The following is a 72089-nucleotide window of genomic DNA, read 5'->3' as shown; positions in this document are numbered from 1 at the left end:
GAGTCACAGAAAGAAGAACATGAAATTAAAAAGACAAAGATCGGAGTTACTCAGCTGTAAATTAAGAAACACCAAAGACTACTGGCAACCACCCGCAGCTGGAAGAGGCAAGGAAAGATTCCCTGACAGTATTCAGAAGGAGCAGGACTCTGCCAACACCTTTGCTTTGGACTTTTGAACTCCGGAATTGTAAGGCAATACATTTCTGTTGTTTTTAAGTCACTCAGTTTATAATATTTTGTTAGGAAAGACCCAGAAACTAATACATATTATTTCTTGTATTTTAAAGCAAACATTTATAATTTACTGTGTATCTACCATTGCAGTAACTGCAAATAATACAAAGATGTTGGTTGCTCTGGGCTGGAGAAGTATGGGGAAGAGGGAGGACTGACTGCTAATGGGTTGGAGTTTTTTCAATAGGGCATAAAATCTTTTAAATTTAGATTCTAAATTTAGATTTTTTAAATGTATTTTGATGAGAAGCACCATGTTCTAGTCTCCAACTTGACTTTACCATGTTCTGATACCTATACAAATCTTTCTCTGTCTGGAATTGTAACAGTTTTGTCTGAGGATTTAATCTGATGATTGTGCAATCATGAGAATAAACTAAAATCCATTGACTTGTGTGTTGTAAGTGTGTGAACTGTATGGTATATGAGTTACAGCTCAATAAAACTGTTAAGAAAAATAAAACAGACTCTCTTTGGTTTCAAGCAAATCACAATGAGGTTGAGGACAGAGGTAAGGAACCGACTAGAAATTGTATTTAATTGAAGTGTGATGCAGCTGCATTAGGACATTACATGGGGGCAGGGGGAATCACTAAGATGGAGGCCAGGTGCCTAAGGAGTAGAAAGAATGATGAAGGGGTGTCAAAAAAGATGAAAACAAAGCTAAATCTCTAAAAACGAAGGAGGACCAACTACAGTAGGAATCAGGGAATGGCGTTCCAGCCAAGAGAGGACATCGTGAAACAATCAGCTTCAGGTCCAAGCATCGTGAAGTGAGAAGAAATCAAACACATGCCAATCATTCAACATCAACTCTTTGCAAGTCTTTTTGGAATAAAGTAGAAAGCAAAACCTACAGCACTCAGAAATACATACCGTCAAACTTCATTTGTCATGTCAGTACATTTAATTTGATCTCAGGGCATGTAGGTGCCTCTTCCTCATTACAATTTTCTTATTTTCATGTCTCTGAGCATTTAAGGAGATAAATTCAATCTTTTTTAAAAAAATTATTACTTTAAAGACATTATTTTAAATCTCTTATCTACCTCATATAAAATTCATCCGAATATACTATTCTTCTCAGGGCCCTTATGAAACCTACAACAGGCAGTTCTTCAAAGACATTCTCCAAGCATATTGTGAAAAGGTGAGTTACAGCTGCTTGCTTCACAGACTTGAGTTGAACTTGAAAATTATGCCACCTTAAGGCTAAGGGTTGGTTTGGCTGTAAGAGCCAATGAGCTAATTCACATCGTAAGAGAGCACCCAGATTCTGATCAGAGCTAGAGACGTAGCATGAAAAACGGGCACCTGCATGTCTGTGGGCTGCATAGCACCGGCGTGCATTTCAAAAAGTTTAAAGACGTTAATAAAAAAGGAAAATATTTTAATAAGAAAATACATACCAACACATCCTGTAAGGTAAATTTCAGTTGTTTATTTTAAAATGTGAGACATAGTATAGAAACCAAGGATTTAAGTTTTAGAGCAGACAGGGTGAATCTGCTCAGATCCCAGCTAACAGAGAATCGCCCGGCTCACAATGAGTCCAGTGCAAACTTTCAAGATTTGCCAGAGCCGGGGAGAACAGAGAGGTCAACAGTCGCACATCAGCGCTGAAATGCTTCCACCTCGAAGTGCTGTGTTCTCGTATTACTCAGTCATAATTACCTGCAAGAGGGTAGGAAGTGTATTCCCCACGAAACCTCAGACAGAAAGAAAAACCAGAGATATCGATGAACTACAGGAACATCTGTCCATCAAGAAACTACAGTGACTGCATGTGCTTGACAAAAGTTTATTTAGAAGCCTGTAGTCTATATTATTGTACTATAATTAATTTTAATGACAATGCCTGGGGGAATATTATGGGATATGTGTGATATTATGGATTACACACACACACACACACATAAACACACACACAGGCACACGCCCTACATATCCCGAAACAGTGACACAGTTTTTTGAAAAGACTTCAAAGACCTAGATTAGAATTCTAGCTCTTCTCTACGAAGTGTCCTTGGAGAAAAAATTTCACCTCTTAAAGTTTTATTCCTCTCCAAGAATTGAGCAATGGATACCAAAGAAGGAACAAAGTATTTCTAATGTTCGGAATCTGTATTTGAATTCTGACTTTGATAATCAATTCCTGAAGAGTTGTCAGTGACTTACAGAAACATTTTGAGCCTCAGCTTCCTTACCTGTAAAATGGAGCTGTGGTACATACATGAATGGTTGCTACAACATCAATCAAAATGCACTGGGTGAAATTCACAAGGTCTTCTGAACTTATAAATTATTACCAAGTATTAGGAATTATGCTTACTTCACACAGCTGTCCAAGGCTGAAATAAGTCGATGCAGGTGACGTTACCAGGGAAGCCCTTGACATAGAGTAGCACTCAGTCATCAGTGATCAGATGTTCTAATCACATCTTCACAATGCACTCTGTGAGAGGCTGATTAATACCTGATTGATTAATATCTGATTGATTCAGATCACAATGTCTAAGACCTATGGGAAAAGGGCAATAAACGCATGCCAAAGAGGCAAAAAATAAATAAAAATAAATTTTAAAAACATAAATTCTAATAAATTTCTAAACAATGAGAAAGAACATTAATGTAACTGATGTGACACTCACACTGAGACCGTTAATTTATTGGCATAATTCATGCTTGGTAAAAAACAGAGAATATGAAGAATGCAGTAACGATCACCTCAGATCACTTCACACTATGGCTGCCACTTAGATTTCGCGATGCATGATTTCTGAGAGATGTATCCTTCTGTGCTTAATAGCTTTTAAAGAAAACTGTGACCGTCTTAGATATGCTGCTATAAAACTTCTTAAAATCTTAACATTTGTTGCGGAAATATTTATGCATCAATAAATATAGCTCAATTCCATTATGCTGGGAAGTTTTTTTATATTATATTATTTCAAAAACTTAAGAGATTCAGAATATTTATATACTTTTGTTATCATTTATCTTAGTCTCTTTTTCCTTTCTCCTTTCTCCCTTAAATGTGTGGGTCAGTTAGCTTCTCATTTACCATAAGAACCAGGGGATTCAAAACAGCCAAAAGGTTTTGCCTTATTAATTTTCATTGCATGTGGGCATAGGAAAGAAGCCATAAGCAATGACTGAAGCGTGGAGACGGTATGGCTACTCCTTTCACATGGCTTCTCACTTCAGTACAAGAGCATCACTCTTCTCAGCACAAGGGTAGGAACTGGAGTCTGGAAAAAATACAGTCAAATAAACATTGTGCCATGGAAGCATCTGATGCTTATTCAAGGCAATCTAGGGTAGTTCTTCTTGGTTTCAATTTCATTAATTATACTTTTTTTTTTCAAAAAGAAATTAAGCTATTACTAGCCACATAAAAGAAAATAAATCTTTTCTATATCGGTCTCTCCTCTCCAATTTGTCAGTCAGCTTGAAGAATCAGTCTGCAAGATGAATGATTTTAAAGGGAGTCTCTTTGTCACCTCCTTGCCTCCCGGTCCCACACGGACCAGCATTTCTGCTATTTCTTTGGAAGTCTGCTAACTCCTGGCAAGCCCGGGGGAAAAAAAATCATTGAAAGAAACTCTTTCCTCCCCACATGACTGAGAGTGCGAGTCTTATAATGATGACTCGTGCTCTCTTCACGGCAATTCAAAGACCCAGCCTGCGTGCAAGGCAGGATGACTTCCGGCGTGTGAGGAAGAGTAATCACTGTTGATCTGGTAAGAATACCAAGAATCATCTGACCCCAGGAGGACTGTCAGAATTAAGTTGGTGACAAATTTGCGGGAAACTCTGTTTGTAGACACCACGCACAATGTGCTGTTAGAGGTGGTTCTGCAAAGGTCAGTTAGTGTGTGTAAAAAGACACAAGGCATTAGGACCGGCTACTCCAAACACGTTTATGCCTCCACTTGAGCCTGCACATGCTCGATAAGAATGGTCGAATGAAATGGGTACATGATAGTTTAGTTTTTTAACAAGTCTGAGGACTATGAAGTATTTAAAAGACTTAATGACGAAAGAAAAATATTTAACTAGTAAACTATATAACTATAAAAAGTTACCCAAAAAAGACAAAAATGCACAAACCAAACACTGTAAATATCTTCAAAAAATAAAAAGAATGCACCAATTATCAGAGTAGTCTTGTTAAAATTCAATTTCTAAGGGTAGAAGAGGAATGTGAGACAGTCATTTAGGTTAATAAGAGGAAACCGTTTCTCAGCTATGAGAAACCAGTCCCCAACGATAAAAAGTGTCTTCAAGAGTAAGTTATTCAAAAGATTAATAATAACTAATGGTCGATTGTACTCTCAGGTGTCTATTCAAAGTTGGTACAGATAATTGAGAATCAAATGCAGCCGCTTTGTGTGTTGTGTGTAGAAATGACAATTTTCCTCCATGGACATATGCGAGTCACAAATTAGAGTTTACTTAAGTCCTCTGGACTTGCACAAGCCTGCTTTACAAATGTCATTTCCATTTAACGATGAAATGCTGAGTGCACTTCCAATTTTGTAGTTTGATGGATCATGCAACACCAATTCATAGCACGTAATTTAGCTGCACAGTCACGTGGTTATGTGGGTTGCTGGCTCCAAAGCTCAGTCTTAGGACCCACTTTTGAAATGGAGAACAACCATCAGCAGAAGGAGGCCAGTTTTCTAGGCTTTTCAGAGGTTCTATAGAGCATTCTAATCTCCCATTGACACATCCGGGTCATAAAACCCAAGAGGCAGTGTCCCTTGTGCTACATCCTGGAACCAGTGGAGGGTCTTACTCAGTCCCAGCCCCAATTGAATGTGTCAGCTTAACATATTTTGGTCAATGAGTCAGAGCAGTCTACTGGAATTGCCTATTTTTTTTTTTATAGTAGGCAGTGCAAGGTACAGAAAATTGTCTTGCAAAATATTCTTAAAGTCTTCATATCACTGGATTTGTAGGGAACTCTCCAATTTGTCATTGCTCTGGACTTACACAGAATTTATAGCTTCTGTCATGTATTCTTACTAAGATTTGCTCTGTTCTACTCACAGGTCCAATTAGCACAATATCATCAGTGAGTGAACAGTGCAATGCTCTACGTACTGCTAAAATGATCACAATACTTGAAATCTTCATTACTGCAGAAAGCAGGAAAACTGACATTATCCTGATGTGTGAAAGGGGAGTTAAATTTCTGTCCATGGCTCATGAGGCAAAATGATCTGAGTATCTTTCTTGAAGGGAGTTGAAAATAAAGCATGGAGCTAGGTTAATAATTATGCCCCAGGTGCCAGACGTTGTCTTTACTTGACCCAGCAGAGGTCGCACACCTGTGATCACAGCTGGAATTGAGATCAGCATCTAGGTATATTTTTAATAATCCCCAGGCAGCTGGAAGGAGCCCCACCTGCCTTTCTCACTGAACAAGCAGGCACGTCATATAGAGACACGTTAGGAAAAGCTCTGAACCCTTCAAGGCATTGATGATGGTACCAGGATCTTGTGTGACCTCATGGATGCAATAATGGTGATCGAGGCGTGAAAGGGCTTCCACTTGACCCTTCCTAACGTAATAACTTTTCACAGATCTGGTAACTAAGGTGGAGAGTCCACGTGTTACTAAATATACATCCTCTTACCTCCTTCCTCCTTTTGGTCTTTCTCTAAAGGTATCTTCAGCCCTTTACCTGAATGTCTGCATGAGTAATACTGTTGTCAATATCTAGAGTCAGCAAGAATATACCGTCTCTGTTCTACTAATCTGCTGAGATCCTGCCAAGATCCATTGCTTGCAGTAGAAAGGTACGGAGGTCAAGTGGCAAATGGCATCCTGGCCCAACTCTACCTCATGGGGGTCCAGTTGAACCACCAACCATCCTGCGGTTATTGTCCCAATTTTAAAATGAAAGCAGAAGTGGGCTGTGATATGGGTTCTTCCTTAAGTAACATAACTTCCTATCAATCAAGGGGCATCAGATTTGTGAATTGACTTGGGTTAGAAAGGAAGCAAGAGGCCATCAATCCTCACTAATGCAGCTCAAGTCAATGTCAACCTGAAAGACTTGCAAACAGGACCTAAAGGGGCACTCATCTATGTCACTCCTAGGGGTCTGTGATGAATTGGCCAAAGCACAGACACCTGCAGCTTATCATAGTAATTGGGCACATGTTATCTGAGAGTGAAGCGTGGCCATCTGGCCTCTACCACAGTAGATCACTGTTGCAAGAATAGATCTCATACAGCAAAACAGGACTAAACTAAAAACAAACAACCTCTCCCAACAGAAAAAAATTAGTATTAAAGAATTGACCATAAAGTTAATTAATTTTTTAAGAGTTATTTCTTAGAATTTGTGACGTTAGTTTTATTTGACAGCTTTTATTTTCTGCAGCCATTTTTATATTCTAAATCAACTGTCATTTTTGCACTGTTTGCATTTATAATATTGCAATTTTTATTTAAAGGACTTCAAAATTTTGTAAGTCCCAGAACCCACAAAACCTTGCTCAATCTCTCAGTCTAGTTTGATTGCAACATTGCCCAATGCCACCCATAGCCCTTGGAAGAGAGACATTATTTCATTTCTTCAGGCTTTGGTGAAGGAAGTGTTGTCAAGCTTAGGCAGGGATATGGTGGGAGGACAGAAAGGGGCTGAGCAATTTCATAAAATTAATCCACTCCAACACTTCTTTCTGTTAGAGCTTTTGGTTCTTTCCTTTAGTGTAGACGCCAGAAAACTCTTTATGTAAAGCACCAGATAGTAAATATCTTAGGGATTATGGACCATATGGTCTTTGTTGCAACTGCATAACTTTGTCATTTTCATGCAGAAGCGTCCACAGACCATACATAACATGGGTGCGGCTGTGTTCCAATAACACTTTATTTATAGAAACAGGCTGGCTGGCCCAACTTGGCCTGTGGGCCGACCTGCAATACAGAGTAGGCCCAGGCCCCCTGGCTATGAAATGCCATTGATTAAGATGAACTAGACCTCATTAACTAGCCAAGTAATCTTCCACTCCTAGTGGCTTGAGCTAATGTATGAAATCTTTGCTTCCAGGCTGGTTTATCTGTATTTATTATTATTATTATTCTTGGTCTATGATTCCCAGAACCCATGCCAACATGCTACCCAGCCTCCTGCCAATTCAAACTGAAGCTCTTCTGCAACTCTTCTGGTGTAGAGAGACTTTTCTCCCAGAGGAGGCCCTCTCTGGAACTTCTCCCTGGGATTTCTCGGGATCTGTCTTTCACTGTGGGCCGGGGACCCGTGAGTGCTGTGAGAAGAGCCATCCTTAGCCCAGCTGGGCAGTTGTTCCAGGTACAATCACTACAAGAGTTTCATGACGGGGAAGCCTGGTTCCTCCATTCAGTGGGGAGGAGTTACTTGCACAGACAAGGACCCTTTTAGGGAAACTTACGAGCTCAAAGTTCTTGGCTTCAATCCTGCCTGCTCACATGTCCCATCCCATGTCACAGCCGCCCCCCTGCTCCTCTAACTTCTCCTGCTTTGATACCATGATCCCAGAGGGTCGCACTCATCAGTGCTGCAATTCTGCGACAATCGCAGTGGAGACCTTAGCTCTTCATTTTCAGCTCTGTCTTCTGTGTGGCTGCAGAAGATCAAGGCTATCTTGAAAGCTGTCTTGGTGGCCCTCTGGGTTACCACACAGGACCTGAGTTGGGCATATATTCAAGGCTTCCAGTTGGTCCGTTTCTCTGTGTATAGTCTCTAAGGTTGACAGAAACAGCCAGCCTGCGCTCTGCTTAGTACACTTATCGCCTTGGCTGTAGTGGCTCTGAGTCACAGCCATTTACTCTGAGAACACTGTGCCCTTGTGGTGCCTCCATGTGCCGCAGATCAGCATGCGCCCACAGCAAGGAGCTGGCCAGTGCACTCATCAAGTGTGTGAGCGACCCGACGGCAGAATTCCCCTCTGGGCTTCTGCTTCCTGAGGCCATTCCAACTGACAATTTCTGTATCAGTCAAAGCCCTCGAAGAAATCAGTGGACTCTCAGGAGGGGAACTGAAGAGCTCTAAGAGAATTTAATGAGGTGGCTAATTTATTTGGCTAACCACTGGCAGTAAGAGCCCCAGTGTCAGTAAGGGGGAGAAGCATCACCACCCTAGGCTGGAAAGGGTGAGAAGAGCACTCGCCAGACCCCAGAAACCAGCAGCTGCAGGTCCTAGAGGAGGCGGACCAGCAGCAGTTGTGCTTTCAGTAGAGGGAAGCAGCCACAACCAAAATGCAGACTGACGGGGAGAAGCCAGGAGAATGTTCCCTGGCTCCTGTCTCTTCCACCGTCTTTGAATGTTGTTGTGGTCTCCTGCTTGACACCACCCAGAAGACCAAGGGAGCTGCGTTGATTCGACCTGTAGAGGGCGCTGCATGGAGCAGAGCACAGACAGAGTAATGGCGGAGGAAACCTTGAAGGGCAGAATGAGAAGATCCAGCAGAGATCTTAGATCATGGGAAAGCTACTTGTCTTCTACTAGTGTCAGTTTCTTTGCATGCAAAATAACTTCCGTCGTTTGCTTAAATAAGCAAACATATATAAATTATGTGCCCATATTAGGTATTTACTAATTTATAATAGCTCAGATTATTACTTGGAGCTCCACAAAATATTCAGAATATAGTATCCCAGTAGTAGTGTTTTTTGATGTTAAAATACCTTGAATGTACGCACAGCATGTTTTACATATTATCTGTAAGACAAGTATAAGAAAACATTATTATTCGTATTAAAGGATAACTATATTTAAAGACAGGGAGCAGAATCGTTGTTAGTTCCTCTTTTTACTACTTGTAATGATACACAAAAAATGTTCAGAAGACTCAATTCCAGGGGTAATATTTTCTGAAACCTAAAACACTTGCTATGAATTTGCAACATGTTCAGTGAGCAGTCATCATTATTTACTGCCTATAGAATTCAAAGGATTAAATAATTTGTAAAACACGACATAACCACCTAGTCCAAGAGGACTTTCCAAAAAATCATTTTACTTGTTACCTGAGTATCAGATAATCATGCCTTGAGGCAAAAAAGTATCAGATGTCTAACTGAATATTAATTAACAGTGATTAGTGATATCAAGGGAATTCTGCAATGACTGTTTAAACAGAAGTCTGACTGTAAACATAAGAATACAGGGGGTACTACTTTACAGTTAACTGGTAGCTTTCCTATTGAAAATACAGTAGTTAGGACATGCCAGGATTGTATAATCAGTTTGTCTACTTTTTTTCTTTCTCTTACACATACTGTCACCTACGTACTGGCAGAGCAGGAGGTCTGCTGATGCTCAGCATCCCGCATCTGGTCCAGGGTGCCTCTTGATGTCCAGTATGTTTTGGATGTGGATATTCCTAGAAGGATGAGACTAATCTGTTATTATCCAGTTACTAACTCTGCTATTTACAAGGGCTTTGCAAGATCAATTTCTGGTTATCAGAAGGCTGTTTACAGCTCCAGAAAATTAACCCAGTGGGAAGGAAATTATATCAATTGATTTAAGTTACTTTAGATAATCCAAATGGACAAGTAAGACCTGAACTGCACCTTCAACAGAAGTGGGAGAATTTAAAATCAGCTTGGATCAGTTTTCTCACTACTCTCACAGCCTGGACAGAGGATAACATCACATAATGGAGATTTCCAGATGCAGAGCGGTCTTGTGACCTCACCCAGGTGGCTGAACTCGCAACCTGTCAAGTCACAATTTCTATTTTTGGTCTTGATCTGTAAAGGTTCCAAGGTGCTCAGTTCTATTCTTTTCTTTGTCAGCTGGGTGTTCACTCATTTAATGCTTGACAAGGATGTGCTCTCACGCCCCTGAGGAATAGTGTGTCCTTATGACCAGAAAAGGGCAGACCATTTAACCCTCTGGATGGGGGCGTCGGTCAACCTGGCTTCAGACGTGCCCAACTGTTTTCTCCCTGTTCAGGGGGCAGCTGCTCTTGAGAGAAGCAGCACAGGAGCTGGAGCAGGTGCAGCCACATCAGAAGCACCCTGGCCTCTCTCTGCTTCTTCCTCCATCCCTGTATGCCATACGATTTTTATCAACCTTTGAAGAATATGGATCACAACAGTCACCCAGCTCTGGCACAGCTAGAACCAAGACTGCAGAAGACGTCAGATTTTTCCAAGCTATTTTCGTTACAACCAGACCAAGCCAAACCACAAAGAGCCACTGGCAAGTTATTAAGAATACATTCTGTCAGGATCTGAGGTCAGTTCAAAACCACCCATCCCCTCCATCTCTGTTCTTGAGCTGTGGCGTCCTTCTGTCCCTCCTAATCACACTGCGGCACTTCCTGACTCACCCGCTTCTGCTCACTGATGCGCTGACTTCCTGTCTCCTCAGACAAGCACTGATGGCTTATAGATGCCCATGGTCCTCCCCCTCCATGACATTTCAGTTTAGCTCCTACCACTGTCCTATTTCATTGGTATTTCTTAAATCATATTTCCAAAAGGAGTCCAGTCTGGTTTCTTCTTTCTTCTTCTTTCCCTGCAGCCATGTCATGGATCACCAGTCCCCTGCCTGTCCGACAGCTGCCTGCATTTGACTTAGCTGCCGCTCATGGTCCAACCAGCCCTTGTGAGGTAGTAGGTGTAAAGAAAGAATTGGAACGAAAATGGCCCCAAAGCATAGAACTTTGGCAGACCATTCACCTTAGAACAAAATGAGACAGAGTATCTGTTTTCTCCAGAGAATCTGAGCAGTGCCACGTAGAATACTGTCATTCTTCTTTTTTATAGTCACCCTCTTAAAATTACTGTCTCTTATTCTTTCCTTGAGAGCCCTTTAATCCTGTTTGGATCGCAACTCCTTCACTGAAAATCTCACTCAGAGATCGCAAACAAGGTCTTAATTGTAAATTCAGTGGTCTTGCCATTCTCAATTTCTCTGCCTCATTAAGATATTATTTCCTCCTTGAAACAGTCCTCTTGTGGGTCCCTTAGCATCACATTACCGTCTCCCTTCCCCTTTTCATTACTACTTTTGTATCTTTCTGTCAAATCTTTCTCTCACCTCTTAAAGTGGACATTCCTCAGACATTTCCACCTGGTCTTTGGTTTGTCACCTCTTGTATCTTTGACTCTGAAAGCAAACATACAATCACTACATAGTTACCTATTTTCACATTACTCCAACATTTTAAACTTTATAAATTTTCTTAATTTCAGTGGAACTCATCAGATATTCTGACTCACTTGTCCATCACGAAATTTTCTCCCAGGAAACTGAAGCTAATATCAAGTCATGATATAAACCCATCTCTAAACTTGGTTATGTATCCTAGCTTTTCTGTTTATACTTATTATAAAATATCTTTCTGGTTACATAATGTAAAATCCTTCTTTGTTTTTTACCCTTTACATATATGTCTACCGATGGTCAAGTCATCAAATCCATGGACTTTAAGCCATTTACTCACAATACCCACTGATGTTACAAACTCTTACTCAGAGTATGATGAAGGCATATTTAGGTATGATGCGTATTAACAAAGCATTAGCTGCTGTAACAGGTAAATCCCTGAATCTCCCAGACTTACACTACAGGAGTTTATCTATCACTCTGGTAAGATCCTCAGGGATACCCGATTAGCAAGGGGCTCTTTTCCAAACAAAACTTCGTATTGCTACCTAGAGAATGTTGTACATGTATTTAAGCAAAAACAAACGTATGTGTCATTGGGAACTGGAATTTTGACATGGCAGAAAGCAAAACATAAGTAAGAAACATTTTGAGAGGACACCCTGCATCTTCAATGGAAATGAAAATGAGCCATATACACTCATGATGTCTTTTATCTCTTAAGGCAAAAAACAAAAGGGGGAAAGCAAAAGAAAAATAAATCCTATCCCTGTCCCAGAAAATGCCTAGAAACATTGACCAACTGAGAAGTAATGAGTTTGCTAGTACGAGGCCCAGGGCTCTTAGCAAACAGCCAAGACATTTGCCTGAAAATGTATTTAAAGAAAAAAAGAGGCAAGGAGTCCAACATCCATCCTGCGTTTTCCATATATCATTGCTTCAGGAGTCAGTGATTATCAATGGCTGGTAACATCACAAAATAAAGACACACTGATATTATGTGACCCATGGAGTGAATGCTTATTACCTGTGAAGCATTTTTGACCAAAACAAAAATGAACTTGAATATGATCAAGCCTTTCTAAAACTAACAAATTACAGAAAATAGAGGGGATGGGGAACATATTAAATGATACAATGAAGGGGCGTTCAGTAGACTCTGGGAAACACTGTATAGATTTCTTCAAAATATATGATGTTTGAAAAATAAAAAGAAAAGGATGAGAAACCCACAGATGAAAAGAGATATATGGGGAATATTAGATGCTTGTGGTATATGGACCTTGCTTGGACCGTGATTCAATCAAATTTATAAAGTTCAGACTACCTGGGAAATTTCAACACTGACTAGATTATTCACGGTACAACGCAACTGTTGTTTGTTTTTAGGTATAATATTATTGTGGTTTTGTTGTAAAGGAACTTTTATATTTTAGAGATGTGATTTGAATTATTCACGGATGAAACATTACGTTGTCTGGGGAGTGTTAAAAACATTCCCATCAAGGAGAAATTGTCAAGGGTTTAGATTAAAAAATTGACCATGATGTGATGATTGTAGAAGCTGAGTGACTGGAAGATACCTTCTCATTATACTAGTCTATGTAGCTTATATGTTGTTGGAATAATTAATTATACAAAACTTTCTTTAAAAAATTGGGGCTATGGGTAGAAATAGGAGGATGTGTGCACATTTGTGAGTACAATTATATACACACATCTACGCTTCGGTGCTTGGGAGAGAAGGATGTGACAGCATGAGCAAAAAGAAAGAAAGAGATTAAAAAATTAAATGTGATATTCACCTAACAATAACTTTTTGGTCAGGAGCTTACATTTCATGCTTAGAAACAATGAGATGTGAGTCTAGAAATGAGTACTGGGCCATATTAAAGAGCTCTTTCCAATGCACTGATAGATGTCATGGCAGGAATCTAGCTAGAATTTCACCCCAGTGTCCAGGCAAGAAAGCAGCATGTACCTCGAAGGGTCATCACGGGACGGAGAGAGGACAGGTATGAGGGACAGGGGAGAGGTGCGTGGTAGGCAGCTGAGAAACGAAATGCAAAATAAAAGGAGGAGAAAGAGAACAGATATTTTCAAAAATTTTGAAACCACTGATGGGGAAAATTTGAACCACTATTACCATAAAAAGTGAGTCTAGAGAAAAACACTTGTGTGATGTATAGGAGACGTGAGAAAAGGGGAAATTCTTATCACCACTCCCAGCTAATAACAGATTCCTTTTAAGTGTTCCTTCTGATTGTCCCCTGTGTCTGGGACCCCCTCTTTACTGCTACTCCAGTGAACTACTGAGAACTCAATGTTCATTCCATTCCCCGTCCAGAATTACTAAAGCATTCCTTTGAGCAAATCAATCTCTCCCTTATTCAAAATTCTATGATATTTTCCACTGACTAGAGAGTAATGTCAAGAATTTTTAACATTATATCTTCATTCTCTAACTCCTACCTTCTCCTCCAGAGCTATTTCCGATTAAACCCAATGTGGTATTAAATTGAAGTCAAGCTCTTCTCCTAACTGAAGTGTGACTTCATTCATGATTCTCTTAATATTCTCTCTTCCTTTCTTAAAAATATTCACCCTTCAAAGTGCGGCTCTGTTCCCACTTTCTCTGTACAGGTTTCTCTGAAAACTAAGTCACAGTGAGTTCCTTCCTCTTCTAAAAGACTCCAGTGTCACACAGAGATGATTGTGTATCTTTGTCGTATTATACACAGCAGGTTTGCTGAGTGCACAGACCATGGGATTAGACGGACCTAGATCTTCCTGTTCCTGCTTTGGGGACTCGGGAAAATATTAATTTCCTTAATTTCACTGAGTCTGTGTCTGCGTTCCCCGTGCCTTCCAATCTCACTTCGCGTCAGAGTTCATCTTCACATTCACATGACCTCACTTCCCTCCAAATCTCGGAATTATTTTTCTGGCTTCTTCCAGGCTCAGTTGGCTGCAGTCCTTTGACCACACCAACCTAATGCTCATCAGGGAGACTTTCGGTCAGCCTGCTGACTTTGCACCGGATGGTGGGCCACATGGGTCACCTCTGCTCACCCGTCTCCTTACCGTGGAGGCCCATCCTCACCACCCTAATTAATCTATCTTTATCACCCCAACTTGTGCAGTCCCTGCTCCCTTCCCTCACTTCACTTTGTTTTTTCCATAACAACAGCATCACTTTCCATGTCGTATGTGCGCGATTCCCTGCTTCTGTCTCTGGAAGGTGAGCCCTGGGCGGGAAGCTGCTTCGCTTTGCTCGCCCGCCGCTCTATGCACACCTTTAGATGAGGAGGGTGTTGGCTCATATTAGCTCTTTATGAGTAGTTTTAAAAACAAATGCTGAATTCCTGGTTGTATGGAAATAGAGTGGGATAACTTTTTCTCAATCAAATTGAGTTTTTACAGATTAATTTGGATAAGTTATTTATGAAAATATTCTAAACCTGGTGAACTCTGATTAGGTGTCAATTACCACCCTCCATCCAGTGGCTGCAACACAGATAAGAGCTCTCAGTGTCCGCTGTTTCAGAAACGTGGAAGGGAAAGTTACTTCTGAGCTCTGAACTGATCGGGTCCAGGGGAGGAACGGATATGATTTTTATTCTTTTCATGACTTTGGTCACTTTCTCTACTTTAAGAAAGGGATCACGCTCTTCAACTCCCATCTTTCTCTCCCATTTTGGTTTTTCTACAAATGCAGAAGCAGAACGCTGTTTGCGGGAAGAAAGAGTCCTGTAAAAGGACTGTGAAAATTAAGAGAAGGGCTTTATGTGAGAGAAGAAGCAGATTTGGACTGAGACTTCGCCGTGCGTCAAGTTCTGGCCCCTGTACCCGTGAGAGTATCTAGTCAAAACGAGAACCAGTGACCTCAACTCGGGGACATCGAGTCCACCCCAGAATATACGTGTTACGCAGTCCTAACTTCAGTCAACGGCCCAGTGGTTCTGTGAGTGCAATTGCTCTCTGGTTGTTTTGAAGAATAAAGCTGACAGACATGGTACTGGAAAAATCATTTGGGAAAATGTGTTTCCATAATTTAATATAGTGTTCTCTGTAATGTGATTTCAAAGCTAAACCATTTGTTAAGCAAGACTGGCCCTGTCTAATTCTGGGAGTAACTGTCTGTAACTCACTTTGTAGGTGAGAGGAGGTGAGGGAAGAACTTTAAGGGAGGGTGACAACTGTAGTCAGACTGGCTAACTAGAAAACAGTAGCAACAAAAAATAAAGCAGCTACGTTGGCCGTCACTGCGTCCGGGCGCATACGAGCAGACAGCTGTGGACAATTACCTTTGTTTCCATTTTTCAAATTCTAGCAATATGTTTTATAGTGCTTCTTATTCTGCTACTTTACTCAGCTACAAACTACTCTCAAAATTATTTCCTACATAATAATCATTTGATAGCCCATTTCTGGCATTTCATTCTATTTTTTTTTTTTTTTTTACTCCTAAATCTTCCTTGCCTTGTAAATCTAAAGGAAAGGTGGTGGAATGTTACAGGCAGAAAACAAAGTTTTCTGGCTTTTAGGGCTTTGAAGAAGGAAATGATTAATTGCTTGTTGATGTTATTACAATGTAAATGCTAACTATCATCACTTTAAATATATATGTATACTGGAAACTGAAATAAATTACAATTACAAATTATTTTTATTAATTTTTTTCTTTAAAGAAATGCTTTCTGTGGATCCTCATTTTGCTCCATTTATCTCAAACATCATCTCGAGAGACATCAGTATCTCTACTGAAATAGTTGTGTGGTTTGTCCTGAACATATTAGGCAAGGTCAACTTTTCCTCTGAAAATTATAATCAAAGATATGCAAGAACATTGTGGGTATGATGTAGAAAAAGAATATCAGCATTAATGTCAACGTGAGGAAACTTGAGTAGAAAGTCTTAAAAGAATCTCCATTCACAGCTAAATAGCTCAGAGCTTTGATAGACGTGGGCTTTTGGTACACGTCTATTTATCTATAATGGTACTGTGTTCTTTGGACTCAACTATTTTTTTGTACTTAAGAATTCCAAATTTCTTCCTTAAAAAAAATAGAATTAGTTTTAAACGTTTCCTTTGTTGCGTACTAGCTGTGAGATTACGAGCAGTTCATTTTAACTATTTGAGCCTCTTTCCCTACTCTAAAGGGTTGCCATGGTCAGTGATGTCCCGGTCAGGGATGGTCGGTAGTACCTACTGGTCATGTCATGACTAGTCACCAGTTCACACTGAATTGTCATCTGGAACTTACTTCAAAGGAAGAAGTTCTTCTAGACACTAGACACGTTATCTTAAATTTTCTCTACATGCTGGATGCACAAATAAATTCTGGATTTGCAAAACCTTAAGCAAGCTTTTTGGCATAAAAAAAGCCAGTCCTGGTTCATCAGTCATCAGATGACATCAGAATTTTTTAAAGTCATAATTAAGGGTATGATGTAACAACCACTGCCAAATTTGAAATAATTAGAAATAAGTGCAAATTGTCAATACCATACCATGAGTTACATAATGCAATGCTATTTATTTAAAATCATCATATGTATTTAATGTTAAATCAGCACAATTTAAAAAAAAGCAGCAGCATTTAGTTTCAGTGGTTTACACATTTTTAGCAACTCTGTTTACCTCTCACGTACCATTTTTAATAAAAAAGCTAATACGTGCAAATAAAAAGCATGCTGCTTTCTTTGCTTGATGATTTCAAATTTCTGGTATTCAGAGAAGTAAAATTGCAGATGACAACAACAAAACTTTACAGATAAACCAGTGTTATTCAGGAAAGGCTATTTAACAGATGGCTTTGAATACAATATGCTTTGTCTTCAGAAATAATTTACTTACATCATACACTGAAACATAAAATTAAGTATAATTGCTACAAATATTAATCCAACCATGCAGTAATAATTTAATCAAATAAGAAACTAATTTTATTTGTTATATTGGTTAAAAAAAAAAACTATCACAGGCATTTAAACCCCACAAAGAATGCTTTTTTCCCCCTAATTTTCAGGTCTAGCATTCAGTGACATGGAGATGATTTCTCATATATTTTTGCCTCTTTTCAGCTATTAAACATTATAACCTTGTATGTAGGGTTGCTTCATTAAATATGTATGCTTTTAGCAATCTGATTCCTAATATATATCACTGATACTGTGCCATAACAGCAGTTCTGTTCCCTCTAATGGGTCTGTAACAGCAATGCCACCAAAAGTCTGTGAAGAAGCACAGAATGCTAAAAATAGCTACACGCCAGATTTGGTGGGGTGACAGCCCCATCTTTTACACGTGGGAAGGCTACCAGCAGCCTGGAATGTGATACCAGATTATTCAAGCCAGTGAAATACGGAAAATTATTTTCCCTTGAATAACAACAAAAAAGCAGGAAACTGCAGGGAAAAGAAGCTATTAGGTTAATACAATGTCACAGTGAACGCAGCTAACACTGGTGTCCCGCAGTCGAGCACAGTTAGATCTGGATGAGAAACTTTTCTCAGTGATCATACTATTCTGAAGAATCACAGGTCCTGGTATTTTCAGATTACAATATGCATATGTGTGTAAATATATATATGTATATACACACATATAAAACACCTATATATTATATGTATTTGTGTAAATAAGGAAACTTATACTATATGTGCATTGTGAGTGTATATGCATAGATACTATATATACATATATAATTATAAATATTTTCTCCCAGCAAATCAATACCACGTGGGTTGGCAAAAAAGAAATATCTCCTTTGTCCTCAATATATTTTCCCTGCATCTGATGAATCTATGTTGACAAGGATAATTATGTGCCACACACTGTTTCTGGGACCAAAATGTATTGGTCAGGAAAACGAAGTGCAAGTTTCAGGGGGTTTTGTTGACTTTTCCTCCCGTCTTTGTGCTTGAGTCATTGAACTTTTCCAATGTGTCATGAGCTGCCAGCAGCTACCTGACGCGCCAAGATTGATTTTGACAACGTGCCCGCATCCTCACTCTGCGTACTGTTTGGAACACAATGAGGCCCTGCACAGTCGGAAAATAAAAGTACGTGCATTTCCCTGGGATGGTCGCAATTACCCACAATGCTGTGCAGTGGCTCATCGTGGTCATCAAAACTAGTTAGAAATACTTAAAGGAATTTCGCCTTTAAAAAATTATAAGCCTTATTTAATTAATCATAGGCTAGATTTTTTTTTTAAGACAGGCTTAATTGATTAGTTGAAATGCATCCTTTAGGTCAGTTCTCTAAATTTATCACCCACATTATAGAAAGTCTGATTATTTCAGCCATTTTATGATAAGCCTTCTAACTTTTTAATCATGGAATATTGTAGAAGGGAAACAAGACTCTAGTCCTCCTTCTTCCATCAACAATACGTGTGACTTTGCAAAAACCGTGTAGTATTTCAGGAACTTAAACTCTCATGTACAAAGTGAATGTGGTAGAGTTGATTAGCAATTTATTCTTATTCTTAAACTGCACAATAAAATTTCTGGGAAGGCTGGTGTGGCCATTCCGTACAATGAAAATCATTTTGTACAAAGAAAGCGTATGGAAACTCTACTCTGCCTCCTTGGTCTCCCCGGCCCTTGTCTTGTCAGTTATAAGATGTTCATGTGAAGAACTGGAAAACTATACTGTATGGACTTCAAGAGCTTTTGCCAACTCCCCAGTTTTTATGCTCAATTTTTTGCAAATATCCCCTGGCCTTGTTAAAGTGCAGAGCTGATTAAAAGCTGTTTTCTGAGAGAGTGATTTTGTAGATCCAGATAGTTTATAAGCTTTGATTATTCCTGAAACAAAGATTGAGCTAGTTCCAGATATGTAAAATATAGAGGATAATTTATTTTCAAAAGGAACAGGTTTTACCAAAATTTTGAAATAATTTATCAAAATTATATATTTAAGAGGGATGAATTATATAACTATGTAAATAATTTGGTTAAGTAAAGCCAGCCAGATATCACCTATAATCTTTTTGGTTACTTTGGAGGACTTTTAATTATTACTTTATATGTTCTTGAAAATTTACATGTATTTTAAAGAAAAAATACAATTAGTTATGATAGTGTAAACCTCACATAATTTATTAGCTAAAATACAATAGTCAAAAATAATTAGTTACAATGAAATACTAATGAGAGAGTGATATTTATCATGTTATCATTAACAAAGTTCTTTTTGACACATATTCTTGATTCTATGTCCTTATTAGAAGATACGGGGTATAGTTTGAAATTTAGTTTGACTTTCAATTATTATGGGTGCTATTTCAAATTATTAAGTATTTTTTAATAAAATAAACATGAAATTAAAAAAAAAATAGATTGAATGATTTGCATAAGGTATTGAAAGTGAGTTAATTTTAGCTCCAAGGGAATAGGGCATTTTTTTCTTACCCTAAGCAAGGCACCACTATGCATTACTTGTTTTATATTAAATATGACTCTGATTAAAAATATATGATAATAGTCCTGCCTATGAAAGCATTTTAGGATTGTCATCATCATCTCCAAACTTCAGTCTTCTCTCTTTGCCTCCTGAAAAGTGGTATGTTTCTCAAAATCATGAAGGGAGGGCCAGGACATACTTATTCAGATAATCATGGGGCATTTACCATATTCCAATGTTTGTATTTGGGGATCTGTAAACAAGAGCACACATTCATGAGCGCTTTTTGTTGTTGCTGTTTTTATTGAAGCACAGTTGATTTACAATGTTGTGTTCGTTTCTGGTGTACAGCATAGTGATTCAGTTATACAAATATATATACTTTCTTTTTCAAATTCCTTTTCATTATAGGTTATTACAAGCTACCGAATATAGTTCCCTGTCATATCCAGTAAGGCCTTGTTGTCTATCTATTTTGTATATAGTAATTTGTATCTGCTAATCCCAAACTCCTAATTTATCCCTCCTCATTTCACCTGGGTAACTGTAAGTTTGTTTTCTATGTCTGTAAGTCTGTTTCTGTTTTGTAAATAAGTTCATTTTGTATCTTTTTTTTTTTTTTTAAATTCCACATATAAGTGAATTCATATGGTATTTGTCTGTCTCTGTCTGACTTACTTCACTCAGATGATCTCCAGGTCCATCCATGTTGCTGCAGTTGGCATTGTTTTATTCTTACCTGAGTGCTCAGAACCTAGCTCTTTGCTCAAAAGTAAATCACAATGAATCCTATCATCCAAATACTGATAGTTTTAATGTGATTAATTAGGTTGGAATTCATTTAGAAAAAAAAATACAATATGTTTTAATTCAGTCATTAAGGAGTTTGTATTTAGAGCTATTTGCTAGACACTGCTATGTACAGTATGAAATAGGCATGTTTTATAGAAGAGAAACAATTTTTTACACTATTCCTCATACATTTTCATGGCTATGTATGATTGGTCATGAGAAACGCTTGTCAAATAAAAACATTTTGGATATTTTGAAGCCTGATGGCATCAGTAGAATGTAAAAAGTAAGATTTGTCATCATCTGGTAACTGACCTTTATGTGAATAAATCCAATGGATGAATGAAAATTACATATTTTATTTTGATTATGCACATCACTGATAGGGAGAATACAGTGGATGAAAAAGATTCCATCCCTCCACTTGGAGTCAGTCACTCTTGTCTAGAGAAACTAGAGGTTGGTGGAAAATGTATTTTAGCCAGTTACCTGCTGAGACAAAGGCTATGCCAGTTAGTAATGGTATCATGCAAATAAGTAGTTTTGGAATCTTCCAATATTCTGTGACATAGATGGGCACATTTTCCCTAAAAATTAATTGTGTGACCTATGCAGAAAACCTTTCTTATCCCCTTTCAAAACCAAGGGATCAAGGATTTCTACCCTATTTTAAGAGGTGCTGTTGGAATGTCAGTTTTGTGCCTCTAGTGTCAAGGCAGCAAACTCTAGTGGGTGGCCACCGTGACTGGAGAAGAATTCAGAGATAAAATTAGATGGGACATGGGAGACTGGTCTCAAAGTTCTGTCTGAGAAGTTTAAACTTTACTTAGTGAAAAATTGAAGATTTTGAACACAGGAAGTTTATAATGAAAGTTTTAAGCCACGGTGGTGCTTTTATTAGTCCCATTTTACAGGTAAGAACATTGAAATTTAAGAGGTCACATGGATAGGAACCAGCAGATCCAGAATCCCCACATAGATCTGACATAGCTCTCCCTCCTTGGCCAAAGCTGAAGATACAGGAAACATAAAAGGCCAAAGATGGAGGTGGGGGATGGATAAGAGAGCTATTTTAAGGAGAGATGAATAGATTTCATCATTATGGACACACAGGCTAAAAAGGAAAGAGAGAGAAGTTAAAAAAATCATTCCATGTTTTGAGACCAGGACAACGCATTGCTGATATAAACTGGGAGGGAAATTAGCTTTGCAGAAAGAAAATCTGACATGACAAAGCAATCTGGTACAGTGTTGTTTATTTTTTTAATTATTAAAAAGAATGATCCAAGACATCATGTTGACTGAACATGTTTACTGTATTAAAAGTGACTAATATTTACGTGGCAACTCATTTTAATGGACAAGGTCCTTCATAGGAATGATCGTGTTTGATTCCTCATGACTACATATAAAATAGACTCTACTTGTACAGAAGGAGAAATGAAGGCTTAGAGAGGAGATGTGACTTGCTGAACAGTGAATGCAGGATGAAGCTGGGGCATGAATTTATGTATTCTGATTTCAAATTCTGGATACCAGGAGGTTCTTAGGATGTGATAAATAGTCATAAGCACTTTTAACTTCCTTGAATCAAATGGAATACACATAAATCCCAAACCAAATAGAACTAGTTATCAATCTATTGAAGTGCAGCAAGGGAGATTTAGATAAGCTTAAGGCATGATTTCTAGTTCGGCAAAGATATAAATACCTTCCTGAAGGAGAGGTGGAATAGCTTAATCTTCCAAAATATGAACAAGGCAGGTGTTCCTGTGCCCTGGCAAGATTACCTATGGCTCTTTTAAAGACTGTGAACTTGGTCTGATGAACTTGGAGATCCCATTCTGCATTCTAAATACGTTACATAAAAATGCAAATTTAATTATAGTCATCAAATCATATCCTCTTCATTTTTAAGAAATTCTTTGATACTAAAAAAAAAGACAGGCAATCTAAAATGGACAAAGAGCTCTTTCCTTTCTACCTGATGTGGAGTTTGAAGGCTTCCGTGACCCTGCAATTTTCTACTCTCATGTCATCCCTTGTCCTTGTTAGTTTTGCTTTAATTTTGAGAACCCATAAAACCCTGTAAAGACTTTTCCGGTAGCAAACCTGTAACAGTCAGTCTCTGTCACATACAGGAGCACAGCCCTGTGTGCGCACACCCCTGCCACGTCAGAAAGGATGTATCTTTAGGACAATGATCACTGCTCCTACAAAAGAAGACAGTTTCCTTGGGAACCTCTGGATTTGGTCTTCCGGGATGATGGCCGACAAATGAGAATCATTTAACTGAATAACAACAGCAACAGAAAACTTCTATTTAGCAATCGTTACGCATGATTAGTAGATACTGTGTACTAGGTGGGTTATCATTTTTTAATTTCCAATAAAATGGAGACAACAAGTAATATATTTTGACAACCAAACCGATCAATCTTAGTGGAAAAATAAATCTTTGCAAGTCACTATACTTCGCAGAGACCAGTAGGATGAAAGAAGAGAAAGACCAAAAGTTCAAAGTCCCTAATTAGTTCTCCGTTGCTAACAGTTGGAAGACATAATCATTTAGGATGGCAAATTAATGAGGCTTTACACACAGTGGTAATTGTTATGCATTGAACTGAAGGGGACGCAGGTAGGAAGAGGAACACAGAGTCTTAAAGAAGGAAGTGGGTGAGTCAAAGCAGGTCTCATAACTTCTCAGTCACCCCACTTTTAGATAAGTATTCGCTGCATCAAAGATGGCTGGTAGAAATTGCCTTTTAGAGGAAAATCCGTTGTAATGTATTGAATAATGAATTATACAACAGGAAAGTACATACAGAATCCTAGAGATTTGGAGTCTTGGAAACTGGGAAAAAAATCAACTCACCTGTTCCTTGCCAAAGTTTCAGCAGATTTCTAAGACTTTGAATTTCAAAGGTCAGATTACCTGGATATGCGCAAGGGGATTATGCCTGCTTCTCAAACAGTCCTAAAGCTTGGGAATATTATTCCCACTTCACCGGGACATTGAGGAAACCACTTAAAAATATATTCATGAATTAAAACCAGAGAGAAAAAAAAAGGGGGTAGAGGTTAATTACTGCAAAGCTGGTGAACAGGGCTCAATGGCTGGTGGAATTACATGGGAGGCGAGAAGCATGGAATACACATGGCTCAGTCCAGCCAAGGAGAAGAGTTCGACTCGTTATGCTGTGCACCTTAAATGTTCCCAGTACAGAATGGCAAATATATTTCAACAAAATTGGAAGGAAGAATCAATTTGAAAAGCAAATATTTTCCCAGTGAATCTACTTATCCTCTTCTTGTTTTTATTTTGGGGAAAGGTAACCAGGTTTATTTGTTTATTTTTTTAATGGAGGTACTGGGGATTGAACCCGGGACCTTGTGCATGCTAAGCGGGAGCTCTACCACTGAGCTGTACCCGCCCCGCCTACTCCCCTGCTTATCCTTGTCTAATCACCTAATTACCTGCCAGCAATAATCAAAAGAAGTTTATGAAAGGATCTGTAACACCTCAATCTGTTTGACTTTTGATACCTGTTACAACTTTGTGTGATACGTACAAATAGCCATTATACTTTTTAAACATTACTATTTGATTTAAAATGTGCATCTTTTTCAAGAGAAAATAAAAAATAAACCTAAGTTGGTTAAAATGTATAAATATAAATATTTTATAAGATTTTATATTTTTTTTAAATTTCATGGAGGCCCTTCACTCTTCTTAATACCTAAATAGTGATTATTTACCTATGATTTTAAATAATATCCTACAAAGTTATTAAAATGGATATAGAGCATCCCCTTTCATATGCTGTAATTTAATCAAATCTTTATAATTTAATATGTAAATTGATGTCAACACTTAGATATTTTAAACAGTATATTGCTTCTAAGTTTTCCTTATACTAAATATTAAAAATGGAATTAGGCAGAAAACCTACATATTTTTAAAGCTTTTGATACATGTTTCCAAGTGGCTCCTCAGCATAAATAACCAATTTCAACCCTGAGGTAATACATAGGAGAGGGAGTTTTCCCCCCCAGCCTTGTGAATACTGAATAATGCATTTTAGATCCCCATCTTATAGGTAAAATAAAATTTGACTCTTGCTTTAACTTGTATTTGCTGTTTCTTTGCCTGTAATTTCTTAGGCTCAATTTTCTAACGATGCATTCCATTAGTTGATATGAGTACATACTTAGCAATTAAATATTAATATTTGGGTACATACTACAAATTACGTATTTGTTCGTACTTGAACTTCTTTCCCATGGAGAAAATCCGTGCTTCGTAGTCAGGTTTCCTGCTCTTCTCCTTACTTTCTGTCTTTGCACACGTGCTGGCGTAGACCTTTTTTATGCCAAGAGCATCTATTCGCCTCTCTTTCATTTCAGTAGTTCTGTGGTTTAATTCGTCTGGATTTTATTAGGGTGCATGTTGTGAGGTAGGGGTTTAACCTGATTTTCCTTTTCCACATGGCTATCCAATCAGCCCAGTGCCATCTGTTAACTAATTTATCCTTTCCTCCCTGAACGCAGAATGTTATCTTCATCACGCTACCTTCAAGTGCACGTCTAACATATATCAGCCCTGCTTGTGGGCTCCTTTTCCAAGCTATTCATCCTTCTGCATCATCTTGCTAACAGGCCTGACATCTTAACCACAGGGCAGGTCGGAAGACGTATGACCCAGGAAGTTTCCCAGGAGGGGGGCTGCGGGCAGTGCGTGCGGAGACCGAAAATTGATGGCAGGAAGTACCAGAGGGGGTTTCATCTGAAAAGTGATAAGAAGTGAAAATCTCCAAGAAACCCCAAAGCTCTCCTTTCCCTTGACACAAACTGCAACAGAAAAAAAAAAAAAATGCATAAGAGGAAAGTTCTATCTGCAAGAGAAAAAAAAAATGACAAGACAAGAACAAGAAAAAAGCTTGTAGTTTCTGCTCTCTCTTGCCTTCCCACGGTCTCCCAGCTGGGGAAAGTGACGTTCAGGGCTTCAGAGTGAGTGAGGGAAGTCAGGATGTGGCTGAGAGACGGCCGGGCTGACCTGACCGGCAGGGGCTACAGCTCCAACACTACCCCACGCATTTGGAGCAGAGCATTCTTCCAGGTCAGGAGCAAGCTGTAGTAAATAGGAGAACCCTTCCCATCCTCAGTCACCCTGCAGTCATCAGGAAAGACTTTCCTGAGCGCCCAGTACAGCCACCGAAAATACAGCTGCATTTCAGCGTGAACATATTATGCACAAATACATATTTCTAATTTGATACCTAAAATAACTTTTTGCCAAGAATGTTTGATGATATATGAAACACTGGAGACTTAAAGAAGCATGGGCAGGATGTTTCTATGCAATAGATACTCTCCTCGGCACCCCACAGTACATTGCATTGGACACGCACATTATCCCCTGGGCCACTTATGGCTGTGTTAGCAAGGACAAATGTTTCCTGTGGATTTAAACAGGACTTACCCCCAGCCATGCAGTGTGTTCCATATACCAAAAACCTAATCAGGTATGGTTACCACAGCATCGATATCTTTCCAGTTCCTGACTTGCGTCCCTTCAACAAATAATTGACTGACTCTTCAATCATTTCCATACCTTGGCTATCGTGAATAACACTGCTATGAACATGAAAGTAGAGATATCCTTTTCAGATAATGATTGCATTTTTCCTTGTATATATACCCAGGAGTGAGGTTGCTGAATCACATGGTAGTTCTATTTTTAATTTCTTGAGGAACTTCCATACTGATTTCCGTAGTGGCTGGACCAGTTAACATTCCCACCCACAGTGCACAAGGGTCCCCTGTTCTCCACGTCCTGGCCACCATTTGTTTTTCTTCCCTTTTTGACAACAGACCCCCTAGTCAGTGTGAGGTGATATCTCATTGTGGTTTTGATTTGCATTTTCCTGATGACTAGTGATGGTCAGCACCTTTTCATGTCCCTGCTGGAAGCCTGTACATCTTCTTTGGAAAAATATCTATTCAGATCTTTTGTCTGTTTATTTTTTTAACTGAGTTATTTGTGTTTTTGCTGTTGATGGAGTTCCTTGCATATTTCAGATATCAACCCCTTATCAGATACGAATTTTCTTACTCAAGCTATTATAAAATATTATTCTATTAATATAATTTTAAAATTCACCTAATATATGTTAGGAATTCTAGCACATTAAAAGTCTACTACAAAACAGATAAACGACTTCATAAGGTGGAATCATTAACGTAAGAAAAAAATTGATGGCCAGAATCTCAATTATCTTAAGATGTTAGAAATCGTTTCCTCACATTTTATGGTATTCTACTGACCGATTTTATTGGAACAAATCTGCTGAAATAAGAACTTTGTTCTTAAGTACTGATTTGACCAATTAAACTCCGTTAAAGGGATATACACACACGTTTTCCTGTTTTATTTTTAACCCACTATTTTAATGGAATAGCCATCTAACTATATTAGAATAAAGCATGTGTGAACAACACATTTTTATTATTTCATGAGCACTGCCTACTAAGACAGGGAATCTAGATGTTCTAGCATCGTGCTGTTCAAAGTGTGGCGAGTGGAGTGTTGACATCAGCATTAACGGAACCCTCGGGAGCACAGTGTGCAGGGCCCACCCAAGCACAACTGATTTAAAACCCGTTTTTCAGCTGAACAATTCAGATTTCTGAGGCAATCTGTGAAGAAACATGAAAGATAAGTAGGGATGGAGAAGAGCGTGTACAAGAAGCCTGGAGGATGATGCACTGTCTGGACCTGCCAGGGCAGCAAGAATGTCTCTGTGGTGTGTCGATGGGGTTACTCTAAGTTTTTCTTTTTTTCTGGAGGGAGGTCCTAAAGATAATGATACAAACAGATAGATCACTGGAAGAGTACAGACTGTCCAGACATAGGCCTACACATTTATACGTAAGTAATTTTCGACAAAGATACAAAGGTAATTGAGTGAAAAAATACAGTCTTTAAGTAAATGGTGCTTGAATAATTATATACCCTTAGCCAAAAAAATGAACTTTGATACATACTTCGTACTTATAGGCAGATTAACTCAAAATAGATTATAACCCTAAATATAAAACCTAATCTATAAATCTTCCAGAAGAAAACATATGAAAAAAGTCTTTCATGAACTTGAGTTAGGCAATCATTTCTTAGATACCGTACCAAGTACAAGGTGGAGAACAGAGATGGATGGAACATCGTCAAAATTAAAAACTTCTGACTTCTAATGATATTGCGGAGAGAATGCAGAGGGAAGCCACAGACTAGGGGAATCCATTTATCAATCACATAACTGATGAATGACTTGTACCTATGATATATAAAGAACTATCAAAACAATACTGAGAAAACAAACAACCCAAAGAATGAGAGAAAGATTTGAAGGGATTCACCACCAAAGAAGATACATGGATGGCAAACAACAGCATGAAAAGATACTAACCATCATTTTTCACTAAAATGCAAATTAAAACCACAATGTGATATCACTACACTATTTGAAAATGACAAAATTTTTTTTAAATGACCATACCAAATGTTGGCAGAGATATGGAGGAACTCTTGTATACTGGTAGTAGAAATGAAAAATCAGACAAATACTATTGAAAAAAAGGTCAGTAGGTTCTTAAAGGTTTATACTACCATATGGTTTAGTTATTTCATTCCTCAATACTTTTCTGACATATATATATAATTACAAAGACACACTTCTTGTGCATATAGTTCGTATAGCAATTTTATTTGAAAAAGCCATAAACTGAAAACAACAATCCAAATTAAAAAAAAAAAATTTTTTTCTTGATTGTTCTGTTTTGAGATGGGTTTTTTTTATTAAATGTATTTATTTGGGGAGGAGAGGTAATTAGGTTTTTACTTATTTTTTAAATTTTTTTTAAATGGCGGTACTGGGAATTGAACTCATAAGCTGGTACAGGCTAAGCACGCACTCTGCCACTGAGCCAAATCCTCCCTGAAACAATCCAAATCTTCATCATCAGAAGAATGAATTAATAAACAATGATAACTACTCATTAGTAGAATAAACTAGTAACGTGTGCTACAATGTAGATAGATCCCCAAATAATTATTTTGCACAAAATATGTCAGACCCCTACTCTCCACCCCTACACCCCCCAAGAAAAAGGATGGATGTGTGAAGATCCAGGGAGAGACAGCAGTAGGGAGGAATTACAAAAGTCATGAGGAATCTTTTGGGGGTGATGGATATGTACATTATCTTAATTATGTGGGGTTTTAAGAATATATACAGATAAACATACACATACATACACATATCACATTGTACATTTTAAACATGTGCAGTTGATTATCTCTCTGTTAAACAAAGAGAAAAACTAAGTATTCTACTTTTTTCTGCAGGACTTTTTTCTTACCTCCAGCACATCAACCCCAGTTCTCCCAGTGGGAGCCTGCCGCTTCCCCCTCCGTGTGCTCATTACATGTTGTGCACACCAGAACACGTCGAATCACCTTGTAATTATTTGCTCACATCTGTCTCTCCCCATTAGAGTAAAACTCCTCAAATTCACAGGCCAAATTTTGTGCCTGTCATGTAGATGTTCAATGGATGGTGAATGAATGAATCACCAGTGACCCTGGCATTGAAAACCAATGCTGTTGGAGGACAGATAAACAAAAAAGGAAAGACGGACCAGCCTTCCCTCCAAGCTGGTTGTGGGTTCAGAGACTAAATGATGTTTGACTTTGCTAACTGATGAGTAAAGAACAGGGCAAGTGCTCTTGCAAATATTTAAATTCCATGTGCAAATAGCAGTGGGCTAGAAGACCTCCCTAGGCCAGCGCGAGGGAACTTAACTAATGTAACAGGAGGTAATTAGGAAAGTAAACACTTTGGCAAAGTCTAAAGAAATATTCCAGAAAGATGAGCTTTCTGAGGTCAAGTGCAGGAAACATTGGCTTGTATATTTTAGCCAATGTGAATAAAATTTAAAATGTCTTTTCTAAGTAAATGTTTCTGTGCTAAGCAAAACTCTGATTCATCCAAAAAGCCTTTGCAATTGTGAGAATTATCATTGTAATTAAAATCATATACATTTCTATTCCACATAAATGAATTTGAATTAGTGTTGAGTCTGTGAAAAAAATAAACATGCACACAATTCTAATCTTTATTTAATTTTCCAAATTAATTTCACATTAACCTGATGACTTAAGTGTTTATATTTTCTTTGTATTTGTAGCCTTTTTTGGTATTTAATTACAGTATATTACTTTAGAATTACTCTGACATCAGTTTTGTATAATCAGATGCTACCAATATGTTTAAAAAATACAAACAGTCTCTACTCGGAATCATACAATATGACCCTAGAACGACTTAAAAGTCTGAATTCGCTGAACTATGTACCACAAAGTATGAGTCACACACTGACATACATTCAAAATAATAAGCCAATAAAATGTTGCCAAAATATTTGTTAAGAGTATACTTTACGTATTGTTCTCTTGAACAAAGGAGCTGAGAAAGCTGAGAAAGTAATGTGTTCTAGGATCTTGGGTTCTGGGCTTTTATGTTCCAGCTATGGAATACCCATTCCTAAAGCTCTCAGATTGTATGTGTAAGAGTTTTCCCTTTGTCATCTGCATTATGGCCTGACTCTCTGGTGAGGGGAAGACTGTTTCCCTATAAAGTGAGTCTCCTTGATCAGGCGAAATTTGGTCTCCATCTTTGCTGCCACTGAGTTTGAACTAAGCAATGTGGTTCCATAATTACTCCTTATTTCCCTCTCTCAGAATCCCTGTGCTCACCTGGAAATCTGAAAACATTCTTCCATTCTTTGTTAGTTTCCCAGGACTGCTGTGACACGGTACCACAGCCTGGGTGACTTAACCGCAGAAGTTTACTGTCTCACAGTCTGGAGACCTGAGGTCTGAGATGAAGGTGTCAGCAGAGCTGATTCCCCTGAGGTCTCTCTGTTTGGCTCGCAGATGGCCGTCCTCTCTCTGTCTTTACCTGGTCTTTCTTCTTTCCATGCCTGTGCCCTGCTGTCCTCTTCTAATAAGGACACGGGTTTTTTCAGATTAAGTACCCCCTCCATGACTTTATTTAATCTTAATTACCTCTTTAAGGATTCTTTTCCCAAATATAGTCACATTCTGAGGTACTGAGGGTTAGGACTTCAACGTATAAATTTTGGAGGACACAGTTCAACCCAAAATATTCCTAAAAGATTAGCTTGAAAGGTAACCTTATTTGGTGGCTGCTCGTAGCTCCCAGTGACTTGTGCAAATATCTCTGTCATCTAAAAGTTTCTACTGTGAAATTATTCTTGAATTCCCTCTTTATATTCATACTTTGGGGGGGGGGTCTCATTCAATAAGCCTTGACTTTTCACTTCTATAGCAAGGATTAATCCTTCCTTTCATCCTGGGTCTTTAACTACAGGAAACAACCCAGTGAAGCTAGTTAAAGCAGGAGCAGATACATTAAGGGATAAGAGAAAGCTCACAGAATTATTGGCAGGAGTGGCTCCAGGTGCCATTACCGGTGTAGACTGACGGCTGAACTAGGCAGCTGCTGACATCCAAGATGACTCCTGCCACCAACTCCCAAAATGGCTAACCCGCACTCAGTTCCTTTCAGCTGCTTCTTACAGACCCATCGCATGTGGTTATATCCCCAAGGGGCTGCGGGGCTACTGCTGGCATTCGGTTCCTGGACCTAGATGCTGTGTGCAGTTCATCAAGTTCACAGAGCTGCTTACTTGTGTGTGTCTGTGTGCATTACAGTGCTGCTTCCAGAAGTTTGGGCAACAATAAATAAGGACCTTTCCAACAACACATCCCTCAGTCAGCCTCACAATCACGATCATAAACTTATCCCACAAAGTGCTTCTAAAAATATTAATTTAGCCTTTACTTCCTTAGTCCTTCATCACTATCTCTAAGTTTACCACCTAAGTCCGTTATTAGCTGTGGGCAGAGAAGAGTACGTTGGTGCATCAGGATAACGTTAATTGTTTTACTAAGGTATGTGTAGAGAATAGTCCGATCCTTATGAATGTCCTAAGATTTTTAATGGTTATTATGAACACTAAAGCCAGCTGTATTTTAAAATTATAATTAGAAGCATAAACCAGTGTCTTTGAACACTAGATATCTAAGATGGAAATGAATTATAAAGTATGCTGTATCTCCAACACTAGTATATAAATCACGAACAATGAATAATGATTTCTGGAAATCATACATTTCCTGAAAAGTCCAATATTCAGCAGGAAAAAAGCATTAAAATACCTATACCCTCAAAGAATAGGAAATTGGCTCAATGTATAAATAATATAGATATTTAACAGGCATTCACACACTTCTACCCCTGGAGAAAACACTTGTAGTAGCTACAGTGTATGCCACAACCCACGTTAAATATTTACTTCACAGAGCACAAAGCAGGAACTTTATGAGTTTTAATCCACTTCTCATGCCTTATACTATATCTGATTTATCTGCTCTCCTGGTCTCCCTGAAATACATCTTTTAATACAATTTCAGAAGTCATACATTTACGGAAAACTCAGTGTATGTTTTCCCCTTCACACCAAAACAGGAGGATTCAAAATATTGGCACGTGTTTTACAAGAATTATTCTTTCAAATAAATACAAATCCTTTTTTTATACAAATAGTTGCATTATCCATCATCAAAATTTGGGAAAAGGTAAACTGAAAGCAATGCCCAGCATAAACACCGTGAACACACTCTAGGCCATCATACCCGTCATATTTCAAACACAGTAATATATTTTATATCTTCCATTATCCAAGGATAAAGTAATAGAAAACAAGGTATTAATGAATTATACTTTACTAATTTTCTTGATTGTTTATATTAGAGGATAATTGGATGTGAATGTGACTTTTAAAAACAAAATGTGTAATTCTTTTACTTCTTCGTGCTCAGTGCAGCCTCAGGCATTAATTGGAACAAAAATCCTCTATTGTCCATAAGCTTTGCTGTTTAGGAACCTGAGTGTGCCGTCTTTCAGTACCTAACAGAAGGTTTCTGTGACCAAATGGGAAGTGCGGGTAAGAAGTGAATCACTGTGGCCTTTGTGTGTGTGTGTGAGAGAGAGAGAGAGTGTGCAAGGTGATAAAAAAAAATACACAGCAAATTCAATAAATAGGCTGTTTATTTTAAATACTCCACTTATTACCATAGAGTAAATTAGGAAACACTGAAATCACGGAGCAGTTCTAGCATCCTGCTCATCTTCACACATTGTCTCAGTATCGCTTTCAAATAAAGATGTTTGAAACGGCGTCTGCAATCTACATTTTTGATCTGCCGAAAGAGCTGCTGGCTTCAGCAGAACATTAATGCAAGTCTAATGTACCTGCTGGTATGATTAGCTGAACCAAATGATGGCATTTAAGTAACACCTAAATAATCTTAATTAGGATCTTCAGCTTCTTAGCACTTAGAACTCTACAGATGGATAGTCTTAATTATCAGCCTTTTGATTAGGATAACAGCCCTAATCAAGACGATGTGGGCCTGATAGACAGGGTATCAGTAAATTAATGACTGCTGGTGAGCGGGAGCCTCAGCGAAAAAATAGAGCTGCTTCCTATGAGAAACAGGATGACACGTGTGCCAAGGAAATAATATTGTCAAGAAACACAAAAATCAGAGTGGAGAACGGTGGATTGGGGTTACTGTTTATCCTACCCAAATATACTCAAGACCTTATGTTCTGCACAACTATGTAAATTTAGTGTTTACATAAGATTCAATTCATGCAGGTCATTTTACACGTTTCTAAATTTGGTATCGGCAACTCAGTAAAACCTAACAGATTTGGTATGTGTGAATCAAAACTACTGGAAATGCCTTTCATGTGACAGAAATTATGAGATGGTAACGCAGGAAACAGGAAAAGAGAAAACCCCTTTGTTTACTTGTTTCTCCAGAAAGAGTTTCTTTTCTGAATTTTTTAACTTTCCAAAGTATCACCTGCCTGCCTAACTGGGCATAAAGCGATAGGGACCAGGGTCTTCTCGTAGCTGGATGTGGCCTTCTGGGTTCCAAAGCTTTCCTGGCATCTAATAAAGGGGAGAACAAAGCAAGTGTTGTATTTGCATCTTTCTATTGGACAGTGAATCGATGCAGAACTGATGGAAAGACGGCTTTTACGTATCTCATTTTGCACTTTACTGTCCTAGGTCTTTAGAATAAAGGCTGCTAATGCCAGTTTAGCTTTCACCCAGAAACTTTCCTCAAGGCTCTGTCGCTAGTCCTCAGGGTCTAGGCTCCAATCTAGGCCCCGCCTCCTCCAACTCTTCCTTCTTCTCAGAGCTCACCTGGCAGGGCCTTCCCCTGCTTTTTCCCCACACCATCCCCTCTGTCTAGCATGGATCCTCTTCAAAGACTAGCGAATCCTCAGGGGCACCTTTGCGTCTCACTGAATAAATACTTAAGTTTAGTTTCAGAATTTGATATTTACAACTGGGACGTATTGGTAAATGTTAACACCAGGAATTAGACATACCATCCACTCCCCGATAAAACACAGGAGGCCTAGTCTGGGGGGAAGGGGGGAAGACACATGAACCTGGTCTTGCCTGAGGGGAAGAGAGAAGCAACACGTTTATCACTGGTAAGAGATACATTAAAAATCCACTGCATTGGTGGGGCAATTTTTGAATCCATCACATGTTTGCAAACTATTATCAAATGACGTTTGTTTCATATTTTATGCTTAAATGCTGTATCCTTGGAATAACAGTAATAGTAGTAGTAGTAGTAGTAATAATAATAATAATAATAATAATAATAATAATAATAATAATAATAATAATAATAATAATATGGTGATGATATATACAATCACCACGCATAACTGCTTCCCTTTCACACTAACGCTCACAGTGAGAGACTTCACGCACGCAAAACCACAGGCACCTCACCTCAAAGTTATTCCAGCTCCTGAGAAAGGAAAGCTGTGGAAATATCTCCGTAAACTCGTAGTGACTGCATATTCTGGAGTCTCCCACTCCTTTGACTTCCAAGTCTTCCATCTCATCAACGGGCTTTTCCTCATATGTCTAGCCTCTAAATGTTTTCCAGAATTCTGGCCTAGGTCAGCTTCCTGCAGTAGAACTCTGAATAAACTCATTCACTCCTAATCGTGGACCTTTACTTCTGTACACATTAGTGTCTTCAACCCTGATTCCTTCCAGTGTTCTCAACCCATATCCTCAAATGACTTGCAGATGCTCCAGCCTGGGAAAGCATGTCTGAATCAAAATGCCTTCTCTTCCTTCTCACCCTTATGTCCCCATCATTCAGGCTCAGAATCTTGCAGAATTACTGGCTCTCTCTCCGTACCCTTTGTATGCAATCACTTACTCAGTTTTCCTAACTTTGCCTTCTAGATGTTCCTTGCGTCTGTTTCTGCTTTGTTATTCCCTCTGTTGATTACTCGCGCTCTGCCTTATTCAAGTCCTCTTCATCTCATCTCTAACAGGCTTTCCCACAGTCTTTTCATCCCTGACCTACAAGTTCAACTATTAGAAGTTGAATCAAACACTCCTTAGAGACCAGGATAGAAGCTCTTTACAACTGGAACAAGCCAAGAACAAACACAACCGACTAAATCTAGTCCAGCACCATCTGGAAACACTCACCCATCGTGATCCACTTGGAAAAGCTTTCCTCCCACATTCCCATTCCTGTGTCTGGCTCTTCCCTGTCTGATTTTTTCTATCCATTTTCACTTCTGGAACTCACACCTAGACTTGGCACCCACCTGCGATGCTCAACACTGCGTATTACTTGTCTTCGAATTCCATTCCCATCTCGGTGGTGCCTCCAAGTTCTTAGGGGTGATTTTCTATCATCCACTTTAGCTCTTGGGGTTTCATTTGGTATAGCTACACCTGTCTCCTGGGTGTTCTCATTTCTGCCTATTGTCTCTCTGTCAACTTAAGGCAGAAGCAAATCCTGAGTATCTGCGGACTCAACTCTTTTTTTTTAAATAAACTTTTTAAAAATTTTGGAATAGTTTTAGATTTACCAAAAGGTTGTAAAGATAGCACAGATTGTTCCCATATACTTTACATCCAGTCCCCCTCCCCCATTAACATCTGCATTTGTGTGGCACCATATGGGATTCCCAGAAGGGGCAGCAAGCTTATTCTGCTGACTCAATTCTGATCATACCTTGATCTTTATATGTCACTGGAGAAATTACATCCAGTTGTGACCTATATGCTAAGGCATCAAGTCCTGATTTTAGTAACTGACATATTCCTTCAACACTCAACTTTATTTTCTACTCATGAGTTGTCTAAAAAGTAAAAATAAGATAATAAATAAGATAATAAATAAGTTACTCACTGAAACCCAGATCTCATAAATAAAAGGAAACGTATTATTGTACAGCTAAGGGAAAATTGTTACACAATCACTTGCAGCAAAAAACAAATTTCAACTTTTAGTGGATATAGTGAGAGATCAGCGTTTCATGACACTTGGATTTCCTTGTCATTGCTCCCCCTTCCCTATAATCCATCCTACGTCCAGTCAGTGAAGGGAACTGGAGGCTAATGGTTTTTGCTTCTTGAGAAGGGTGTGGCTCCCAGATCTAGAATTGCTACCTTAGCGCCTCCAACATGTTCATTGTTATTTAAGTTTCTGAACTCCTGGAAGGCATCTACCACTTCTGGTTCAGCCATTCCGAGAGAATGACACAAATGCATACGGAGGTGGAAGGCGAGCCTTCAGACCTCCACCAGCGGCAGAGAAGAGTGGACTGGCTGTCACGTTTGCTGTAAAGGAAGTTACAGTAGCAGGTGGACCACAAAACTGAAGGGACAATGAAAGTCCAGTGCTGCTTCTCAAACTACTCTCAGAAGGAAACTCTTGGTTTCTGAAGAAAAGAAAAAAAAAAAAAAAAAACAGACAAAACACGTCCCTGTTTTCATTTAAAATTGTGGAATTAAAGTTTAGTTCTATTTTTCAGAGATAAATTAATTACATTTCAAACCCTGTCGTGCTTTGTAAGGTTATACTTGAGCTACAAGAGCCACATTGTTCAGTTCTTGACAAATACTCAACTAACAGTATGTCTGCATTGGTGACTATTTTAAAATATAATTTGGATGTCGTTGTTTAGTTTCTCAAACTTGTATTTTCCTTATTATTGCTTGTTATGTTCACCAAGAAAAGTACATCCTTCAAAAGTGGTTAATTAAAGCACAAAATACTGATAAGACTAGCAGTTTACTATTCCTCACCATGAAATAAGAGTAATAAAGTAACTCTACAGCAAATGAGGACTGTGAATCTGAACAGGGTGAGATAAAGTCAGTAGGTGAGTGTGATGGTTCTATGCAAACTTCTGGGAAACCAACGTGTGGATGAAAAGCACGTGGGAGGGATGAAACATGTGAGACCTAGGGATTATTTGCTCAGTGAGCCCCAGTACAGTGTGTGCTATAAAATTTTGTTGAACAGAAACAAGAATCCATTGCAGCTTGCATTTTCATAAAAAAATAAATCAATTGTTTTCCAAGAATAAGTTAAAAATGGCATTTCTCATATAAAATTAATTTTATTGTTTAAGGTATAGAAGACAACAGAGCTACAAAGGCACTGTAGACAGGCACTGTCTAGATAATGAAGACAGGCACAAGTTCACAGTGTTTCTGAGAAGTTAATGGTAAATGCATACCATTTGAAATCAGAAAAAAAGGCTCTTAGCAAAATTCTTTAATCAACTTGCAATGTTAGACATAACATAAAATTAATTGCACACAATATGAAAAATGAGCTACTGTACTCTTTCATGTTAGCATATATTTTAAAGTCAAATAAAATAATATATATTAGGAATGTTAATTAAGTCCTGATACGTGCAGAACATTTTAGGGAGAAAGCACTCAATAACTTTTTGCACTAAAACTTCTTTGTATAAAAATCTTTTTTTGTTTGTTATGTCTTATTGTGAATTATTATTCAGTCAATTGACTAACACCACTGACAAAGATATTTGTTATAAATAATGACATCTCTTGCATTGATATGACACCTATATTTTCTTTAACTTAAAATACACTTTAGTTGTTATATTTCATTATTTTTGAATTATTGATTCCAATATTGATATGACATATATGTGATTCGCTAAAGGGCAATTGATGTCTAAATTTTAAAGAACACTGACAAATCTTCTTTTACTGATGAGTTTTCTTCATACTGGATTGTCTTAAAATCAGGTATTTTTTTTGTTTATAAAGAAAAGGATGATAGATGTCACCAAGGCACTCAAAATGTCATGTGTCAAGGATTCATGCCTCTCTTTGATTTGTTTGCTAGGCGTCTATGCAGGTCTTGCAAACTGTTTCATAATCGACACTAGTCTTAATTGTTAATCTGATCATATCAAAATTCTTGTCCTAAAACTTCCATGATTTCCCATTCACTGATTAATTAAACTTGAACTAAATCTTGCATTCATAATAAAGCCCTCACATCTTTGCCCCAGACTTTCTATTAGGCCTTCTCTGCCACTAATTCCTCAGAGTGCAGAGGTAATCTAGGTTTGGTTTTGCTTTTAAGAACATACCTGTCATTTTCCTCTTAGTCCGTTACACCATTTCCTCCAACTAGAATTTCTTTCCTCAATTCTAATTTTTATACTTGGAGCTTAGGATTCACATTAAATGCCTTCTTCTTATCATCAGAACATATCATCTTCTTTTCCTGAATCTCAGTAGGATGTATTTATATTTCCTTTGAATTGTTTATGATCCTGTGTTTGGTATCTCCCAAATGGGGATTTGTCAGGGAGAAGAGGGACCACATTTTATCTACCTCTCTACTCCTCTCTTTCTCCCAACCATGGTACCTAGCATAGCATCCTGACAATGGCAAATGATCCACATATTTGTAGAAAAAGATAATAAACACTGTAGCATAAATGTAGAAAATGCTCTTAATTTTTTGATAAAGCAATCTGCTGAGAGAATTCTGCTAAGAGATCTAAATGGAAATTCCAAAAATTATACTAGATTCAATAGCCTTCAAAATTCATTTTTATTTTGAGGAGAAAAAAATTAATTGATCAAAAAATGGTGTTAGAAATATAGAACATCTGGGAAATACAAAAACTTCATTACCTAACATCAAACATCCAAACAATTCCAAATGGCTGGAATATTGAATGAATAAATGCATAATAAAAAGTTAGGCACAGACAAATTAGAACATACTTTACAATGCTAACCTCATAAAATAAAAATGTAATTTCTATCAAAAATCATAATCAATGTTAAAAGATCACAGTTTTTTAAATAAATTAAATGTATAAAATAGATATGACAAACCATCATATCTCTAATATGAAAAAAATCTTACAAAGCAATTAAGAATGAATAATTAATATAAAAGTGAGCAAAGAATATGAGCAACATTATCCCAAAGAAAAGTAAAAGTTAATGTCATATAAAAAGATGTTTAACCTTACTAGTAGTCAAAGAAGGAAGGAAACTTTTTTTAAATTAAAAATCGATTTGCCTCTTAGATGAGCAAATATTTAAATATCCTAGAAAACATAGTACTAGCAAGTCTTTGCAGAAAAGGTGTCTGAAATCTTCCACAGGGTGAAAAAACAGAAATCATGCACTATTTAAGAGCAGGGCAAGCCATCAGAATTTTGGAGAGCACTTTCAACAAATGAATCAAAATATAATTAAGGAAATCAATGGCCAACCAAGATCTACTTTCAAGAATTTATCTTATTGACATAACGGCACATGTGTGAAAATACACACGCTGAAGGATATTCACTGTGAGAGTGTTTGGAGTATTGGAAAATCTTAAACAGTCTAGAAATCCTCCGACACAGGACAGGCTAAAGAATGGCACACCCAGACAGTGGCAATTAGACATGATTTTAGGTTGTCAGAGGTGAAGGAAATTTTCTGAAGGAATAAGGACAAACTGAATAGAGCTTACAATAGGTCACTCAGAAATTAAGATTGCAAATACGTGTGAGGCCAAGAGGTAATTAAAAGAAGCAAATTATTACTGAATATTTGCTAAGTGCCAGAAGCTTTATTCTCTTGTTTAAAAAAAATTTGGAGTATAACTGATGTACAATGTTGTGTCAGTTTCAGGTGCAAGCAAAGTGACTACATCCTTTTTCAGATTCCTTTCCATCCTAGGTTATTAAAAGATAATGAATGTAATTCCCCACGCTGCAAAGTAGGTCCTTGTTTATCTATTTCATATATGGTAGTGTGTATCTGTTAATCCCAAACTCCTAATTTGTCCCTCCCCCTTGCTTTCCCCTTTGGTAACCGTAAGTTTGTTTTCTATGTTTGCAAGTCTTTCTGTTTTGTAAATAAATTCCTTTGTATCATTTTTTTTTTTTTTTTAGATTCCACGCAGAAGTGAGACCATATGGTATTTGTCTTTTTCTGACTTACTTCATTTGGTATGATCATCTCTGGGTCCTCGATTCTTTAGTCTTCATAATCGGTCTAAGAGGGTAAATTTTCAGGACATCAGGACAAGATTTTGAATTTAATCTCACTGATTCCAAAGCACACGTTCTCTGTGTTACATCAAAGAGTTCAGTCTCATCTTGTGAGCTGCTCTTTTCTCTCTGTGACCTATGTGTTTTATAGGTGAGGTTAACGGTGCTACAGAAAAAAACGGTGCTAATCTCTATAAAATCAGCTGCTTTTGAATATACATTGTCCTTATGACTTTGGAGTCCAACCTATAGGTAATATAAAAATGTCTACCAAAAATATAACCAAAATCAGATGAATTGACATTTTATTATGAAAACACACAACATATACACTGAAATTGAGGTGCAGGTCAGTTGGCAATTTACATTTATAGTTGTATCACAGTATTTAAATAATTCCATTTTTATCTCAGCTATAACTTTTCTGAAAATAAATGCTTAGCATTGCTCTAAAATATTTCTTCTTCCACTTGAACTTTTTAGGTGTCGCTTCACTCTTCCAAAAGCAGTTATTTAAGAACAAATTTCACATATACTATTCATCCTGCAAAATGCCTTCTTCCTCTGGGTCACGATACAACAGTAACTGTGTTTATAAAAGGCCTGAAGAGAATAAGTTAGTTCCAGAATTAATATTATGTCAATGGACTAATTTTGTTTTCCATTGGCATTACTCATGTTCCTGCATTATAAAAATGCATATATTCACAGGCACAGACAGACATTTAGAATTCCTCATCACTCAAGTGAAAAACACACACACACACACAACCCTTTCTGGCTTCTGAAGTATTGAAAACTGTCAGAGGGCCTTTCATACAAAACCTCTTAAAGACAAGACCATGAAAAGCACATATAAAACCGCAGGGTAAGTGAAATGCTTGTCCAAAGATCCCAAACTTGTGGCATCCTGGGTACAAATCATTATTTTGCTTTTCAACTTACTTTCTGAAAATACATTTATGCTCCTTTGTTCTATTTGTATCTAACGGTGCCTAAGTATAGTTAGCATCAAAAATAAAATCCAGGTCATGAACTTTGGAGTATAATGGGTCATTATTTGAGTTGCAAAAATAAGGGAAAGAAAGCCACATTGCCAAAATCCAAGAAGACCCCACCTTTTTACAACAAAGATGTGAGAATAAGATGTAGACAAGTTGAGACCCAGCTACATTCAGAAGTCGCCTTCCACGTGCCAGGCGCTGTGCCGAGTTCTGGGGACATGCAGGAACAGAAAAGGAAGAGGAGGAGGTGGAGCGAGGTGGGGGGGAGAAGGACACATTTGAGGTGTTTCGGGCACATTTCAAGAGCTTTTCATGCATCCTTTCGTTAAGATCATCACAACTTTGAGGTAGATAATGTGACAATCCCAGGGACATAATTTTTTAGTAAATTTGGGTTTTCAGAGAATCTAACAGAAGTGGTGTTTGGGGCAGAGTCTGTAACTTACGTTACAAAGACAGCAGCTACATAAACATGGCGGTCTGAGTGGGCTGGTTGTAAGATAAAAGACAAAAAAGTGAAAAAAAAATTGTAGTTTTCAAGCCCATGATTAGAACTTTATGGGAGAAAAAAAATCAATATTGTTCTCAGTCATTGCACTCACCATCCTACTGTAGCACAGACGGTTAAAGTCAGAGACAGCCTTGGTGAGACGGGAAATGGAAGGCATCTCAAAATACTTGGCCCTTCTGTGTCCATGTTCCTGTTGCTCCGTGGCTGTGGTCCTCAAAGTGGGAAGTGGGAAATTCCTCAAAACTTTCTGAAGGGTCTGTAGGTTAAAACTATTTTCATAATAAAACTAAGACATCATTTGTGTTGTTCACTGTGTGGCTATGTTTAGCGGTGGTACGTTTGTGGGAGTTGGAAAAGTGATGCCCAATTGTATTAAACACGTTCCGTTTGTCAACCCTCCTGCTCCCAGGAAAAACCAAGGTGCCAGTTTACATAACAGTTAATTATGTAAATAATGCAATTAACCTTTAAGTGTACATACATGTCTCTTTATGTTACCTAGAAAAGTGTGGGAAAATGGAAAGTATCTGAATTTGCTGCCTACAGGTGTGCAATGTTTTTCTTGGGGGAAAATCACTAATTACCTGTTCTCTCCTTGTGGAACCACTTTTACTTGAAAGAACCACTCAGAGAAAAAGAAGGTTGGTCACATTTGGGTGCTTGGCAGACCTTCTAAAAATTGAATGAAGTGAATCTATCACTTTTCAGGAAAGCAACTCACAGTAGCTGTTGCCAATGATAAAAATACAAATTTTCCAAGACTAATCAGAATCTCAGAACACTTCTGTTTATCAACATAAGCTTTACCACCTTCCAATACTTACAGGCTTTTCTGATGAGAAAGTGAATGTGATTCTTGTTTTATATGAAACAGTAAATTGTATCCCAGTTTGGAAAATCTGCATAGGTCATGAACCAATATTCCAAATGCCTGGTACATGATGGTGTAAAATCATTGTTGGGTAAAAGATTTATTCAAAGTGCAAAACAGAACGTTGTCTTTTCATGTAAAGCAGTTCAAACTTTTATTAATATGCTTTCAGATAACACATTGCAATGAACAGTTTTTTTTAATTCCACTTGTCAAGCTTTGGTGTGATATTAAAAAGAATATCCTATGCTAAACAGGTGCACCTTGTTGTTTGTGTGTTTTATGTACAGCAGTTTGTATCTGCAAATCCCAGGCTTCTAATTTATTCCTCCCCCTCCCTCCCCCTGGTAGCCATAGGCTTCTTTTCTATGTTTGTCTGTTTCTGTTTTGTAAATAAGTTCGTTTGTGCCATTATTTTAGATTCCCACATATAAATGATATCATATGATATTCATCTTTTCTCTGACTGACTTCTATCAAATATACATCCATTAAAAAAAGACAAAAAAAGAATATCCACAATTATCTGAAAGAATTTTCCATCTACATGTATGTGCAAGATCAGATTTTTTCCCATACAATTTAAAACAAGAATTGCCACATATTGACTGCAGAAACTGACAGGAGAATACAGGTTCTTCATATTAGGTCAGTCATCAAAGAGATTTACTAAAATGTAAAACAATGTCATTCTTCTTACTCAATTTTTTGAGAAAATATTATTTTTAAAGAATGCATATCACATTATCACACAACACATTTTGTAGTGTTATTTTAATGACATACAAATATTTTTAAACTTCCTTCTGATTTAACGTCTAATGTGGTAAATACTGGTAGACGTGACTCAGGAAAGCAAAAGCTCTTCGAATCTTCAAAAATTCCTCAGAATTTAAAGACTTAACAGCTTGAAAACTGCTGTTCTACAGCAAGCCTACAAAACAAGGCAAAAATACGCTTTTTCAGATTTGTATAATGAAAATATATGTACATTATTTTTAAATGTCATATAGAAGACATCAGGGGAGATGAATAAACGAACGTTAAGATAGATTTACTCCCTTCCTCTCATTGTGGAATCGACGCCTACTTCCTGGAAACTTACTCGAAGCCAGACTTCCTTCAAGTGCCTCCTGAATAAAAACTCAAAGGCTTTATTAGCACTTAAAATTTACAATGGGCTACGAGTGCTTTTATAATTCCCCATAATAATTTCTCCATGAAGACTTCCTAAATAATTGTGACTTAGCCTTTTTTGAATTCTCTCTGGACTTGTGTTTACATCAAGCCGTTTACCACTTCAATGGGATGTGGATTTCCATTGCTCACTAGGTGACTTGAATTTTCTTTGCTTCTAATTATTATTTGAATCTTGGTTCCAAAATCAGATTATAGTAAACTTATTTAGGGGAGAGCGTGTCGTCTTTTGAACCAGCCTCTGTATCTTTCATGATGTTTTGTTTAGATGAGGCCCTGACCCACATTCCATCTTTGATTGTCAAGAAGAAAACCGCCTTGTCCTAAGTTATTATACATATTAATCAGCCTTTAAATATGCTTCATATCCTCCCAGATGTTTCCTCCTTTTGCTTAAAACAGTTGTTTCCATATGTTTATAAGTTACTTGGGCAACTTTAAAATGATTATTTTTATATAATTGTTATAACAACAAAATACAGCCTCTATCTGTTATGTTGTCTGTAATTTAATTTCAAATATTTCAGCATGTGCACTTCCATATATTCACATGTGATTATTTGAAGCCATTTGCAACCTAAGAATGCTTGTTAATATTTGGTGTACCCTCGTTGGTAGACTATAATCAGAAGATTACATCCCATAACCTGTTACTGCAAGTGTTCAGCTGTCTTTGTCTTGATCAGCACTAGATGGCTTGATGATTACCAGTAAGGATGTTGAAGTGAATTAAGTGGTGTTTACAAATTGGCACATTGACTAGAAATATTGTCCAGGCAGCGCAGCAGTTCCACGAATTAGGTCCTTAACTGAGCTCCAAGTCTTGCGTCACTGCAAGCGGAAACATGGCTTTGGAATTCTGAAACAGTCTCCTGTTCAACAACTCAGCAGAGAATCTGACTCCCATTAGAAGGTTAGATGAATCCTTTTGCTAGAACATTGCTGCAGCTGCCTCTGGTGAACCTGTCATCCAGGGGGCTCCCCTGGCATGTGACGAGCCAGCGCTAAGACTTCACTAGCTCACAGTTCAGGTGGAGTGAAGTCTCTCCTGCCTGAGTGTCAGTAACACTTTCATGTGTGGCAGAATTTTGTCTGGAATTAACTTTATTTATAACTTACCACCAGTGATAGAGTTCGTGTGGGAGAAAAGCTGGAACCTACCCAAGGTTACTGATACCTGACAGAAAGAACAAAATCACTATCGATGACCAAACCAATTGAGGTCAGTGCACAACAATATTTCCTATCATTCCACATCGAATTCAAGCTTGCGAATCTGAACACATAAAAGAAAATGGAAAACGTAAATGATAGAGGAAAACCGATATTTAGAAAAACACTGAACAGTAAGAGGGTAAAGTCAAGAAAAAATAATAATGTAAAAGCAGTAAGATGATTTACATCACTGTGCATTTATGGAAATACACACTTTTTAAAGTGTTTTTTCCCTATGCAATTTAATTTCCTTTCTTTTTTTAACTTTATTTTATACATGAATAATATTTTATTTAAAACCCCGGGACATTTTTTCTTGGTATTCCCCATGAACATGCTGTTGCATTGGGCTGGGTAATCAAATCACAATTATATAACTGTGCATTTATAAGTAGTCTTTCTGCACATTATAATTTCCACATATATTACTGTGAGGATGAGTTAATTCAGAAGTGAAATAGATGCGCCAAATCACTTACAACTTTTTAAGTATTATTGTAGAAATAACGTTTAATTAACTTTACATCATATTTAACCTGAAAAAAATGCTTTCCTTAGAAAGGTAGTGAATTGTTAGTTAGGTAATTATACATTTATAGTCTGTGAAATCAGTAATTAAATGGTAACTAAAATGTACTTACATGTTTACACACCATAAAATTACAGTATTTTTAACATACAGTAATTAATTTATATTTAACATACACTTGTGTATGCTTGATTAAATGTCAATTAGGTGCCTATTTGTGAAAAATTAACCATTACCAATTTATGGAAATATTAAGATAAAGCTAACCATTTTGTTCCTTTACATTTTTTATGTTGGATTAAATGTCATCCCCTAATTCATTTTAATTTTTACATTTCTCAGCAAGTATTTTTAAAATATATATAAAGAAATTGACTCTAGTTAATTACATAATTCAGTAAAATGTTAACTTCAAGCACCTAAATGAAATGAAAAATAAACAGAAGTTTTTTTAACCAACAGAGATAATCTTGTTCAGATGCATCAGTAAAGACATTAAAAAAATTTTTTATTAGTTATTTTTCTTGCATCTATTGCTATATTTATACTCTCATTATTTTCCCTATATTTTCTGACTTCTTAGTGATCAATGAGTTGGCTATGTAGAAATTTATCTTAAATATACTTTGTACAAAGCTTAAATAAAATGTAATTTTATAAAACTTCATAATTTTCTTATCACCATTTTTATAATAAACATTGATCTGAAAACGAGTATTGCTCACAGATAGGTAAAAATTAATAAACCTGAATTATTTAACCTATTTTTAATTATATACACATATCTAAATAATGGTGTGTGTAAGAGAGATATTAAAGACCCATAAAACCAGGACAGAGACATAAGGGAAACCCGATGGCATTTTGATTGTGAAATTGTTTCTCATTTGCCTTAGTATTAATTGGTCTCTATCTAAGATATTCCCATTAAAAATTATGTTTCTCCATAGTAGGTTATAGCTATCAATTAACCATGACAATGACATTTTCATAGCAAAAATTCAGCATCTCAAATGTTTAGGAAAATTATGCATTTCAAAATGGAGACCAGAATTCTGAGAACTTTGCAGAGTGAACACACACACACACACACACACCCCAACACACACCCCAAAGGTTAATAGAACACCTGAAAAATACTTATCTGTATAAAGTTCAGCAAGTACAAACACTGTAACCCTTGGTGGAAATCAATCATGTCATTTTCCTATACTGTGTCAAAATAAAATTGCCTGTGGGATATAAGAAAATTGCCCAATCAGAGATTATTTGTTTTCAGAAAATTCTTCTATAGTGATAGCCATACAGATGTTCTCCAGAGTCTTGTGGAAGTGGTCATTGAAGTACCCAGTGTTCAGCAAAAAATGATTAACATTTAGTTTTGTCAAGTAAAGAATGCTATCCTGGAAGATACTGTAATGTTCCACTGTTAGCACACCTTAGCCATGCCAATACACTACTCATATTCATGAAAATCAGTGAAAAAAATGGCAAACAAATCATGTATATCATATACACAAGCAGCTACCAAGGTAATTTTCAACTGATTGTTTTAGTCAAAATATAGAAATTGCTTGGATTTCAAAATACAGAATTGCTGGGGGTAGAAGTCAAATACGAACCAACATGAACAGAGTGACTCAATGCTTCTGAGGGACCATCTCAGCTGTCCAAAGATTAAAGGAGACCAAGGGCCCATCCGGGATGTTCTGCACAAGGGTGTGTCATAGAGAAGCTGACTGACTGTTGCCATTAATCCAAACAACGTCATTACAAAAAACCGTGTCCAATCTGGGCAACACCGGTGTGTATCTTCATAATGAGCTCTCAAACCCCATTCACTGGTAACATAATTAAATTGAAAGCATTCTGACATTGAGCAACATCAGAAACAGGATTCCACCCTTTTCTCTTTTATTCAATTTTCCAACCCTTCCAAAAGCATCTCACCACAGAAGATGCTCATCAATCCTTGTGTATTAAATTCTATGAATGGCGTGACGGAAAGCATTATAGAGAGGCACATGTGAAAATAATGCTATTTTTCTCTTCAGAAGCCCTTTTCCAGTAGTGCTGATAAATTATCCCTGATTTATTCCTACTCTTGATTTATTCTTAGTCTTTTACCAAATGTTCCCCCCACCTCCAATATATGTAAATGCATGCATTTGAAAGAAGGCTTCTCAAAATTAAGATTCACAGAGTGGCTATGGAAACAAGCCATCTATATGATAACATATTTAAAATGAAGACTCTGGATCTTAACGCTCCTAGTAAAAAAGTGTGCCACAAAGTAATAGACAAACAATTTATGTAATTGTCAGAAAATCAAAACCCCTAGAATCTGTGTTGGGATGTGAAATATTTAAGATGTGAATTTGGAACACAACAGGAAACAATTCATTTTTTATTGAAAAGGTAATGGGAAAGAATTTGAGTAATATTTACTAAAGATCTTAATGTAGCTTCAGTTCTTGCTTAGAGAGTATATTAGGCTGATATCTACACACCTATATACTAATATTCATCCTTCTACAGATAAATGCTTCTCACACAGGAGAAACCTGAGTGGATATCTGTGGTCTCTGTTTAATCACTTATTTTAAACTAAGTTCACGAGTTATTTAACTATTCTTAATTAAACTTCCAATTATTTTCATTGAAAAGCATCCACCCCCTCCAAAAAAAGCACACACATATTTAACCCTGTAATACTACCAAAAATTATGAAAATCAATACCTTAAGGTAAGGTTAAGAAGGAATTAATTTAGCTATAGCTAAATATATTAAGTGATCGGCAGCCTCTGGAAAGACACCACCTTGAAGTAGCAAGAAGGTGGCAAAAAATAAACAAACAAGCAAAAAAAAAAAAAAAAAAAAAGACCTTGCCCTCAAGAAATGGGGAGATGGAGGTAAAGCATGAACTTATAGAGCTCATAAAAAGACCAAGAAAGAAATAAAATCATCAAGAGTAAGATGGCAATATTAAAAGGAGTTTAATTACAAAAGTAATTAGAAAAGAAAAATGAGAAATGAAGCAAAAGAAATAGAAACAAAGAATTACAAGGAAGAGTGAAATCTTGATTGTAGCAGAAGACCAAAAAGTGAAATTGTAATTTCATGTCAATGCCACTGGAGAAAGAATTGAGTTAATACAGGAGAAAATATATTTAAACATAAAAATCCACATGGGAAGGACAACATAGAAAGGAAAGATGGGTCCTGGTCAGCAGCTCCAGCTGATGTCCCAGCAAACTGACCACATCAATCAGTCATGTCGGGGAGCCATCTTGAAAAAGGGATTTCCAGCCTCTGTCAAGCTATCTCAGGCGATGCCTGGTGGAGCCAAGATCAACCATCCCTGCCAAGAACTTTACAGAGTGCAGATGTGAAGGCAAAATAAAAAATTATCATTTTAAGTCATTAAATGTTGGTCTGGTTTATTAAACAGCAATAAATGACTGTATCTTTGGCATTATATATTACAAAACAAAATGAAAATCCTTCTGTAAAAATGCTTTAAAAATCGATTATCTGTAAATAAATGTCTATACACTGAGGACTAGGAATAATGGACCGTTCTTGGTAGGATGAGGCAGGAGATCTGTCTGCTTATTTTATGGGTTTGATGACCTGGGAAACATGGTTTGGGTATGTGCATTGTTAAAATGACCGTTTGATTCATTTTTACAGCTAAGTAGTTAAATGATTCTACTTCTTTTTTAGACAGACTAATCTTGATATTGTATGAATATTTCAAACATAATAGGTCAAAATGAAAGTGCCATGCACATAGAAGAGGAGGCGGAAAGTGTCTACATGTTGAGAATGCCATCTTGATTTAAGTATATTAAATGCTATACTAAAATGTTCTTAATATCACTATACATTTTTCTCTGTAAATTTGGTTGATCAGTGAAAATGTCTATTCATCTGAAAGTATTGTAATAGAAATATAACCATTAAAATAACATTAAGATTTCCCCATGAGAAATATTTCAATTTCTTTATAGAAAAAAAATGAAAAAAATTATGCAAGTTAAAAATACAAACTGATAGGAAAGCTACATTTGAAAGAAAATTGTGAATTATCTTATGATTTTACACATTTGACAGTTACACTAGGCGAAGTAATAATATAGTTCTCTTAAAAGTCAGAACCCTGTCAAACATCTGTTTTCAGGGGAAATTATTAGATTTAATGGGTAATTCATCTACTTATATTTTCATATTGCTTAGTCATTTCTAAGATATCTTGCAAGATATCACACTCATGGCTTTCTTAATATTTTAATGGGTGTAAATTTTCTCATTGAATCTCAAAACTTAAATCAAGCAGAATCACATATTTTATTTGACTTGGAGACAGAAATACTAGGAAATCTGGTATTTTGCCTCCTATCATTTATTTCAAGCATTTTCCTTCCAAATCTTTTGTTGTTGTCATTTAGCTTCCTTTAAAATATTCTGCAGAAGTAGTTTTTAATTGTAGGAAAATATCAATTTTCAGTTGTTAATATTTCTCTCCTGTAAATGGAAAAAAATGGGTCTGAATCCAATTCATATGCAAATTGCAAAGTATTGGTATCAGGTAAGTACATTAACTTAAATATTCAACTTAGTGCATTGGTTAATTCATGCACTGATTTACTCTACAAAGTAATGCAACTACAACAGGACATTTAGATTTTTGCCTTAATATTTGATATGTTTACAACAAGTATCAACATTTTGTTAGATTATGCAAAAGAAATTTTGATAAATTTACTAATGAAAAATTTCCAAGGAAATTTATTTCAGCCAGTAGTCATGGAACACAACCCCCCCAAACTTGTCAAGCTTTGCCTCCCTTGAAAATTCGGTTCTGTCTCCAAGTCCCAGACTCGTTTTCCCTTTGCTTTGGATGAGCCATGTCTCCCATTTCCATCACAAGGCTGCTAGGTAGTGAAATCATTGTGTCATTTACTTTGTCCCGATCTATCTTCAATTCTTTATTGTGCTTGGCTGGTTGAGCCTGAGTATATTAACGCTCTGAGGTTGTAGTTCACACTTTCACATAGAGAAAAAAGGCTTTGGAAACCATTTATAGACAATTACGAGGTACTATATTAAGAGCACATGTAAGCAGTTTACTAATGTACGTAAAGGTAGAGAGATTTCATTAACTGGACATTACAAACAGTAATGAATAAATAGTATTGCTTAATTGTCTTATTTATTCTTATAACCTTTAAAATTCCCAGAAATATCTGGGAAATATCTTATCTATATAGGTGTAGATACGACAATGAGAGGGAAATTAAATATATTTCATGACTAATGATTATATAAACTGAAAATTTAGAAGCTAAGTTACTAGTGTTCTTTTATATCCACGGCAAATTAAATGTCAGTTTTGCATTTTTCCATTTTCAGCTAAGTTCACATAAGATCCTGGTTTTCATAATTTTCTATCAACCTCAGGAGAATATAAATATAAAAAATATTTGTACATAGTTCGCATTTTTGTTACCAATAGAATCCTTTTTGCCCACCAAAAGTTAGGTGTAATTATATTATTGATGAAAACATCCTTTGTTTAGCTTTTTTAGTATCTGTAGATAAGTTAGCTTAATGATGTATCTTTGGTGTATTCAGCCTGCACCGTTGGCCTTGAAGAAACAGGATTACCTCCTAATGGACACTTGACCTGGAGTGGACGGTAACCATATTGGCTCCAGTGGAGGGCACAGAATTGACTGCCTTGAGAACAAGTCTGCTATTTACGTCTCTCAACAAAATTTACTCTCATTTATTACACAGGTAATATGCATTGTATTAATACATGTTTTACTAACATATGTATAAATACTCCTTTAAAGGTTTTACATAAATAATTCAGTGAAAATATATTTGTTTTAAGTAATGATGTTTTATCTTTTCAGAGATAATTTCTTTTGTAATTAGATTAAAAATGACTAAGATTAATTTCCATGCACTCAGTAAAGATGAATTTCTAATCATATATTTTCAAAAATCTAGTCTACTCTTCTTTGAAGAAAACAAATTCCAATAACTTATTAAAATATGTCATTTTATCTTTTATGTGCTGAAGGAACTGAACCAAAAATCCATATGAACTTTATATTCTCCTCCATACTAATTTTAAGCTAATATTGCAGAACTAATGACAACCTTGAGAAATGCTATTATCAATTCCAGTTGTCTCTTGCATCAAGATACCCTGAATTACAGCCACATTTTAAGAGATGAAGCTCTGAATAAAATCCATTACTGGCGAGCTTCTGTTTTAATATTTTTGCAGACTGCTTTATATTGTGGTTGTCTCTTTTTATCACAGGGAAAAAACTTATGACACCCTGAGTTATTTTGTTTTACTTCTTATTCTTCTCCTTTTTCATCATTTAGTCTTAGACTGTTTTGGTGCTGAATCATAGGTCTTACTAAACAACTCACCCACAGTCTTAGGGTTTGGGCATCTTCCGTTTGACCGTGGTATTGTTACTAACGTCACCCAGTCGTCCTTTCTTGTGGTCCATGAATGATGCAGCTCACCTCTTCTGGGTTCTCTGCTATCTTGAATATAAACTTATCGCTCGCCTAGGTCAGATTTACCTCATCTGCCTTGAATTTTAATAAAATCTTACTCCGTCGATGTCACAGTTTTCTCAGATAAAAATGTACCCCCATTGTCATGCATCTGATGTAATACTGAACGATCCTGTAATATTTGTATTTACACACGTCGGCCCCTCATGACATTCAAATCCCTGAACACAAGAACCTGCTCACACACACTTTGCTATTTCTCATTTTCTATCAATAATGTTTATAGACTGTCACTGAAGTGATGGAAAGTTTGTTGTTTTGTCAGCATCAGCCGTAGCACCGTTGGCCCACAGAGTAAGAAAATCATCGATTTTAAGAGCTTCACTAACTTTTCATGAAGCATTTATTGTGTACCAGCTACGTGAAAATCATTTTTGGTTTGATCTGGTAATTCTTAGCACAGATTTGAAATAAAATGTCTCAAAAATATTAGATATGAAATTAGCAAAATATTAACAAAAATAGATCTGCAATTAATTTCTAATAACCAAAATCCACTAATTTTGTGCCTTCACACTAATTCTCTGTAGTTGTTGTTGGATGTTTTAATTGATTTTCCTTGCTTAAATACCCTCATGATTTTTTAATTAACAAAGTTTAAGAAAATTGTCAGATTGTGAAATAAGAATATCCTTTTTTAAGGTCAGACTTTCCTTTAGAAAAACACATATTTTTTACTACAGATACTGACTTTGAAGGGTCTACATTACAAATGTAACTTCACGAGGTTTAAGAGCAAGCCTGGTATAAATAAAATCCTAGCTTCTATGTTTCAACTAATTCTCATGTTGTATACACGAAATTTCTCACACTTAACTTACTTATATCCAACCTGAGTTGGTTAAGGTAAGAAATAAAGCAGACAAACATACAGTGATGACACTTCCAGTAAAATAGTGTAATAGCAGGTACAATAAGTTAAAAAATCATTCTACCTTCTTTTCTATATGTTCAGAATATTTTGTAAGTAAATAGTATTTGTGGAATTCCATATTTTTCAAATTCCATTTTGAATATGGTGTATCTATACCTAAGAAATTACAAGACATTTGGGAAACTATCTTTCTTATAACAGTCCCTCCATCCAAATAATCCTTCCCTCTGTGCAGTTTTAAGTGACTCAGTCATGTCTCTCAAAGGGCTCCATTTCAAACTGCCCCTTTCTTCCATGCAGCCTTCCTCTCACCAACAAATAAAACCAAGACATCTCTTTTTATCCTCACAGCAAAACACATTTTTCCTGAACTCTGTAGCTTTTATCTACTATTTTGTCTATTTAGTCTTTATTTTAAATTTCCTTTTCCACCTCTGTCCCCTCCGCAACCCATCACAGGTGGTTAATGTAAGAGCAGAGATGCGCATCTGACAGGTTTTCTACTTTGCTCTACCAAACCTGTACATTTCACACATGGGTTTTGTTCATTGTCTGCCTTCGACACCAGAACATAACCGGAACAGCAGGATTTTTGTCTATTTGCTCACTGTTGCAGCCTCAGCACCTAGAAGAGTACCTGATGTGAAGTAAGAGCTCAATTAACATTTGTCCTGGGAATGAACTGATAAATGAATAAACACAGTCCACCTCTCACCTGGTAACTGCAGTCAGAGATCTTAGAATCACTCATCCTGCAGACGTCTTATGAGCAACAGAGTCCTTCCTTTTGAAATTCTAAATCTACCTAATATCTATCCACCTCTCCTCCCCTCGTGCCATTATATTTACGGGTGCCCTCAGGGAATCAGTTCACCCATTGCCTTCAAAAGAAAATGTGGACGACGTGGCATGATATAGCTGTTTGGTTATCATCTGTACATCACCAAATTATTGTCAAAATGCACTGCTTACCATGCCTTGCACACATCCTCCTTAAAATCTCATTAAACATTTTGTAGTTCTCTAAAATACTTTACTCTTTTATACTCTCAATCTCTGTCTGTATTACAGAGAAAGACACACACACCCCATTACAGTTGCTGATCAACCTCTTCTTAAATGCCCCTCAGAACGCAATCTTAGCTCCTTTTCTTTTATATAAAAGTTTGAGGTGAACTCCTCTAGTTTCAAAGCTATACATTCCTTCTACAGGCTGATGACTTTCAAATTTATATTTTGGGCTCCAACTTCTCCCCAAGGCCAAAACTTACTCGCACAACTACCTACTCAAAATCTCCCGTTACAAATCTAATACCAACTTCACATTTTACAGTCCTTAAACATTTCTTAATTAACATGTCCCTAACCATCTTGCGCAGATCAAAATATGACCATCATTCATGCAATTGCTCCAACCAAAAGCCTGGGAATCAGCCTTTGCTCTCCTCGTACTTGTATACAAGGCATGAAAAAGATCCATTTTCTATGAATTTTTCCATGACATCTTCTCGCCACTGCCTTAGCTGTGACCCTAATGCAGATGACATGTGCCTCCGACCAGACCACAATTTCAACCCACCAACTGGTTACTCTGGTTTCCCACTTGATCTCCTGACACTATTTTCTACAAGGGAGCCAAAGCAATCATTTAGAATGTCTAAATCATAAAGAAAATGTCACTCAGTGGTCCTCCATTACATTTAAAACACAATCTGACCAAGGAAGAAATACAAATGATCAATAGGCACATGAGAAAATGCTCAGTATCTCTAATTATCAGAGAAATGCAAATCAAAACTACAATGAGGTATCACCTCACACCAGCCAGAATGGCCATCATTCAAAAGTCCACAAATGACAAATGCTGGAGAGGCTGTGGAGAAAAGGGAACCCTCCTACACTGCTGGTGGGAACGCAGTTTGGTGCAGCCACTGTGGAAAACAGTATGGAGGTTCCTCAAAAGACTAGGAATAGACTTACCATATGACCCAGGAATCCCACTCCTGGGCATATATCCAGAAGGAACCCTACTTCAAAAAGACACCTGCAACCCAATGTTCATAGCAGCACTATTTATAATAGCCAAGACATGGAAACAGCCTAAATGTCCATCAACAGATGACTGGATAAAGAAGAGGTGGTATATTTATACAATGGAATACTATCTGGCCATAAAAAATGACAGCATAATGCCATTTGCAGCAACAAGGATGTCCCTGGAGAATGTCATTCTAAGTGAAGTAAGCCAGAAAGAGAAAGAAAAATACCATATGAGATTGCTCATATGTGGAATCTAAAAAAAAAAAAAAAAAAAAAAGAATATAAATACAAAACAGAAACAGACTCATAGACATAGAATACAAACTTGTGGTTGCCAAGGAGGAGGAGAGTGGGAAGGGATAGACTGGGAGTTCAAAAGTTGTAGATACTGACAGGCATATGTAGAACAGATAAACAAGATTATACTGTACAGCACAGGGAAATATATACAAGATCTTGTGGTAGCTCACAGCAAAAAAAAATGTGACAATCAATACACATATGTTCATGTATAACTGAAAAATTGTGCTCTACACTGGAAATTGACATATTGTAAAATGACTATAACTCAATAAAAATGTTAAAAAATAAAAATAAATAAATAAAACACAATCCTAGCTTCATATCATAACCTAGAGTTTCTTTACAATATAAGCCCTCCCTCCCTCTTAGATGATTCCTACCAGACCTCTTGGCTGACTCACCACCCTTCAGCCACGCGGCCTCTGTTTTACCTCTCCATCTTAATAGCTTTTGTCTTTTCTTGGGGCTTTTATAGGTGTACATTTTTCTGCCTAGAAAATCATTTCCCCAGACTTTGTTTTCTTACTTTATTCAGATTTCTGTTCAAATGTTCTCTCCTCAGGGAAGCAATCTTGTACACTGCGGTGGACGTTGTGTTGAGACAACCAGATCCTCCTTTTGGACGTAAGCACTCACGTACCAGGAACGAGGCTTGCACTTAGCGATCAGCCAGCCCACGTCTTCCTTGGGAAGGGAGTGGCCTCACTCAAGCTTGTGCTTACTCCCCAGGGGTAGCCAGTGACGGATGGGTGTGGGGGAGCAAAAGCCTGGTCCATTGTGTTACCAAGTCCAAGCTCATACTTCTTGCCACACAACAGGCCAATAAATCGAGAGGAGTTGTTGGGGCGAGAAACAGTGACTTTATTTGGAAAGCCAACAGAGTGAGGAGATGGTGAACTAGCGTCCCAAGGATTCATTTTACCCAAGTTAGAATCCAGGCTTCTTTTATATTAAAAGGGGAGGGGGCATGGTTGGTTGTTGCAGACTTCTTGGTGTTGGAATCCTTTGTTCTTTCTGCAGCTGTCCAGGTGGGTCAGGTCATGATGTTCCTGTAAACCTCCAACAAGATAAATGTCACTGTCTGTTCTTCAACTTGTTGTCCCCATATGAATGGACAAGTGTTATGACTTTAAAGATCAGAGCCTTGAGAATTGGCTCAAATACATGTTTCAGGCTGTAGGCAACATTCTTAACATGTAGCGAAAGCAAAAGCAATCGCATACAAAGGTTAAAGTAAAAGAAACTCATCTGATATGGACTCAGAAGATTTGTTCTTCCCTATTACACTTGCTTCAGTTCAGAAAATCCTTGGAATGGTCATCACACTCGAGAGCCCCATGCAGAACCTACTGAAACCTTTGCTGCTATTGCAACATGTTCGATCTCTCTTTCTGCAAAATCCTGTGTCATTCACTACCTTAAAAATGATGTTTCTCAGAGAGCTTCCCCTTAATCTCCTTGCATGCAAATGCCCATTCCAGAATCTGTTTCTGGGGAAGGCAACCTGAAATAAACACCATATCTAATATAGCAACACCTTGCTCCATAAGACTTGATTCCAAATACTTGATTCACTTTTTTTCATTGCTCTTTTCACTGTTTGAAATTACATTAAATATTTATAAATTATTTTTGTCTGTAGAGATAATGACACAACAGGAATGGATACCCCAAAAAGCAAAGGTTTTTGTGTACCCTGTCCCATGCTTTATTTCGATAATCCAGGAAGTGCTCAATAGCTCTACGATGTCATGGAAGGCATTCAGTAAATACAGTGAGATATGGCAAAACTCTACAAAAGACTTAAGTACTTGTTAGTATATTATTTAGTGATCCAATCATTTAGTTAGATGCCTAAAGTAGATCTTTGTTTTGAAGGTAGTAAGAATAAAATGTTGTCTCTGAATTTTCAAATCTCAGTGTCATCAAGAGAGAGGATGGTGGACTGAAGAGTTGGCAAACAACCTGCCTTGAAGCACCAGCGATCGTGCCTTATTCAGTAAAAGCAAAGAACTGAGAACTGAACTAAATGACTGAACCACAGCCAAGCCAGAATGGATTATTATGTAGGATCACACGCCAAGAAACACTACAAAGGGTGCTCTTGCCTTCCTGCCTTCAGAGGAAGTCAGCGGGCTCCGAGCCTCCTTCTCTTCTGTGCGTGGAAGTCCCGCCTCCCTCCCAACCTCGTCCGTCCGCGTGTTCCTTCTGCCTCCTTTAAGGTCTCACTTTTATCTCTTCCTATTTGTTGACTTTGCACTCCTGTTTCTGCAAAAACACATCTAACTGCCTCAAACCACCTCGTCGTACAACACTCTTTCCCTCGATCGCTGGGCTTGGGCACGCTGACCTCTGTGGTCTTCCGATCCAAACATTCCCTAACGCAGGGCCTGGACACGGGCTTCTGTATCTCCCTCTGGTGGATTCAGTCATCTTTCCTTTGCCCTCACACCGGACTTGAGTACATTTTACTTATCATTTATATTTTACCTTGAATATTTCTTCCTCAAGTTTAAAGAAAAGCATAATTATATGTAATACAAAGGGAACTTACAATGTATCAGGGTCTGTCCTATAAAATAGATATTATATATATGCTTATACATAATGATGCTTTATGTGTATATATACTATCTATAATATATATAATGTTAAATGAATATACATTTAAATAAATAACTATATATATACATATATATATATTTAACATACATTTGACTGATCCTCATTCTGAACTTACATGATCATTTTTCTAGTCATCATTTTATGGAAGGGGAAATTTAGAAACTGAAGGGTTAAGTGGCTTGTCCATGGTCACAGTCGAGGAGGTAGAGTTGGCTTTTGATGCTGGGCAGCTCTGAGTCAGGCTGCAGATGCCTGTCCTGCATCCCTCACGCTAGGGAAGAACTCTGATAAACAATCCCACAGGACCCAATGCATTTCCTCTGCACTTTTCTTTCCATGAATATTTATTCAAAAAAATGATGCGGTTGACTCATTCAGTGCTTGTTTTAGGCATCTGTTTGGTGCCCGCTGCACCCTCCGTGCTGGCACAGGCCCTGACCCCAAGAAGGCACCAGCAAAAGCTCCCGCACAGACTATTAGGAGAACGGCTAACTCAGCTAAGCCACAGCAAGAATGCCAAATGTTCAAGGCGTATAAATGCAGATGATCCTCTGCCTGGTGGAACATTTTGGAGGATGGCGTAGAAAACTTGATCATCGCTAAACAAAAAGTGACATTTTCTCAAAATTATCCCTCAGAAAAGAAAGTCACCTCGTATTTGGGTTCTAACCAAGCTTCTCGTATTACTTTTTTCCATGATTTGATTTTGAACCACAAAATACCATTTGGTCCAGGAAGCCATATGGCCTCAAAGAACCTCAATCAATGCTGCTTCAGAATGCTTATAGAGGTTGCCCAAAGTTATAGGGGAAAAAGAGACCAAGAAATTGAATGCACATTTATCACTTTTTTCTCCTGGGGAATGAGCTCATAGTTGCAAGGGTAGGATGTCATTATAAACAAGAACTTTAACGTATGTTGACAAGTAATACAGCCAATATTTTACACATGTTATGGAGCAAAGGTTCACATTTACAGAACAAAAGGTTAATGACAATAGTCTTAATGGTACGGAAATCAGTACGTGTGGCTTGAGATAAAATCTCAGTCACAGCATCACATGCGGAGCCCCAAAGGTACTGCACCTCAAAGAACTTGGATGGAAGTTACAAAGGTGTGCTACAGAGGACAGCGGGTACGTGACTCCGAAAGAACGCGTGGATGGCACACACGGCTACCTAGAGTGGGAGGGCAGAGTTTAAATTCAGTTCTTTGATGCAGCATGATGGTATGAAAAGTCAATAGCTCTACGTTGGTAATTCATGCTACAGAGGTAAAATCTTTTTATACATATATAATCACATTATTAAGTATATAATTAATTATACAAACACATGAATATAATGGTTTATAGTTCATCATATATAATCATAATATAATATATACTGGATGATCTGTTATGTGATTATAATATATACATATAACGATCAATATAGATATTATGTTCATAAATGCTGTATTTAATTTTTACATATATATATATGTATGTGCATATGTGAGTGTAAAATTAAATTTATAGGATGTTTATACACTCCTGTTGGCCTAAACATTTTTGGATCTTCTGTGTTGTTTTGGAAAATCACAGTCTTTTTATGTTCACGTTCACCTGACGTTTACCAAAATACGCAATTTACTGTTCCGCTTCCTCCCCCGCCCCCCCCACCCCTCCCTCCACCCTCAGCAGAGCTAGGGAGACCCATCCGAACCTCTCAGGGAGACGGCACCTCGTGGAAGTGAAGTCTGCGCCAGGCCCCAGTGCCGCCTCCTGGGTGTGTGCGGGGAGTGAGAGGTGAAAGGAAACAAGCCTGGGATGCTTGCTCATAAGGAACTAAGGGCCGATGTGCTCTTTCTACCCTCATATCTTCCCTTTTCTTTCTCTTTCTTCCATTCGAACCTTGAAATACTAAACTCAGTCTATAAAAGTGTTGTAAACGGATCACATTTATGTGAACAAGAATCCTTTTATGAACAGTACCAATTCTGCAAAAACGACCTTCGTGCGCAGATCGACTTTGTTATCTGGTTTATTGAATGACATTGCTAAAATCTCTCCATGTGCCTTCTGTTATTTCAGTGATTCAGGCCCAGTTATGATAAACCTATACGTGGAAGAAAAAACATCTAAAGCAGAAAAGAGAACATAGCCTGTAGCAGCCACAGGAATTTAGATCTGTAAAGGTAAAGATATAAATAATTGTAAATACACTGTTGTTTCAGCTAAGGAGCGTATTAGCACTTTTCCATTTTCTGTCTAATGATACATTTCTTGTGGCGTACTCAGCTATACTTGTGACAAACAAAACACCGTGTAACATCTGCTGTGGAGGTGTGTTCCAGAGGTCCTTTCTATAATTGCCGAAACTATGAATGCATCATATTCGCAGAGGGGTTTTTTTATGTAGAACATTTTCTTCCTTTCTTCTTAGACTTTATGCTTAGCTTTGGGGAAAAAAGATGTTTTGAAGTGCTTCCTAAATTCACGTACATTTCATTGTGAATAAAAATGCAATTTGAGAGCTCTTACGGCCAATAAATTATTTTTAATAATATATTGTATTGTAAGAATTCATACTGCACTCAGAAATATTGTAGAGTGTGTGTGTGTTTATATAGATATATATACACATTTCTGACATAGCTGTTTTCTGAATCTAAAGATCATTTGGAAAGAAAATAAATAAAGATCATTTAGGGGAAGAATGGATAAGAAAATGTCCATATGGCATGTTTCCTTCTTTGTTGGGCACCATGTAAAATGCATCCCCAGCAAAAATTTCATCCCTCAATATGTTTTCAGTTGAGTCTGTCTTTCTCGATACCTATGTAAGAAAGCAACACGGACTATGTGGCTACATGTTTCAGATTTCAACCTCAGCCTTGGTTTGTTGGAAATGGCAAGCATCAAGGCAAAGAGACTAATGTCATCTGTTCTGAGTTCACAAAGGCTTAATTTTTGTCAGGTGGGAAATCCGCTGTGCTCATGCACCCTTTAGGGAACTATGCACCCCTTATTCTGTTTTAATAAGTATTTAGAAGCCTTGTGAAATTAACTATCATCATTTCTAACCAACTGGATTCTAGTTATTGCCTAATTTCTGGGAATATAGTTTACCTACATTTATAAGAACCATCCCCCTCCACAGTCAGCCCAGCCAACTTGGCAAGAGTGGACCCCAAGCCTGGCAACCTGAGTTTGAGGCCAGTCTCTCCCATTTTTCAGTCTTCGCCTTGGACAAGTTATTCCGTGGGTCTCTGGCTCGGCTTCTGCAGAAGTAAAATAAGGATAATAATGGTTGCTACCCCCGGAGGATTATTTAGATAATGAGTTATATGCCTGATGAGAACAGGTTCTGACATAATGACTGCCCTGTGAGTTAGCTTCAAAATTATTACAGGGACTATTTAAACTGAAAGGCAGGTACTTGCCTCTGTTTTCGGGGAAGGTACCACGCAGTGGGTAACACAGTGCCTTCTCCCTTGGTCCTCAGTGAGCTGCATGCCACATGCCAGTATTTCCGTTGGTTCCTGTACCAAAGGCTTACTGAATGCACTGTGCATCTGGCTCTGTGTTAGTCCCAAGGACCGAGTTTATGTAAATCAGTATCTCCAGGAGCTGGCAGGAGAGGGGGCAGGGAGCACCTCACATACACAGGGAGATGCATGGTGATAAAGTGCAGTAGGTAACCATCTTTGCAAGGGGAAAGGATGTGGAGAGTTTTGATTAAGGCCATCCTGGTATGACCACAGCCAGAGCTCCCTAATCAGTACACCGTAGCTTAAGGGCCAGACCTGCTCACGTATGAAGACCCTGTAAGTCTTCATTTCCTTTCTGCAAACTGTAGGAGATGAAGTACTGACCTCACAGGGTTGACGTGGTAATATTATTATTTTACAGTAATAGCTCATATTGACAGAACACGATGAGTCAGGCACGGTGCTGACGGCCTTAGGAAGAGTCCCAAGAACTGGACATAAAGTGCTTAGACTAATGCCTGCCGTATTAGGAGACATTCAGAAACAGCCATTAACATTTGCCTTATTTCCTTTAACATCGCCTGAATCTGCATCTGAGCTAAAGCAATAACCACTTTCCAGCAGTGAGCTGTTTCACGGTAGATTCTTGCTTCCGACCCACTTTCTAAAGAGCCGGGCCGAGTCTATGACTGGATGGAGACGGAACAGAGGCAGGAGCCTTCTGCTGGGGAGGTTTCTGGATACCCAGCTCTGTCTGGAGTTACTAGGCACTTCAAAGAATGACGATAAATCCTTAATTCTGACTGGTCATAATGACCCGCAAAGGTGTCTGCCGTAACCTGAGCACTTAGCCGGACAGGGTGGGCAGTGCAGCTGTTCACAGACTATTTCAGCCTCTTCAGCCAAAGGCAGGTGAGAACCTAATGGTCTCCGTATCGAGCGACAGCGTGACCCTAGAGGATGAATGAGTCTGGCTGTTCCCAGCCCATCTTCCTTGGTAATTGACTACCTTTAGAAAATCCAGTTACACAATACTTTTTCTTGATAAATTAATTTTACTGTCATGTTCAGAAGGCAAATAAGAGGGTGGTAGGAGACAGGGTCAGAACATGTAGCACTTGTAAGCAAGAGAAAGGGATTTTTTTTTTCAAAGACTGATGATGACAAGCCAGCTAAAAGTTTTAAGCGTGAGAATGTCGTATATTTTGTGTGGTTTTCAAAATTCACCTAGATGCTCGATTGAGAGCATGGAGAAGCGGTGACAGCTGAGCAGGAGCCAGGTAAGAGGCCATGTTAATAGTCCAGGCAAGATATGGACGTGCCTTGGATGAGGCAGTGATAAAAATGGCAATGATGTGACAGGATATATGTTGGTGAGATAGCGACACTTCTTTTTTCCATCCCAGCACTCCTAGCCTGGCAATGTAGAAAGTCAAAGACCAAATCAAAGAGAAGAAGCAATGACAAAGCCTTGATTTTTAGCTTAAGCAATTTGTTCTGCTTATGGAAATGTGGAAATCTGAGCAGGGAAACAATTTTGGAAATGTAAGAAATGAGTTGTTTTCAGTGAGTTAAGACTGAGATGCCTGGTAGATATTTGCATGAACAGAGAAGTGGACAATTGGCTGTGATTCTTAAGTTTGGGATAAGAAATATTAGTTAGCCATGTATTTGGGAATACTGAGTTGGATACAGAATCTAGTCCAAGAGAAAAGTTGGGGTTAGATATAATTGGCATAAAAGTCATGGGAATGAATGGAAACAGCGGACAACAGATCGTATTTAGAGAAGGGGAGAAAACGCGGAATGAAGCCTTGGGGAATGTCATCATTAGGAGATGAACGTGTAAGAGGCCTCAGCAAAGGATGAAGGAAAAGTGGGTGAGACGTAGAATGAAAGGCAAAAGAATGCAGTGTTTTGGAAACCAAGGGAAGGCAGGAAGGTGTGGCTATTTTTGAGAGTGTTGCTGAGATGTTACTGAAGAAGAGCTGAGTCTTATGAATGGGAACGAGTCTGGAAACCTTGGTAAGAAGAGTCTCTGTGAAGTGATGGGGCCCAAGTCTGTTTTCAGTGGTGGAGAAACTTGGGGGGGGGGGAGGCAGGTGGGGTGACTGTAGACAGTGATTTCAGGATGTCTTGTTGAGGAAGGGCCTACAGAGTTGGATCGGGAATTGGGAAAGAATGAGAGGTGAAGTGTCTTTTATTTCACTCTTTCAGGATGGGAGAATATTGAGTCTTGTTTGTGGGAGGATGAGAATAATCTGATGGAGAGGAAGAAATTAGGGACACAGAAGAGAAATGGCATCATTGCAAGGAAAATTCCATGAGAAGGCTATATGGGACAGGATTTATAGAATAAGGGAGTAATTGACCTCTGGTACAAGTAAGAACATTTCAACCTCAGTAATAGGACTGAGGGTGAAAAATATTATTTCAGAAGCAGATAGGCTGGCAGTTTTGGTGACCAGGTGATAAGCATATTTTTTAACAGGTGCTTTAAAGAAATAGTCTCTCCTACCTAAATGACTAGACAGAGAAAAGTAGGAATTTCCTGTGCATGACCCCAGGAGACATCTCTAGGTGTCCTTACAAATCTGAGTTTGGGGCCTCCTTTCAGCAGGCTTGGTGTCCTGTTTGAGCTCAGTTCCTCAGCAAGGGGTTATCAGATGTGAGGGAGCTAGCGTTGCCAGCAGAAACAGAAAGCCTGAGATCGGCGTTTGTTCCTCACTTACAACTGTTGTCTCAGACAAGGACAGGGCGATGGACTGCTTCTGCTGGAGCCTCCAGCCACAGGGCCTCCGGACTCTCTGCAGGAGGCAGGACACGGGAACCAAGCGTATAACCATGGGTTGGTATGAATTCTGCTGTCCTGGTCCATGGCTGGGAGCTTCGGCTGGATCACCCCAAGGGTTGGAGCGTCCACTAGGGGTGAGGGACAATTATAAGAATGGACAATAGTCAAGAGGCCACATTGCCTGTCTGTGGGCCACACTGCCCTTGAGATGATGGGAAGCAGATGTTCCCTGGGAGCTGATGGTGAGTCACTGTGAGTTCCAGATGGCTCAAGATGGGTGAGTCACCTCTTCCCAGGTGTTCACAGGATCCTCAGGGCAGGAAAGCTTGTGATAAAGCAGGTCACATGAAAGGAGGTGATGAGGTGGTTACATTATTTGTGACAGAGCCATGACACCCCCGAGGGGGTGGATCGCTCAGAAATCTTAAAGCTCCCGGGACACCTGGAGAGAGAAGGCTGCCAAAAACTCTACCACTTGGCTCCTCAACACTAATGTGGAAGTTCTGAGCCCAAAGAAGGCAGTGGAAAGGTGAAAATAGTCCATCTGGAATCTTTGGGATAGGCTGTGGGCTGCCTCCCGTGGGAGGACCCCCAGTGGAAGGAAATCTTTAGATGAAGTGGACACAACCAGGCAGCTGAGTCAGATCTGGGAGCTGGAGACAGGCAGTTGACTTCAAACCCTGATTGCTGATGGAATTGTCTGAGTTCAGGAATCAGGAGCAGATAGTCATACCTACTTTATCCCCGAATCAGCTGCTGAATTCTGTTGACTTCTGATGCATTTTCCACCCAGTCTTCCTTGAAGCTTCCCAACAAAATTAATGAGACTGTAAATGCCATGTAGAACCCCACTAGGGAAGCTACTCAGAAACGTGTCACAGAGCCATGGTTACATCTGAACCGCAGGTGATGTAAACAGTGCCAGGAGACGGAGCTCTCTGTACCCAGGTCTCTGGGTCTCTGCCCCAAGGGATACAAGAGACAGGAGCACAGTGGGAGGAGGAAGAAGCAAGAGAAGGAAGGCTAGTGGGGCAAATTACCAAGGTAGGTGGCTTCACGAAACAGACGCTGGCAGTGTCTGCTGCCCCAGACGTGTGGTGTTCCAGAATCTGATTTCCACAAGAGGCCAAGAGGACCAGGGTCCCCTGCATCAGCCAACATTCTGCCCCCGAGTTCCTGCACAAAGTGATGCTCCCTGCTGTTCCCTCTGAACCAACGAATCAACTAAAACACACCAGCCGTATTCTCAATTTGTACACTGTTGTGTGTGTCAAATACATTTTCTCTCTTTTTTTTTTCCAAATATGTTCTCATTGTAGATTCTTATTGTAACTTGTAGCCCATCGATGCTTTCATATATTTAATTCTCACCCCTTATTTGGATAACACATAGCAAGACTATTTCTCTACAAAGATACATGACTTCTTTTGCATCTTGTATCTAATATTAACATTTTTTTCCAAAATACTTTTTCTAGAATAGTACCTTGATTTGTGTTAAATTTTTATGACTAAAAGCATCATATTGATTTGAAAGAGACTGAAGCCAGCAATTCGAGATCCATAAATCTCCTTCCAGAGACCCATTCCTTAAGTGCTCAGGCCTGGGCAAGCCTCTGAGCCTCGGGCTCCCTCAGCACAGCCGCCGGAGCCAGGGCTCTGCCTCTTCTGGATGAAGCATACAGGAGGCTGATAAACCATTGCCATCAGCACCGGCATTCCTCAGCCGTGAGGTGGGCTTGGAGCTTTCGCTCTGTGTCAGTTCATTTTGATTTCATGTTGTCACATTTTCCTCAGTGTGCTACCAGTTTCTGTTGTCTTTCATCAGTGGCCTGTTCAGGGTTCTTGCTTTTGGATACAAGTTGCAAACAGGTCACATCATGTTGTTATTTTTCTTCATGGAACTAAGTGACTGATCGTTTCCACTTTTAGTTCTGCTAGTAAACTGTAAATTCCGTTTTAGTGTAAAGGAAGAGAAAACGACAGAGAGAGAGAGATTGAAAGAAATTGTCAATGGAATATACTTTTATTCCGCCGGCTCTGGGTACCTAAGTGAACAACATTGATTATTTAAGAACATTCTTATTATACTTCAGTACTAAGACATAGGCATCATAATAAATATGCGATAATAAATTAGCAGCATATTTTAAAGCCTATTTAATTTCAATTATAATATAATGCATGTCTAATATATTTTATTGACATATTAAAAAAAAAAGATTTGACTTTCTTCTGTAGAGTACCAATACATTATTGGTGATGCATTTAGTAAAAATGTATTGAAATCAAATATTCAAGCTAGTTTAAAGATCATTTTTTTTTTTTTTTTTGGAAATGATATTTGGCACTTAGACTAAAATTTGCTAGGACTATTTTACAGAATTGATATTGTTTCAATCTTGATTTCTCTGAGTATCATTTTCTACATCAGTAGCATGAAATAATTGTAAAGAATCCCCACAATCTTTTTCTCCTGTAGGGCGTTATAATTATGAATTTACATTTCTCATCTCTTTCCTCAGTCTTCCTTTTTCTCTACACATAGTAAGTCATATTTTCAGTCATATTCATATAAATGGGTAATTATATTAAAAGAAAAAATAAAATAATACATACTTCAAATATTTTTTAAATTTTTACTAATTAGAAAGTGAGAAACATGTACAGAGACAAATATCTTAATTTTTAAAAAAAGACTTTAAACCAAAGGAAAAAATCCTGTGATAGAATAGCAAACCCTTGTAACGATGGGAAAAGATGGAAAGTGGTTTCTTTATACACAAATGATCATCTCACTTAGTATCCATAATACTGGTCTTGATTTTGGAACTCAAAGCAAACAAGCCACATTCCATTTTAAAAGTTATTGACATTTAAGCAATAATATATTCAGTTGGAGACACAGTCAGCAATTATCTTAAAAGCCATGTCATGTCTTTCTAGAATTTTTATAGCTTAAAACCATCCTTCAGCTTTGGTAAATTGATGAAGGTTCAATTGTCCAGCCTGTATGTAAAATCACTTTGGACATGTGTTTTATATTCTTCTCCAAACGGGAGTTAATATAATCTGATTTTATTCAGAGCTTAATTATGTATCAATGATTCAAAGAAATCGATACCCATAATATTGGCAAAATATTTATTTTTATTCATTACTTCAGTGATTTACAAATCAAAAGTAGTGAGAAGAATATTTTAAATCTTTCATTATATGGAGATTAGAATAAAATATAAATTCTTCACTTATATAATAAATATCTTATTATGAACTATTAGGGCACTGGATTATTTCAATAACCCTTCTTTTGCATCTTTTATCTAATATTAACATTTTTTTCAAAATATTTTTTCTAGAATAGTACCTTGATTTGTGTTAAATTTTTGTACTATCTTACCAGAAGTTTGCTGCAGCCTAAAGCTAGCTACTGACTAAGGTTAGAGAGTTTATCTGGAGCAGAGGATCAGAGCAAATGTAATTAAGATGCATGTGAATTAAATAAAATATTATCTCCATTAAGACCATTAAGCAAATCAGTCCACTAACCTTGGGACACTATGCTAACAAAAAACTCTTATGAATTCCCTATTTTTGATGGTGATTTCTGCTACTTTTGAAATTATCTCATGGCTTTCTCATGTAAATTAGCTGCCTGTACTAGTCTTAGACGTCCAACAGTATAGTCAGTCCTAGGAGAGAAACAAAATAAACACGTCTATCATCTGCATTTATTTTCTGATGGCTTTTAAAAAACCAAAGTTCTTAATTATAACAAAAAAAGCAACGTGCACATACTGAGGAGACTATGCAGAGACAGGTGTTCTTGTACACAACTTGAGTGAGAATACATAAGTTCAACTTTTTCTAAAGCATTCTGACAAGGTTTATGAATAGCCTTAAACATGTCTACAAATGTAATCCATTCTTTAAATTCTGTGGTTTGAGTCTAAGAAAACACACAAAAAAAGAAAAACGAACAAGTAGAAATCACTTAATTTTCTGAATAGGGTAAACTTATTGCTCGTATAAGGGACAGAGAAATTTCCCCTTATATTGATAGCATATTTACTACATTAGTGGGGAAATGACAACTATAATATTTACTTTTAATAAAATATAAAGATTTTTCTCCAAAACTCTTTTTAGGAGACACATCTGAACTAGAGTATATGGATTTTATTACAATTACTCCTTTCCATTCTTTGATTTTGCTGAATAAGAAATGCAGTGGTTTCTATGTCCTTATGATAAAAACCATATTTTATAAACTTTCTGAAAATGAAAGTTTAATAAACATTAACCTTTCATGATTCAATATTCTTAGTGAAAATACTTAAACATTTTGAAGTATTAATCTTACCACAGAATGAAGAACTCTCGGCAGTTAATTTTCTTCAAGGTTATATATCTCATGTTCACCACTGGTCTACTGGAGATAGACAAGTCTTATTTAGGGCTCAGAAGTGCGCGCTTACGATGCTGACCCATTTTGAGAAGCGGACAAGCTAGCTCCAAAAATTCAAGTATAGAGATTCTACTTGTTTTGTGTCATAGATTGTATGAATATGACCCTGTAAATAGAATGCATATTTATTCATAATGGCAAAAGGAGTCTCTTGATTTAAGTTAGATTCCAGGTTGGGTAGAATCTTTTTTTTCTAGCTACAGAAAGGTTTCTGGCAGTAAAGTGATCTCAAATAGGCTTTTAAATGCTGAAAATATAAATGAACAATGCTTCCAAACATAGTATCTTAAGAAAAATGAGATGAAATGAGAAAATACCCATATTAACTGGGTGAATGAGAAACCAGTGGCTTTGGAGCAATTGAATCAGGGGTTTGGGAGGAGGGTACAAGAGCTTGGGGATGAGTCCAAGTAGAGTAAATAAATACACCAGGTGGGGGTAATGCTGGGAGACTTCCCGGCATTTTAATCAGCAAAACGCAGACAAGTGAAATGGACAAGCAGAAGGGCTTGGGAAAGAGATACAAGCATATGAGAAGTGGCACTGTATTAATTAACGTTAAAAAGTTTAGCCGGTGCTTTCCACCCACGGAACCTCTTGCCACATGATGTTTAATCAGTGATTCAAGACTGAGAGGATAATGTGGTCAGATATGTTTGGGGAACAAAGGAATCAACAAAACTCAAGTGATCATCCACTGTCCCGGGAGTGTGCCCGCCCTTTCTCCATCTCTTCGGCTGCTGACTAGATGGAGGCTCTCATCCATTTGTACCTAACAGTACCCTTGTAACTGGAATCCTCACTGCCAGTTTTCCCCTCAAGGTGCTCCCCACCTTCAGAGTTCTTTGCTATCTTATAATCTCTTAAACCTGGACAAATCCATTATGTCCCAGAGTATCACAGTCTAATGTTCTCTTTGCCTAACACTGTGTATTCAAATAAAATGTTGGCTCCCCAAGTGAATGGCCCAGTGTGGGAGTGGGAACATCCAGTGAACAGGACCACACTTGAGACATGAAGAAACTGCTGGGAGGGGCCAGACACACTGTCTTTGTGTGCCTAGAATCAGTGGGAACCGTGTCAAGTATGTGTGTTGGAAGAAGAGAAACAGCAACCTTTCTTCCACGATAAAAACTCGACACCCACTCGACGATCATTCTATAACACTTTTGAGGACATTAATAATAAAGCCAGCTCACATTTATTGAGCATTACATACTGCCAGGCATGAGGTTAATTACTTTCTATGTGCTATTTCAATTAATTCTGACAATAATCTTATGAGGAAGGCGCCACTGTTCACCTCATTTAACAATCAAGAAAGCTGAGAGGCGGAACCCCGAGTCTTTCCTCTTAGACAGTCACAGCCAGGATGTGAGGGCACAAAGTCTGACTCCAGAATCTGAACCATGGTCCCCAACCTATCTGTACACAGAGATTCAACCCTGCCAACCCTAACAACTCCCAGTGGGGACCCGAGCCCAAGATGGAGAAGGTCCTTGACTCGCTGAGCTAAGGCTGACTCCAACAGGTGACACACTGGGTCCTGGCTCGCAGCTGAATCGACACCTCAGCACACTCGAGCTATAAAAGCAGGGCTGTTCAGCCTGGGGAATTACAGAAAAGCATTCTGGGAAAACAAAGCCCACTCTGGGGCCTATGAGGCCGTAAACTCACCCATGAACCTTTTACCTGCTAGCCTATCAAACCTAGTGATTAGCAAATATTTAGAGCAGTGCTTTTTTTGCCCCAGCCTCCTTACAGGCAGACTATGTGTATTTATTCTTGAATAATTTTGCAAACTTTTTCTCAAAAATGAACAAAATCCTCCTTTTACTTCCATAAAAATAACTTACAGTTTGGTTGACCAATGATAAAATTTGAACTAAGAAGGAAAAATCAGAATTTTGAAAATTTGTCTTCACTGTCATGAAGGTGGCAACTTCCCCATACTTAGAGGCTCTTCTGCTTAGCGGCGATATTAACAGGTGTGAATTGTTTTAATTGTGTAATGAACTATGTCAACATTGGGGAGATGTAAGTAATTGAATGAACTAATACTTTCCAAACAGCCACTGCGTAATTACAATAACATGCATGCTTGAAATGTCCATCCAAAGTGCCAGATAGATCAGCGGATTTTAATGCGTCCCTGTAGGAAGCGTCTGTTTGTATGGTTTTAGTTGCAACTCAACTTTAAAAAAAGACAGCATTTGTCACATTTTGATGTAGTATCAAAGAAAATTTTCCCAACTCTTTGAAATGGCAACTAAAATACTACATATCTGTTTGAAGCTGGATTTTCATCATATAATTCAATCAAAGCACATATTGCTACAGATAGAATGCAAAACAAATGTGAGAATCCAGCTAGCTTTAATTAAGGCTGACATTAAAGAGATTAGCCAATATGGAATGGAATTCCATTCTCATTAGTTTTTTTTTAGTTCTTCTTGTGGAAAGATTATAATGGGTAATAACATCCTATGGGTCTATTGCTGTTTTATGTTAAATAATGTATAAACAAACATTTAAATTTTAACACTTTAACTTCCAGTAAGGCAAATATCTCCGGAGTCAGTTCTCAGTGATTCGTAGCAGTGTCACAGAGTTCTGAGACTCCGAATGAGAGGACAACTATTTGAAGTTCATAAACAGAGGGGATGGAGTTGTCGCTAAGGTCATCAGAGTAGGTCTTGCTTTTAGCACTAATGGCGACTTTGTGACCTGCAGAAATAGCCGTGGCATGCACGGGCAGGGTTTCTAAGAGAGGATTCGCTTAGCATCGCATATTGACCAAATTAATCCTGGGGACAAATGCCTTGCCATGATAACTCTCCCATTCAAAATCCAGCTATTTGGTAATTTTTCTACAGGTTTTCATTTCACAGTTTTTGAGATCTCTTTCCTTTTTAACCGTTTTCCTCTTAATGAAACGCGGTCCAATTATCCCATAAGTTTTCAGCCAGCTTGGTCCTGCTGCTTTCTTGATGCTTTTTCCCTCATCGCTGACAGCTGAGCTAAGATGCTCCTGTAGGTTCTCCCCATACCTGGTCTGTGACTTTTTACATGCTTCTGCTAACTGGAAACCGTTAGCACGTCTAAGGGATTCTGTGTGATCTGTCTCTCATCTGTTGGGGGCTTTTCTTCTCTATCATATTTATTCTATTATTTCTTGGTGGATTTTTTAAAACCATGTGAAAAACAGGCTTTGACCATTTAAAATTGATTTTTTCCAGCCATGTAGAGGGACTTTAGAGACCGTCTGGTCCAAGCTCTTTTATGTTCCAGATGCAAAGACTAGAGCTAGGAGATCACACGACTGATCAGGGACAGAACTATGTTCCCGGCCAGTCGTTGGCTCTGAGGATGCTCCTGTGTGAGTTCTTCTTCGGCTTCACTTTCATAGCTATGCCCTTCCTCAAGTTGTGGAATGGGCTCTATGGTGACAGCACCA

The sequence above is a fragment of the Camelus ferus genome, chromosome 14 (genome assembly GCF_009834535.1).
Source record: "Camelus ferus isolate YT-003-E chromosome 14, BCGSAC_Cfer_1.0, whole genome shotgun sequence".
Taxonomy (NCBI): Eukaryota; Metazoa; Chordata; class Mammalia; order Artiodactyla; family Camelidae; genus Camelus; species Camelus ferus.
The sequence above is the reverse complement of the archived record's forward strand: the minus strand, read 5'-3'. Positions refer to the sequence as shown.